A 72,089-nucleotide genomic window follows, 5' to 3' on the forward strand; every position below is an offset into this window, starting at 1 on the left:
CTGTTTGCTCTTATATATATATATATATATATATATATATATATATATATATATATATATATATATATATATGTTCTTATTTCTTATACCAATTTTATTTAATGCATTTTTCCTATCTACAATCATGAAATTGCTGGAGAAGATGGGTCAAAGGTCATAAGTATTAACATTGTCAATGGAAGTTAAAAAAAATGAATCTTGGTGAAGAAAAATACTGGAAAATCTATTAAGAAAAAAAAAATGATATACAAATTTTAAGGACAGGAGTTTGAATTATTTGAATATACATATATACGGTTGAGAAGAAAGTTCTGGAAGAATTTTTAAATTTGATTTCAAATGATGTATATATATATATATATAGTAAGTTCTAAAATATATATGGCAATTAAGCTACACAGAATATTCCATGTTTCATCCATGCTAGAATTCATCAGGCTTATGCGAGGATTTTGTGGTTGTCTCGCGTTTTTATGTATGCACCTTCTATTGAGTTTTTTGTTAGCCAATCAGCTTTCTAGTTTCCACCGCATCCTTCCTAATCAGCCAATGAGCAGGCACTTACAGGACAAAGGACCATTGCCTTCTCATTGGCTGATTAGGAAGGATGCGGTGGAAACTAGAAAGCTGCAAATTTTAAGGACAGGAGTTTGAATTATTTGAATATACATATATACGGTTGAGAAGAAAGTTCTGGAAAAATTTTTAATTTTGATTTCAAATGATATATATGTATAGTAAGTTCTAAAATATATATGGCAATTAAGCTACACAGCAGGCACTTACAGGACAAAGGACAATTGCCTGCTCATTGGCTGATTAGAATTTAAAAAAAAAAAGACTGAACAGCCAAGAGGAGATAAGCAACACGATACACGAGTGGAGAGCAGTTATCTCCCTTTTTGATAATATTTCTTAGTACTTTGGCCTTTTGGCCAAGATCAAAGTGTAGTATCTGTTCTTCAGACGCTGCACTTCCATTTCTTGTTCTCTTTCGGTGGAGGAGCAGTCCATCACGACTGAGACAATTTCTTATTTTTGTACCTTTTCTTCACATTAAAAAACGACCCTGGTGTCTAACTGTCTCGTGAGGAGGCATTATAAGTAGGTATAATTTATAATTAAGTCTTTGGGGCATATAATAAAGGAGTTGCTCCCAGGCATCACCAGTCCTTTGTACACCAATGATGGTACATTGAACTCATTCACGAGGAAATGTCAATGGCATTGTGCACTAAATATTCTTCACATTAAAACGAATGTCACTTTTTTTTTAAATGTATTTATTTAAAAATTGTTTTATTTTTTTAGTCAACAGGGACAATATAATTTGACTTGGGAACAATTCATTTTAAAATGAGTAAACTCAGACTTGTTTGCCCCAATAATATCAGATTAACTAACATCTTTTTAGATTGATCTAATTTTTTAAAAAAATGTGTGTGAAAGGTGATAACGGACGTGCAAACATGAAATGCCTTTGCGTCGTATTATTATTATTATTATTATTATTATGTAGATTTTTTATTTCTGTTTATTTGCAGCGTTGCATGACAGCGAAGAGGAAGGGTTTGTGGTCTGTTTCTTCTGCATACTCATTTTTAGGGCTTTGCCTTTGTTGAGGTTTCGCCATTTTTTTTTTTTTTTTTCTCGATCCTCAGCATTTTAGACATGCTCATCAGACTAGCTGCAAGGTTTCTTTATTTTAAGAGTGAGAGAGGGGGGATATGTTTGGTGTTACATTGGAGTTTTCCTTCTACATTTGTTGTATCCTGTGATTTCAACCCTGGCTAATAAGGAAATAAAGATGGGTTCATGCCTTTCAAAAGGCTATAATTAGTGCAAGAGAACTCAGCAGGATGAACAGAATTTGAACTCGTCTTGCAGATTTCACATTCAGCACCAGTAACCACCTCTTTTTATTCTTCTAAATCTAAGATAGAAACTAAAATGAAATCTATTTGACAAAGAAAGTGTCTAAACTATTATAATAATAAAAAATAATATAATAATAATATAAAATAATAATATAATGAAATAATAATATAATGTAATAAAAATATATAATAATAAGTAAATAATAATATAATAATAATTATATATATATATATCATCCTAATAAAATAATGTAATAATAATAAATATATTTATTGAGTTGGTTTATAAGATTATATTTTAGGTAGAACACCTGGCAATATTCACATCTCACTATTTTATATTTTATCAATTAAAAAATGCCTTCTGCTTCCATATTGGTTTTTATTTTCTGAACAGGTCACAGCACTTAACATGAACTCAATTCATCTCCTACAACTAATGTGATTTTCTTGTTGTATTTTTTTTCAATTAAATAAAAACATAAACAAATGAAAAATTAAAAAAAAAAAAGAAGACAAGTACAATGTATATTAATTTGTTTGTTTTTGTTTTTTTTTGCAAATAATACAAAATGACTTCAACACCAAATTGTAATTTAAAAAAAAATGTTCCCTTTCTTGTAAAATAAACCTGTTTTTTCTTTTAAACTCTTATTTTCTCAATTCACAATTTGTATATGCATAAATAAAAATACCACAAACATATTTATATAGTAGTATAAGAATGTATATACTTATGGCAAGTTATACAGAAACTTGTATGATTCATTCCTGAAGGAAATCAGCAGGCATTTAGGCTAATGATTTCCCTCTGGATTGAAACTCAAACATTTTCTGTGTAGCCTGCTTGCCATAAGTATATATTCATACTTCTATTAAGCTCTACTCATGTATTAAACCCTGTTGAGACACTGAATCAAAAAATGTTATATATTTTATAATATAAGAGCATATATGAGATAGTAAGAGGATTATGTGTTTGTGATCTTTTTTTGATATTATCTACAGGGCTAGCCATAAAGCTTATCAAAGATAATTACTTAAGAGCATATGAAAATATGAAAATAAATCAATAAACAAGTACTATTACGTCGACCCGTTAACGTAGCTCGGGAAAAATCAAAGAAACCAAGAAACTTATACTGCCACCTCTAAACACCATATAAATATCTTTACTCAATTGCTTACATAGTTCTAAGTATTAAATATTATTTTTTGCAAATGTTCAATTAAAAAATGAAATTTTCTGTTGATTCTGATAAGTTTAAAACACAATTTCATTGCATATCGTTCTTCTAAAGTGTCCCACCGTCCAGACTGCATTTTTGAAATTCACAAACTGTGACAAACAGGCTTTAGTAGGGTGTATTCCAATTCCTGCTATAGCTGTTCATTTGAATCTGAATCCCTAAAAATTGGTCAATCATCTCATAAGATATATAACAACAACATAGCGATTTTTCAAGAGTTTATGACAATTTTAAATGCCTGTACAAAAAAAGTCTAGAAATTTATTGAAGACATCTCGTACAGGTTTTATATCGGAGTTTTTTTTCTCTACGATGCATGTCTTACGAAAACTGAGGATGCATCTCTCCCAGCAATTTTAACACGCCACCAGATACTAACTTGGAAATTTCTACATCCTGATTATTCCGTATATTATATTCATAAATAATATCTCTTAGTATTGTTTCAGAACTACAAAATGCAAAAATTGTTTACTTGCTGGGAGGGAGCTTAAGTTAATGACTATATACACAAACACGAGAAGGAAGGTAATATTTGACATAAAAAAAAATCATATCCTACAGTAACCCTATCACTACTTCTAAATCGATGAAGCAATAAAAAATTTTAAAAGATTGGAAACTGTATGCATTATAAAACCATTAAAAGTCTATTTATAGTTTAAGGGACCATTAAAAGTAAGTTTTACCGAAAATATCCTGATCAGTCCTGTAGACATGAATGTTGCAGGTGAAAAGCAAGAAACCCAACTCACTCTGAAGGTAGGTAATAATGATTGTAAGGATGACTTCGGTGAACGTTGCGGTGAATTCAAAATGAATCAAACATATTTTTTTTGTATCCTAATGGCAACCCCAAAAACCGAAAATGTCTTTATAAATAAATTTCTAAAGAGTTATTCCATAAAAGTAATTTTACACACATTTACAGTAGCGATCCCTAGATTCCAAAACACTTTTTGCTTGATTTTGGAATTCCCTCTCTGTTCTTCGTTTCTTTCCGATTGTACCAACACTCAGAAATTTAAATGCTGCACAACTCCCTACTTAGGATGCCCCTATAAATATGGCCCCTAATCACAGTAGCCCCTTCTCTCTCTGTGACAATATACTTTGTTTGGAGTGAACAAAAGTTATATATGTGGTGCAATAGTAGGTATACATTAATGTCACATCATGCAATATTCATCTGTTTGTATAATAAATATAAATGTGTAATGGACTTGTTTTCTCTTTTTTTATCACTGCATACCTACTTTTGCAACCCCCCCCCAACCGCCCCCATATATATATATTAATGTTGGGATGATTAGTCAGAATTGGGGTATCAAAAACAAGCAGTACTTTTAGGGAATCGGAAGGATTTAAACCTAATTTCTGATTCCAAAAACGATTCTTTCAATTTTTATTTTGTTTAAAACTTAATTTTTTTATTGTTGGTAGTAATGATAAATCGAAACAAAAAAATATCACAATAATGAATTTTGGTTAAAAATGGCACAAGTGAAGAATGGCACAGATGAAAATCTCGCGATGGATTTGTCAAATTTTTTAATACAATACTTAAATCAAAAGCATTAAGAATTTTTATCAAATTAAAACGAAAATTATAAAAGCACATTTAAAAGTAGATGAGGACAATTCATTAAATCCCCTCATCCTCATCCTCCGAGAAATGAAATTCTACCCTTTTAATTTTTTTTTTTTTTTAAGCGATTCTAGAATCAGAAATTGAATCGGAATCAGGAAAGATATTGATAGTCTCTAATATATATATAAATCAATAAAAATTTGCTTTTTTTTCACATGTAGTTAAGTAATTATCTATTGCCAGCTCTGTAGTTATATGCATGCTTCATTGAACAGCAGGAATAATTTCTTTTTGTTTCTCTTGCGATCCGGTTTTTCCATTTGGCGGACCAATGTTGACGTTTTCAGGCGAGTGATGAATTAAAAAAATTGCATTTAATGAATTTATTAAAATCGTTTAAAAAAATAATGTTTTAATTCATCACTTACCTGAAGACGACTCATGGAAGTCGAAAATGTTCGACACTATGGAAAATTTCTTCTTACACTCAAACAGAATGTTTGAACATTGACCCGTCAAATGGAAAAGACGGTTCGCAAGAGAAACAAACAGGAATTATCACCGCTGTTCAACGAAACATGTATAAGAGAAAAAATGCTACCCAAATATATATATATATATATATATATATATATATATACATATATATATATACATGCATTAAAAAAAAAAAATTATTGCATTTTTGCTGATTTTTTTTAACCTTTTGATTTAATGCAAATCTTTTTTCCCCTTGTTGCACTTTTTTTCCTTGTGTGCATGGAAGCAACCAACCTTTTGTGATGTGAAGTCCCTGCGTTTTACCCGCCTCTGTAAGTGACCAGATCCTTTTTTGTGTGTTTTGTTTTTGTTGTTGTTTTCTTTTTTAAATTATTTTTATTTGGAGCTGTTCATTGTTTTTGTTACCACAGACATTTCACTAATTACTTGATTTGCGTTCAATAGCAAATACATTTGCATTATGGGTGATACCACTGAAATGAATGTTACTAGCAACGTGATCATCTCACACATCATAGTCCCAACCAAATTGGTTAACACTTTTATCATGACTAGCAGACCTGTGGAAATTCCACAGCGGACTCTTTCATATGTAATGTTGGCATTCTGTGGATGTTCAGCATAAATGGAGATGCCCTGATATTATTGTAGCTATACCCTTCATACGCTTCATACCCTTCATACGAAAACACAGGGTTCGTGAAGACTTGAAAAGTCCTTGAATTTTTACTGAAAAGACCTCATTTCTATTATTAATCTTGAAAAGACCTCGTTTCTATTATTAACCTTGAAAAGGCCCCATTTCCATTATTAACCTTGAAAAGACCTCATTTCTATTATTAACCTTGAAAAGACCTCATTTCTATTATTAACCTTGAAAAGACCTTGTTTCCATTATTAACCTGGAAAAGATCTCGTTTCTATTATTAACCTTGAAAAGACCTCATTTCTATTATTAACCTTGAAAAGACCTCATTTCCATTATTAACCTTGAAAAGACCTCGTTTCCATTATTAACCTTGAAAAGACCTCATTTCCATTATTAACCTTGAAAAGACCTCGTTTCTATTACTAACCTTGAAAAGACCTCGTTTCTATTACTAACCTTGAAAAGACCTCATTTCCATTATTAACCTTGAAAAGACCTCCTTTCTATTATTAACCTTGAAAAGACCTCATTTCCATTATTAACCTTGAAAAGACCTCGTTTCTATTACTAACCTTGAAAAGACCTCATTTCTATTATTAACCTTGAAAAGACCTCGTTTCCATTATTAACCTTGAAAAGACCTCGTTTCTATTATTGACCTTGAAAAGACCTCGTTTCTATTACTAACCTTGAAAAGACCTCATTTCCATTATTAACCTTGAAAAGACCTCATTTCCATTATTAACCTTGAAAAGACCTCATTTCCATTATTAACCTTGAAAAGACCTCATTTCCATTATTAATCTTGAAAAGACCTCATTTCCATTATTAACCTTGAAAAGACCTCATTTCCATTATTAACCTGGAAAAGATCTCGTTTCTATTATTAACCTTGAAAAGACCTCATTTCTATTATTAACCTTGAAAAGACCTCGTTTCCATTATTAACCTTGAAAAGACCTCGTTTCCATTATTAACCTTGAAAAGACCTCATTTCCATTATTAACCTTGAAAAGACCTCGTTTCCATTATTAACCTTGAAAAGACCTCATTTCCATCATTAATCTTGAAAAGACCTCATTTCTATTATTAACCTTGAAAAGACCTCGTTTCTATTATTAACCTTGAAAAGACCTCGTGTCCATCATTAATCTTGAAAAGACCTCATTTCTATTATTAACCTTGAAAAGACCTCATTTCCATCATTAATCTTGAAAAGACCTCGTTTCCATTATTAACCTTGAAAAGACCTCATTTCCATTATTAATCTTGAAAAGACCTCATTTCTATTATTAACCTTGAAAAGACCTCGTTTCCATTATTAACCTTGAAAAGACCTCGTTTCCATTATTAACCTTGAAAAGACCTCATTTCCATTATTAACCTTGAAAAGACCTCATTTCTATTATTAACCTTGAAAAGACCTTGTTTCCATTATTAACCTGGAAAAGATCTCGTTTCTATTATTAACCTTGAAAAGACCTCATTTCTATTATTAACCTTGAAAAGACCTTGTTTCCATTATTAACCTGGAAAAGATCTCGTTTTTATTATTAACCTTGAAAAGACCTCATTTCTATTATTAACCTTGAAAAGACCTCGTTTCTATTATTAACCTTGAAAAGACCTCGTTTCCATCATTAATCTTGAAAAGACCTCATTTCTATTATTAACCTTGAAAAGACCTCATTTCCATCATTAATCTTGAAAAGACCTCATTTCCATCATTAATCTTGAAAAGACCTCGTTTCTATTATTAACCTTGAAAAGACCTCATTTCCATTATTAATCTTGAAAAGACCTCGTTTCTATTATTAACCTTGAAAAGACCTCGTTTCCATCATTAATCTTGAAAAGACCTCATTTCCATTATTAACCTTGAAAAGACCTCATTTCCATTATTAACCTTGAAAAGACCTCATTTCCATTATTAATCTTGAAAAGACCTCGTTTCTATTATTAACCTTGAAAAGACCTCGTTTCTATCATTAATCTTGAAAAGACCTCATTTCCATTATTAATCTTGAAAAGACCTCATTTCTATTATTAATCTTGAAAAGACCTCATTTCTATTATTAATCTTGAAAAGACCTCATTTCCATTATTAATCTTGAAAAGACCTCATTTCCATTATTAATCTTGAAAAGACCTCGTTTCCATTATTAATCTTGAAAAGACCTCATTTCCATTATTAACCTTGAAAAGACCTCATTTCCATTATTAATCTTGAAAAGACCTCGTTTCTATTATTAACCTTGAAAAGACCTCGTTTCTATTATTAACCTTGAAAAGACCTCGTTTCCATCATTAATCTTGAAAAGACCTCATTTCCATCATTAATCTTGAAAAGACCTCATTTCCATCATTAATCTTGAAAAGACCTCATTTCCATCATTAATCTTGAAAAGACCTCATTTCTATTATTAACCTTGAAAAGACCTCATTTCTATTATTAAACTTGAAAAGACCTCATTTCTATTATTAACCTTGAAAAGACCTCATTTCCATTATTAATCTTGAAAAGACCTCATTTCCATCATTAATCTTGAAAAGACCTCATTTCTATTATTAACCTTGAAAAGACCTCATTTCCATTATTAACCTTGAAAAGACCTCATTTCCATTATTAATCTTGAAAAGACCTCGTTTCTATTATTAACCTTGAAAAGACCTCGTTTCCATCATTAATCTTGAAAAGACCTCGTTTCTATTATTAACCTTGAAAAGACCTCGTTTCTATTATTAACCTTGAAAAGACCTCGTTTCCATCATTAATCTTGAAAAGACCTCGTTTCTATTATTAACCTTGAAAAGACCTCATTTCCATCATTAATCTTGAAAAGACCTCATTTCTATTATTAACCTTGAAAAGACCTCGTTTCTATTATTAACCTTGAAAAGACCTCATTTCCATTATTAACCTTGAAAAGACCTCATTTCTATTATTAACCTTGAAAAGACCTCATTTCTATTATTAACCTTGAAAAGACCTCATTTCTATCATTAATCTTGAAAAGACCTCGTTTCTATTATTAACCTTGAAAAGACCTCATTTCCATTATTAACCTTGAAAAGACCTCGTTTCCATCATTAATCTTGAAAAGACCTCATTTCTATCATTAATCTTGAAAAGACCTCGTTTCTATTATTAACCTTGAAAAGACCTCGTTTCTATTATTAACCTTGAAAAGACCTCGTTTCCATTATTAACCTTGAAAAGACCTCATTTCTATTATTAACCTTGAAAAGACCTCATTTCCATTATTAACCTTGAAAAGACCTCGTTTCCATCATTAATCTTGAAAAGACCTCGTTTCTATTATTAACCTTGAAAAGACCTCGTTTCTATTATTAACCTTGAAAAGACCTCGTTTCTATTATTAACCTTGAAAAGACCTCGTTTCTATTATTAACCTTGAAAAGACCTCGTTTCCATTATTAACCTTGAAAAGACCTCATTTCTATTATTAACCTTGAAAAGACCTCATTTCTATTATTAACCTTGAAAAGACCTCATTTCCATTATTAACCTTGAAAAGACCTCGTTTCTATTATTAACCTTGAAAAGACCTCATTTCTATTATTAACCTTGAAAAGACCTCATTTCTATTATTAACCTTGAAAAGACCTCATTTCCATTATTAACCTTGAAAAGACCTTGTTTCCATCATTAATCTTGAAAAGACCTCGTTTCTATTATTAACCTTGAAAAGACCTCGTTTCTATTATTAACCTTGAAAAGACCTCGTTTCTATTATTAACCTTGAAAAGACCTCGTTTCTATTATTAACCTTGAAAAGACCTCATTTCCATTATTAACCTTGAAAAGACCTCGTTTCCATTATTAACCTTGAAAAGACCTCGTTTCTATTATTAACCTTGAAAAGACCTCGTTTCTATTATTAACCTTGAAAAGACCTCATTTCCATTATTAACCTTGAAAAGACCTCATTTCCATCATTAATCTTGAAAAGACCTCGTTTCTATTATTAACCTTGAAAAGACCTCGTTTCTATTATTAACCTTGAAAAGACCTCGTTTCTATTATTAACCTTGAAAAGACCTCGTTTCCATTATTAACCTTGAAAAGACCTCATTTCTATTATTAACCTTGAAAAGACCTCATTTCCATTATTAACCTTGAAAAGACCTCGTTTCTATTATTAACCTTGAAAAGACCTCATTTCTATTATTAATCTTGAAAAGACCTCATTTCTATTATTAATCTTGAAAAGACCTCATTTCTATTATTAATCTTTAAAAGACCTCATTTCTATTATTAACCTTGAAAAGACCTCGTTTCCATTATTAACCTTGAAAAGACCTCGTTTCTATTATTAACCTTGAAAAGACCTTGTTTCCATCATTAATCTTGAAAAGACCTCATTTCTATTATTAATCTTGAAAAGACCTCGTTTCCATTATTAACCTTGAAAAGACCTCGTTTCTATTATTAACCTTGAAAAGACCTCGTTTCCATTATTAACCTTGAAAAGACCTCATTTCCATCATTAACCTTGAAAAGACCCCATTTCTATTATTAACCTTGAAAAGACCTCATTTCTATTATTAACCTTGAAAAGACCTCGTTTCTATTATTAACCTTGAAAAGACCCCATTTCCATTATTAACCTTGAAAAGACCTCGTTTCCATTATTAACCTTGAAAAGACCTCATTTCTATTATTAACCTTGAAAAGACCTCATTTCTATTATTAACCTTGAAAAGACCTCATTTCTATTATTAACCTGGAAAAGACCTTGTTTCCATTATTAACCTTGAAAAGACCTCATTTCTATTATTAACCTTGAAAAGACCTTGTTTCCATTATTAACCTTGAAAAGACCTCATTTCTATTATTAACCTTGAAAAGACCTCGTTTCCATTATTAACCTTGAAAAGACCTCATTTCCATTATTAATCTTGAAAAGACCTCATTTCTATTATTAACCTTGAAAAGACCTCGTTTCTATTATTAACCTTGAAAAGACCTCATTTCTATTATTAACCTTGAAAAGACCTCATTTCTATTATTAACCTTGAAAAGACCTCGTTTCTATTACTAACCTTTCAAAGACCTCATTTCTATTATTAACCTTGAAAAGATCTTGAAAATATGAAAAATGTCTTGAAAGGCCTTAAAAATTGTATTCTTTATGTCCAGTAAAAATTTGTCGAAATAAAATCGAAAAAAATACTGTTATATTATTTGTTTAAGTATTAATAAAAATATCATTAAAAATATTTTATAAATATTGAAAATAAAATTGAAATACATTATTAAATTGAATTGTAGTAATGTGGATACAAGAGTTATGTCCCTTTATCACAAAACTACCTCTGGAAGTTTTGTGATAAAGGGATGTAATTCCATTTTTTTCGACCTAGTTGGCCTAGCTTTCAATTATCACAAATTTGTTTTTCTCACGTTTGTTTTGGAGGGAGGAGGGTTCAAATCTCCCTTTACTTTTGTTTTCTTTTATAATTTAATTTTTGTGGGAAACGAGTAGTGGCGGTCGCCATAAATAAAAATGACTAGGGGGGGGGGGTCATTTAAGAAAAAAAAAAATGAAAAATCTGTATGGTGTGAGTACTTGTGACAGAAAGAAAATAAGATTTTATGAGTAAGAGGAACGATTATTTCACTTGAAAATAATTCCAAGAAACAAAGGAGATAATTCAACAATAATTCAAATTTGCAAGATTTTTGTTGTAATGTCTTCAAATTCCCATTAATCGTTAAATGATTATTTTCTTTATAAAAATAAAACTACTTGATCAATTTATGTGATTTTTAGAAAATGATATTTTTGTTCTGTACGTACATCATACAGATATTTTTTATTTATTTTTGTTTTGTAATATAGTGGGAATTTAAGACGAGCACCAAAAGATCTTCCTTGAATAAAATTCGATTGTATATAAATTTTTAATCATTTTGTGGAGATTTCTCAGATGACCAAATCACAATATCTCGACTTCGACCTGCTATGGTCACCCTGTAAACAAGCCCTTGTTTTATTTCCTTCCCCACAGTAGCAGAGTTAGACATAAGGTCGGGTTTTAATGCGAAAAAAATAAAAAGATTCCAACAAAAAGGGGCATTCTGGATTGAGACAAAAAATTAAAATGGCGTCAGTCTTGAAGGATTTCTTATTCACTGATCAAGATGAAATGTAGTACAGATACTACACTGCACTCCTAGCAATCCTGTAAACAAGAGCGAAATAATAAAAGTGATTTAATCGTATTATTTCGATTTTTTTGGACTACTGTTCTCATCTTGAGAATTGTTTTCACAACATTTCGGTTGATGTAATCTTCAACCTTCTTCAGTTGTATTTTGTCGAACTCGGGAATCTTTCTGTCGAATTCAAAAATTCAGAAACATAAAAGCATTTAACTAATGATGCTGCAACTTTTTTTGCTGTTTACATCTTTTAGATACACCTGAAGAATGTCAGCGGTTATATTGACTGAAACGTGCAAATAACACTCAAGAGGAGAACAGTGGTCCAAAGAATAATCGATCGTCATCTCAAAAATTCAGAAACGCATTTTGTTTTATTGTTAGCATTGTATTTGTAAATAAGTTATACATTTTTATATGTCGTTACAATTAAGGTTGGTATGAGCAAATGTGATTGTGTGACTCCATCATCTTCAGGATCAAAACAACACAAGTAGTTTCAAGATGCCTCAGTTTTTCTTGCCAAAAATCTGTTATCTGACCCTTCAGTCTTCAAATATGTAAAAAAAAATAAAAAAAATTGCATTTCGTGTGGTTAAAAAAAAGGCAACTTCCAAATCAATAGTTTTTCTTCCTTTTAGATGTAGGAACACAATCTATTTATTTGAAGAAAGAATAATGGCCATTTTATTTTTTATGATGAAGCTTTGGATGAAGGAAATAACCACCAGTATATGAAACTGATAATCAATCTCAACAACTATCAATGTCACGAGGTCAATCAGTGCAAATAAAGTATATAGAGGCACACTTAATTTTATCCAATTTTGACATTATTGGTACATTTGTTATGTTGAATGGGACTTTAAATTAATGAAGGGATGAAAATCGGTTAAGCTTTGGGGGTGTGTTGTGGGAAAATACCATTATGGTGTGGAAAGAGCAACCCCTAATGTTAACTGTAGCTGACCGTCTGGGCGCCTCAGTCTCCAGCCATTTTATTTCTTGGTTCTATCTACTCTTGCCCAGCTTCAACACTAATCTCTCCAATCTCTTTCTCAAGCAATTTCTAAGCCGCAAACTGCCCCAAACTTGACCCTATCCTCAACACTCGCAAACCCATGACCGCAAACTGTCCCCAACTCATTTCCACTCCTAAAGCTGTCTGTAAATTAACTCTAAGCATCCTTGATGTCCAGTTTTTTGTCTGCCATACCTCGATTAACAATCCTATTTTAGCTTTCTTTTGTGCACCTTGGTGAACAACATCTTATACCGTTTGTTCTGCTGATAAACTTATTTCCTCAAGTTTTAAAATATTTTCTCTCTCTTTCTTTTACTTCCTAACACTTGGGGGTGGGGATGGGGAGCAACGTCGATGGTATCACAATTGAAGCACAAGTAATTATTGAAATGTCTGTCGATGAGAATGTTCGTGAGTTTCATTGAAATCAAACTTGAACAAAATTTCTAACATTCAATTATTCTTGTTTTAAAACTGTTTTACTCTTTGAAAAATGCAACATTAACAAATGACATGTTTGAAGGCAATGATAATAATGGCAAATGGCACTTAATAAAATTAGGACATCATAAAACATCATTCCTGCGGAAAAAAATGTTTCTCTGAAAGACCAGTCAGTCAAATTGAAAATAAAATAAATTTACATATGAATTAAATTTTTTGGTACTTCTCCAAATTTCAACCGAATTAAAAAAAAAAAAAGAAAAAATACAAAAAATCTTTTTGTTGTCATATTCCCAAAATCATGTAAATTGATTAAGTAGTTATTTTTAAACAAAGTTAGAAATTAAAGTAAATCGTAGTCTATGCTGATTTTGATCTCTATTTTTGGAGAGATTGTTAAAGGGGAGGTAATCAGTGACTAACTTAACCAATGGTTGATCGTTTGGTGGTCACATGATCTGAGACTCCATGTATTATGAAAAAGAGATCCGACTAGTTTTCTAAATCTCTTCAACTTTGAGATATGAAAAAAAAAATGTAAAACAAACGCATTTAATAACTGGATTTATTTGCGCTTATAAGTAATACGCTGAACGATTTAACATATGTCACAAATTCTTAATGCATGGAGATAAAAAGATGTGTAAGGGCATGTCAAACATAACTGACATGAACTTGTGATTACAACTGACCATGTGGTCAAAAACATCTGTACAGAACCAGTCTGGTGGTGGGGAGACGACTGCATCACCAAGAACTTGTCTGGGATAAACAGGAGCAGTGGACAAAAGAATGTTGCTGATTCAAGGAGAAAATGAGGGAGCGATTTTAGAAAACATCTTGGCCCATCAGCATCTAAGCTGAAAATGGAGAAAAGAGGCAATGAATTTTTGAGTCGTTTTTTTTTTATATTGATGAACATAAATCAACCAAATGTTGAATACGCAGTCTCGTTAGAGAAATGATGATCCCAACATTTTTAATCGTAATAAATTAACAAATGTGATTATAAAATCCAATTCTTATGTAAAAATCTGAATTTGGCTGGTTATTTTTTTCATTGAAACAAGTTTTTTTTGTCATAATTATTTTCCAGCAAGTTACATTCCCGATTCGGAACAAAACACATTTGAACAAAAAATAAATTGAAATTAGCAATTATTTTGCATTCAGTAATTTAAAACAAACAAAAAAACAAGAAAGTAAACATGTTACCAAGGTTGGTTTAAATTGTTTTTTATTATTTATCAAATTCTGCAACAGAATCTGACAAGTTAAAATAAATTCCAAATGTTATAATTTTAGTTTTATGATTGTAAAAGTTTACAAGTAAACATTTTTTATAGTTTTTTTTGTTTTGCTTTTTGTATTCACACGATAAACATTTTTAGCCTTTTCAGTTACGTAGATAACAATATGTGTGTGTAGATTTTTATGCATATTAATTTTGTAACTGCTTTTAATACATGGAACAAAAATTCATTATGTTCATCAAAAAATTATTTTATTGTTCATTGGAGCAAACAGTTGTTTCGGCCTATTATTTAACTATATATGTGTTTTAATTTTTCTTTCATTGGGTCATCAGTATTTAGATATTCACCAAAAAATAAAAGCAATAACTAAAAAAAAAAAAATGAAAATACATACAAAGTAAATATATAAATATATAATCTAAGTTCCAAATCTCAAGTTTTCTCAGTTGGTCATTTATTGTTTTTCAAAAGGTATCCATTACAATATTGTTTTTTATTGCGACTAAAAAGTCTACAAAATTATGTTATTGTTGCATATTTAGTCACATACTTATCAGATGTAAACCTTAATTTACAAAATTTATATAAAAACATTATAAAAACTTTGAGAAAGTTTTTTTTTTTTTAATCCATTAAGATTGGTATATACAAACCGAGTACGTTTCAAGTAAATAAATAACACACACACACACACACACATATATATGGAAATTCAGAATTAAATCATAGACTTACAATAAAATTAATTGTTTGATAAAGGAGTACAAATCATTTTTAAAGTTTTTTCCTTAATCTATTGATTTTCAATAAATATCTGATCTCATCGGAGGAAATGTCATTAGCAAAATAGATAGGGGTAATTATAAATTTTGCTGATGAGCAGGTAAATTGAAAATTAAATTTGAAATAATGGTGTAAAAAAAAAATTACTTTGTGATTGAAAGAATAAGGATACAAGAACAGTTGTAAAATCCAAAGCAATGAATATAAGTATATCCAAGAATGAATTGCGTTTTTTTTTGTTTTGTTTTGTTAATAGACATCTATATATGAATATATGGAAAAGCAAAGAATAAGATCGATTCTTTAAGAGGAAACTTATTGGGATAATGCAAAGCTCAACAAATTGATTTGGAGCTTATATAGAAATCAATAAAGAAAGAAAATGACAATATAAAACTATATATATATATATATATATATATATATATATATATATATATATATATATTCATTTATTCAATAAAGGTGATATATCAATTAGGGGTGGAGGGTAAGTTACAACTCTTTATACCATGATATTTCGAAGCCTAATGCTTCTCATCAGAAGAGGAGAAAAGATGCTAGGTTACATAATAGGAATGCAACGTCTAGCGATATTTACATTAGGAGTGAAATAAAATATTGAGTGTTTGGAGGAGCTAAATTGATCTCTGTGATATAGGAGTTAGCTCCCCCAAGCAGCCTAGTATATGTATCGCATATTTTGACATCTTAACGACGCTTTAATTTAAAAAATCATGTTCAAGAACCAATATTTCATAAGATACCGGGTGTTGCAATCTCTAGTCTACGCTAAACAAACATTGTTTCATGATTTAGCAGTCGTCTTATTCAACCGATATATGATAAATTTATTAAAATTTGCTCCAATTTTGTACCTTGTCTTATCTAACGGTCGCCTTATACATCGAACTATATTGTATATATTAGCATGGTCAGGACAATAAAATAATTATTGTATATATTAGCATGGTCAGGACAATAAAATAATTTTTCAATGAGCATAATGAATTTCTGGTCAGTTTATTAAAAAAAAAGTGAAAAGTATTTATAGCTCAAGTTCTGCACTATTGAAAACTTTGTGTTTTCAAAAAAAGTATATTTGTAATATAAAATTTCTATTTGAAATATATGTATATATATATGTGTGTGTGTGTGTGTGTAAATACAGTTAAAATTGATTCTATGATAATACATACGCAATCTGCATAAATTAAAATATAATGTTTAAGCTTATTGTATGATCAGCAACGCTGGGTAGCCAGCTAGTATATGTATACATTAGCATGGTCAGGAGATAAGATAATTTTTCGATGAACATAATGAATTTTTGTTCAGTATATAAAAAAATCTGCATTATTGAAAATTTTGTGTTGTCAAAAAAGTATATTTGTAATATAAACTTTGTATTTGAAACACACACACATAGTTATAATTGTAGTGTGAGAATCTATGCAAATTATATAGGTCATTAATTTTCTATGCAAATTATATAGGTCATTAATTTTCTTTTATTTAGTACAAAGGTAAGTAAAATTAGTATTTTGTAATAAGCAAAGATCAATTCTTTGCATCAAATATGACGCAGTGTTACATTGTTCGAACAAAAAATATTGAAAAAACTTTCTCATCAAAATAAAACGTTTTTTCTTTTCATGTTATAAACTATTTGTATTAGAATGAGCGAACATAGCTTCAGTTTAAGTAAAGTTACAACGCGCAAAAACAATTCTCATTTTTATCTGACATTTATAATGTTACAGACTGAATTAATTCCTGTGGTGTTACACACTTTACATTTTAGGCTGGAAAAAGTTATAACCTGTTGACTTAGAATGTTTTATGCCAATTGATGTTTGAATATATTTATGTACATGTTTGCATTAAACATTAATCCCTAACTGTGCATCGAATGGATGCCATAATACTTAGTTAGATTCATCTTATCATAACTAAGATCCATACAAAATTTTAGCCAGATCGACTCAGTAGTTAGAATTTTTTATGCATTGACTCATTAGAAAAATTGAAATTAAAAAAAAAAAAAGAATTGGACACACAAAACCAAAACAATTTTGAATTGTAATTGCAACGTGTGGTATTGATTATTGAAACCATATTTGATTTAATAGAAGAATTATTCAAGCCTTATTTTACGTATTGATATAACGTTTCTATATTGTCTTAATCAACATTAAAAATTTATTTTATAATTATTTATTGCTAGCGGAGGTGGGAGCTGCCCGGCTTTGCCCAGGCGTAAAATATGCTTAAATATGATATTTTAATTTGTCGAAATTTTGTATATATTATTTTAGTTATTTTAGTATATATTATTTTAGTATATATTATTTTAGTTATTTTAGTATATATTATTTTAGTATATATTATTTTAGTTATTTTAGTATATATTATTTTAGTATATATTATTTTAGTATATATTATTTTAGTATATATTATTTTAGTTATTTTAGTATATATTATTTTAGTATATATTATTTTAGTATATATTATTTTAGTATATATTATTTTAGTATATATTATTTTAGTTATTTTAGTATATATTATTTTAGTATATATTATTTTAGTATATATTATTTTAGTTATTTTAGTATATATTATTTTAGTATATATTATTTTAGTATATATTATTTTAGTTATTTTAGTATATATTATTTTAGTATATATTATTTTAGTTATTTTAGTTATTTTAGTATATATTATTTTAGTATATATTTTTTAGTATATATTATTTTAGAGTTTTTTGAGTTATAATTTCTAAAGTATTTAGGTGCCATCAGCTATATTTTTATTTTATTTTATTTTTTTATTCAATCTTCACCCCAAACAAGACAAGTGCCACTTTGAAGTAGGGGCTACTATCGGGGACAATTTGCGGGGCATTATGAAGGGAGATGAGTAGAAAGATGTTTGTTCACATTACACTTGAACTTCTGCATATCAGTACAGTTGTGAAAACAGAATCCCGGAAGGGAGTTCCAAAGACTTGCAGTTCTGGGGAAGAAACTATTGGAGTAAAAGGATTTCTTACACCTAGGGATCTCTACTGTAAAGGGGTGGAACTGAGTTGCTTGTCGGGTGTGTTGGGGGTAGTCACGTCGAGGAGGTACAAGTGCTTGCAGTTCGTACAAGCAGCAGATGCACCAGCCCAAATGTGGCAGCAATACTCCATACATGGGCGAATGGTGGCCTTATAGAGGTACAGAATACTTTCAGGCGTAAGTAATTTTCTGGCACGGTAGAGAGAGCCCACCTTCTTTGCAGCAGCCTTGGCAATGCTCTCAATGTATATATTCCAGTTCATGCTTCTTGTAAACGTTAGGTCAAGGAGTTTAAAGGCAGTACTTTCAGGCAGTGTATTCTTAGCCATTGCTATTGGTGGTAGAAAAGGTTTCTTGTAGTTATTGAAGGAAACAAGCTTAGTGATTCTGCTATTTCCTTTTTGTTTTCCCCTCATGCCTGTTATAGAGAGTGGTGTCATCGGCAAATATACCCATCTCCGAAACAATTTTATCAGGGAGGTCATTTATGAATATCAGGAACAATAAAGGTCCAAGGATAGACCCCTGGGGTACTCCCGCATTTATATCATATTGTTTAGATGTACGACCGTCGAGGACAACTTGGATTTTTCTCTTACTTAAGAAGGATTTAATTACATTGTGTATTCTTCCAGTGATACCATATGATCTAATTTTCCTTAGAAGACCATCGTGCCATACCCTGTCAAAAGCCTTAGATATATCCAGGGCTACCGCTCTACCCTCCCCTGTTTTGTCCAGTGAATGGTATATGTGTTCAGAGACTACAGTTAAGATATCTGCTGTTGAACGGGCTTGCCTGAATCCATATTGTTTGTTGGCCAGGAGTTTAGCAGCTGTTAGGTGTTGAACTAGGGCTTGATTAACTAAGGACTCAAATATTTTGGCGAAAAGTGGGAGGAGGCTAATGGGCGATAATTTAGTGGGTCAGTTCTTTCACCAGAGTTCTTGAAGACTGGTACCACAGAAGCGGTTTTCCAGCAGTCGGGAAAGCAAGATCCGCTAAGGCATTTATTGTAAAGTTTGCAGAGAACTGGAGCAATCTCAGCAGAGCATTTTTTTATTAGCACAGCCGGGATGAGATCTGGTCCACATGCTTTTGAGGTGTCTAGGTTTTTTATGATACCATACACCTAAGAAGGGGTGATTTTCAAATCGTCTAGTGTGGCGTCTGTCCGCAAAGGAAAGTCGGGGAGGGAGTGGTGTGCCGAGTTCAGTGTGGAGTTTGAGACAAACCGACTGGTAAACAGATTTGCCTTGTTGGTTGCCGTGCAAGCAACTTCATGATTGATTGATAGTGGGAGAATCGTTGACTGCCCATTATTTACTACACTGTTGTAGATTTTCCAAAAATCACGGGTTCCTAATTTCTGTGCGTCAATACATTTCCTGGTGATTTCAGTGTAATCTGTCTTAGCTGTCGCTATTACTCTCTTACAATTATTTCTTCTAGAATCAAAACCGAAACTGTAGCATTCAAAACTGGCGCCTTTGGCAACCACTACGCCTATAAACTGATTAAAGATTAAAAATAAACTAAGATGAATGTATAAAAATGTGTAATAATTTTTTTTTCAATTTTGACCCGTTTTTGACCAATTAAAAGCAATTTTAGCCATAAAAGAATGGAGCATAAAAATTCCAATCATTTGAAATCCATAGCGCCACTCTGTGACTTTTAGTTTGGGAGGAGATAGATTTTGAAATATGGAGACAGACAGACAGACATATAGCCGTTTATGTATTAGATTCATTACAAAACAATATTGTCTAAATTATGTTAACTATGATTAAATTTATAATGGGTACATTTTGTTGTTTCTAACTCCTTATTCTTAACTCATATTTACGTTTTTCTTAGTTAATTTTTTTTTTTTTTTTTTACAAAGGAATCACCACTTATAAAGACCCAGAGCCCACTCGAGGATAAAGGTTAATAAATGTACAGTGGTCAAAGGGACAATATCATATTAATTGTTAGAAGTGTAAATTTGGTAAATTGGATTACTTAAGGGGAAGAGCTCATCAAGAACTTCTTTACATTGGACTTGAAGACGACCATATTGTAGTCAGCTGGAAAGCAGGCAAATGGAAGAGAGTTCCACAGGCATGCAGTTCTAAGAAAGAAGTTTTGTTCATGGAATCTACGTTTAGGTTCAAGCACATAAAGAGTGGGAGAAATTATTGATAACTTTTTCAGTTAGATTAGTGTTTCTCGTGAATGTTTGGCGAGGGGGGGACCATAAATTGGAGCTCAGACGAGAACTTGCCATGAAAATAACGATAAAGCAGAGGCAGGCTCGCAACGTCTCTTCTGTGAGAAAGAGGTTGCGGGGAAAAGAAAAGGGCATCCCCTACTAGGCTACAAATTTTATTTTGAACTCTGTCAAGGCAGGATAAGGCCTTATAGCAGCTCCTGCCCAGATATGGCAGCAATACTCTCTCCTTGTACGTACCTGGCTCTTATCTAGGTAGAGAATTGCATCAGCAGGTAGATATCTACTGGATCGATAAAAGGATTTCACCATTTTCATATAAGTTTAAGATATGCTAGATTTTAACCTAATTATTACAATGAGTGAATATTTATGTTAGAAATATAACCAAGTCCAAACAAACATCCATTGTTTGATATTCAATTAGATTTAATTAACCTTTTTTCTTTGCATGAAATACCGACGTCTTATGCGTAATATGAAAAAAAATTAAAATTTTAAGAAAATCTCCATCGTTCCAATAATTATATGAGCAACCAAACTCATAAAAAAGTTTTCAAAAACTACCTGGCGAATATACCTGATGAACCAAGTGCTAAAGAAATATAAACAATTGCACTCAAAGGAACAATTAAAAAAAGATCTCTCGGTTGGAGTGACTGAAATAGTGGATAAATGTCTGGCATCTGGTAGAATACCCCATCCCCAGCAAAAACAAAATAATAAGAAAATTGAAGCTTAAATATATTTCAAAACTACTTGGTAAATATACTCGGTAAACTAAGTGCAAGATAAATTCAAACAATTGCACTTAAAGGAGCAGTTACAATTTTAAAACGATCTCTCAGTTGGAATATGAAATAGTGGGTTATCTGGTCACATTCCCAACTTGAACAAAATGATACGAAAATTGAAAAAAAAAAAAAAAAAATTAAAACCTTCTTCTTGTTTAACTACAAATAATACATCTCTTTACTTTCACTTTATCCTTGTTGTTATTATTATTTTTGGCTCACAAGGAACTTTCACACAGGTCATCAAAAATCTCTTTAGTAAAAGTTGTAACTAATTGATTTCTATATAATTTTGTTTGTCTATACTTCGCAATAACTCTTGGGTGTGCCCGAGGGGCTCTTTTAGGGCTAATAAAAACACTCCATTTTTGGGACTATTTTACCATATTTGTCCAAAATTTTCTGTGTATGTCTACTTAGCAGGTTTGCATGGTGCTGAACTCAAATTTAAATATATTAAGGCCTTGGGGACTTTGGGGGCTAAATAAGGGCGGGGGGCAAATGATGGACTTAGTCATTTCATTTTTTGCATAGTGCAGAACTCAAATTTACATATGTTAAGGCCTAAAACTGCACTATTTGTTCATTTTCACCAAGATTTGACGTCTACTGGGGACTTTTGGGGCTAAATAGGGGGGGGGGCAATGCTGAACTTAGTCATTTTTTATGCCTTGTTCACTGTGCACTTTTATTAGTTTTCTTATTAATGAGTTCAATTCACGATAAAAGAAGAGGTACCATTTAAAATCGCTTCAAATCATTTTTTTGTTTGCATATTTTCAAACTAGACATTAATCAGAAGTGACTTCTCCAGGGCATTCATAGTCAAGCCCATCAATATCAACTGACATGGTATTGTAAACAAACACAGACGAAATCTGATGAACGGCATTATCATTATTTTTTAATTTTTTTTTTTTTTTTTTTTTTTTTTTTGCGAATTAGTCCACCGGGAAAATTATTCCTCATAATATATAATAATTAATTGTGGATTGATTCTATAATAATACATATGCAATCTGCATGAATTAAGATATATTTAAGCATATTGTACGATTGGGAAAAGTCAGATTGCCTACTATATATACATGTATATGTATATGTATGTATGTATGTATGTATATATATATATATATATATATATATATATATATATATATATATATGTATTATATGTGTGTGCATTAAATAAATGGTGGAAGCATTAACTCAGAGCCAACTTAATTATCTTCTTACCAATATCAGCTCCACTGACATTTCCTTCATAAAAAGACTTCTCCAATTTTTAATGGATCATATTTATTTTGGATCACTGGATTTACGTATGTCGTCACGGGGCAAAATTGAGTTTTGATGGAGTATCGATTTATGTGTCTCCCCTGAAATTTCCAGGTTATAACAGCAGTAAATGTAATAGGAGTAGCAGTCAGAGTAGAAACAACACAACTCAACTGCAAACATGAGTAGCAGGAATAACGGTAGGAGTAGTTGCCATTGTGATGGTAATGATAGCATTGCTAGGACAAATGTCTGACTATCGTAGCAATAAGAGTATTAACAGTGATATTAGGAGTAATGATGAAAGAAGTAGAAGCTGAAAAAGATGGGAGTATCTGTAATATTAAATAATAATACGATAAGTAATAATAAGAGTATACTGGGAGTGGCAAGGTTAATTGGAGTAACACTTGTTTTAATAGTAATAATCTATAATATAAATCTCACCTGTCTGTTTAAATGTATGTATGTATGTCTAAAACTTTCGAGAGAGGCGACGGATTTTTATGAGACTGATATCGTTTTGAAGCTCGACCCTTCGGACAATAAATACCAAAAAATTGGCTAAAAACATTAATTCCTTCATCTGCCACTGGGCACTTTTCTACAGGGAGGGGGTTGCTTTTTTCGCTGATATTTTCGAAAGTCATCCCCTCTTTTCGATTGACTAACCTTAATTTAAACATTCGTCACTTCCTGTTTGGAGATGGGCGCAACAGCAAAGACGTCACAATTTTTTTTCATGTTCTTCTCTTCCTTCGTGGTACGGGTTCGAACCTGCCTGCCTACTACCACTTATTTTTATTTTTTTTTATTTTTATTTTTTTTTAATTTTTTTTTTTTTTCCTCATGACACACCTCCAAACACTCGGGCAATGCCAGGCACATAGGTTAGTCTATTATATAAAGGAAAGTTGTTTGTCTAGCTAAAACTCAAAAACTACGCAAGACACATTGACAAAGCTGATCTATTTCTTTCATCATTGTCTTGGGCAATTTATAGGTATATTCATTCTTTTGGGTGTTAACTGCAGCAAAATTCGTCTTGAGCGATTTTTTATTGTTTATGTAGTATTTCGTTAATGATGTCCCTGTTACAATTTTCTATTTTGACCCTTCAATTGCGATATTTCAATGCTATAACCCCTTTCTCGCTCTCTCTGCTTTTGGCGAAATGGAAAACATACTATTTACTTATATAAAGTAAAATAATGCTAATTTTATTTTATTCAAATTAAATCAACGTTTCCATATGGAATTCACACCGTTGACGTTATACTATTTGTTTACTTATCAGAGTAAAGTATGATCGTGCCAATTTTAATGCGGCTGGAGGGAGCAGGGAGTGACATATAGCTCCCATACAAAGGACGTTTTGTACCAGTCACATTCTCACACAAATGAAAGAGCATAGGATGACATGCAATAAATCCATCTCTGTTAGTTTCAGGCAAGATAATGCCTGGGATAAAATAGATAATACATTTTTAATTCAGTAAAAAAAAAGGGCTAGAAGAGGCAAGGATAAGAGGTAAGGGTACGAGAGACCTATGTCGTAGATCACATTTTAAAAAAAAATGGTAAAAATAATAGTTATAGTTTAAATAGGTTTGGTTTGTCTGTTTTACAGTATATCAACCCTTTGGAGTGGTGGTAGGTATCTAATAGTGAAACATAATATTTATGCAAAACAATTTATGTATGGCACAATTAACTAACCATCAAAGCAGTACCATCGTCGACCAAGGAAAAAGTCTATCGTGCATATGTATACAGTGTGATGATGTATAGAAGTGAAATCTGGTCAGTAATGGTTGAGAACATGCATTTCAGGAGACTCTTATGGTATGACCACATTGAAAGAATGGATGAGAGTTTTGGGGGTTAGAAAATGTAGAACAGCTAACGTATCAAGGTTTGTTGGCAGATGAAAACTAAGGAAAACATGGAAAGAAGTGATAAGGATTGACTTGAGATAAAGAGGGATAAATAAAGACCTGGCCAGATATAGGTTAGTTTTGAAGTCAATTCCTAAAAACCATCGACAGATTCAAGCATATAAAATGGACATTAAACTGATGATGATGGTGGTGGTGGAAACTTTGCATTAACTGTTGAATCTGTTGATAAAAAATATCTGTTAGGTTTCATAGACAATCTCTTAATATAATTCTTGTTGATAATAATTAACATGCAAACATTTCTACCCAAAACATATGCTGTTTATTTATATTTTAATAATCAGGGCAGAGACAGAGAGTGAGACTTTTGCTCCTAGATGAATTCTCTTAACCAAGGGAAGAGTCTATCAGTCATGTTTCTGCAGTATGCTGATGTATTGAAGTGAAATCTGGCCAGTAATGGGCGAGGACATGCGTTGCATGAAAAGAAATGATATGAGAATGATACAATGGATGTGCAATATTTTAAAGACAGGTTTAGATCTGATGACCTCAGAGGAAAATTAAATTAGTGGAATTGCTGAGAGAGGATAACCAGTTTGTGTACAAGAAGTTTAAAACAATAAAGATTTATGAGAAATATCGAAAAAGTAGATTTGGATGGCAATTGAGATTGACTAGAAATTTTATAACTTAGTCATACCATTGGACAGGGTTTCCCAAAGACAGCTCCACAGAGCCCTGGAGCTCTGTAAGAGATGTTGAGGGGCTCCGGAAGCCGTTTTTAAAGAAGACCAAATGCTTTGTATAGAAAAATGAAATTGCTACAGACATTTAATTATTCATCTTTTTTTATTGGAAAGAGATATGATACATAACTACAGGTGTGAGGTGTTTCAAGATGGTTCATGGAAAAGTAAATAAAAAAATAAACAAAAAATGCAACAATTTTTGATTAATCAAAAATAAAAAAAATTAGTAAAATCATGAACAGGAACAATTAATGAACAAGTATAAATAAAAATTTGAAATTAATGTTTTTCATACTTATTTTAAAAATTATCTTATCTGTGAAAAAATCTTTGCCCTACTCAGGGGCTCCATGGTGTCCTGAATTTTGAGAAACCCTGTCATTGGAGCATATAGAAGAGTTAGTGCCAGTTTGATTGCAACAGAGTTTTGAAAAATCAAAGTCTTGGGTTACAACAGAAGATGCATGAATGTATGATGTGATAGCAAAAGTGAGGAGTAAGTTCAAGGAGTTTCTGTCATTACCAACCAGCAGAGCGTTATCACTATTGACCAAGGTAAGAGTCTATCAGTCGCATGTATGCAGCAGGACAATTGAGGTTGATTAGAAATTCAAGTGATTGGGGAGTGTTTATCAGGCATGTGTATGCTGTATACTGATGTAGAGAAGTGAAATATGACCAGTGAGGGTTGAGGACATACGATGCATGGATAGAAATGATAGGAGAATGATACGACTGATGTGTAATGCGAGTATTAAAGACGGGCTAAAATCTGATGACCTTGGAGGAAGATAAAATCTGGAGAGTATAGGGAGATGTATGCAGAGCAGGAGACTTTGTTGGTTTAGTCACATTAAAAAAATTGGATAATAATTTTTGAGTTAGTAGATGTAGAAGAATTGAGGTCAGGTCACTTCTGGATGGTGAGAAAGAGAGAGTCTAGTTTTGCCCTTTCAATTCTTCACAATTGAAACTAGTAATAAAAAAAGTTGTATCCTCTAATGCTCACGTGATATCACAGTCACATGTATTTGCTAACATGTTTTTACATGTAAAACCTTCCTCTTCGCAGCTTTGCAAGGAGCCGTGGTACAGCGGATAGAGTGCTTGGTAAAATTCAGTTGTAAAAGTTACCTTCTTATGAAGGTTTAAAGTTTCATTCTCAGTGCAGTTGACACTCAAAATACAATTGCAAATTACGTAGGACTTCTACTCAGTCATGGCTGACGGAATGAGAGCATCCCCCGCTATCCATGAATTAAATAAAGGGCTCCGGATTAGGGTTCTCGAATTCGACAGAAATATTCCCGAGTGCGACAAGATACACCTTAAGAAAGTCAGAGGATACATCGACCAAGACATTGTGAAAATAACATTAGTGCTTCAAAAATAGTTTAATTCATCTTTATGCAAAGAAGTTCAAGAGGTTATTGAAGTCTTTTATAAAACCTGAAAATACCTCCGATTTTTGTGAAATTTTAACAATACATAGTAGACATCACTTGATGAATATTTTATTAGACATCAATTAATGACTCTTCATCAAACTTCGGTTTCTTTGGAGCATTTTAAAAAGTTTTTAGGGAGCATAGTATGGACACAACGTCTCAATCTAAAATTGCAATATTTCAGAATTGCATTAAATTCAAACGATAGTCATTAGACATATATTCAGCAAAACTCCATGATTTTCAATTTCTTTTTAAAACTCATGTTTTTAACCTTGAATTTCAGACGTTTTCTAAAATCAAAATCATGTTATAGATTTTGATCAAAATTAGAATAAGGATTCTAGAAATATGGTTTAGTAGCATTATATCTTGATTTTAATCTTTTTAAGACTATTAAAAAAATGTTGCAAAACTGTTCTGCTTTAGTAATTAATTTTACCTATCCTTAGACAAATATTCCTGTAATATCTATATCATATTTCTCTTAGTTTGTCTGTCTGTCTGCCTGTTCCACTTTTTCTCACAAACTACTGAGTGGATATGGCTGAAATTGTGTATGGAGCTTTGTTATAATAAGGTGCAGCAAACTAAGTATTGTACTATCCATTTAATGCATAATTAGGGATTAGTATTTAATGCAAAAATGAACACCAATTTAACCATGTTCAACCATTAATTTGGCATAAAGCACTCATTCTAAGTCAACAGGCCATAACTTTTGCTCATTTTAACAGGCAAAAACTCTATCTTATAATTTATTTCTATGTTCATGTGTCTCATATGCAAATATTACTTTATATTTATTTGATGCAGTTAATTTAGTTTTAGTTGGAAACTTAATATTTCAGGGAGTTAGTATTTATGTTTTCAAATTGTCTTTTGCAATAGTTATACTACAGCATAAAATACGTTTATACCTAAGAAATATTTTCAATACAAATGAGAAATTGCTTATGGCAGTAAAAAAATTAAATTAATGATAAACAAAAAAGATGAAGCAAATAAGTTTGTGTAGAGTATCTAGGTCCAAGCTAGTTATTTTATTATTTGTATTCTCAAACAGATGATCATCAGAGATTACTCGCAACAACCAAAAGAAAGCATGCTGAAATAACCAAGGAACGCATAGAATCGCAAAAGATAGGAACTCATGATTTCAGGAAAATCTATAATAGTGTAGTGAATTAAGGGAACTCAGTAATTCCTCCACTATCCAAAAACGGAACTGCTTGCCTGGCGATTCGCCTCCAACTCCACCTTAGAGTCAACAATTTGAAGACTGAAGCCACACGAGATAATGTAAAAACCACCCCTACTCATGTCCTCGCCATAAAAAACTTAGACCCCCTCCAAGGCATGCGGGCCTGATCTCATCCCTGCTATACTCTCCCTCGATAATAGCGCCGAAGTACATGTATTTGGTGACTTCAATGTCCACCACAGTAACTGGCTTGTATTCTCGAATTACACAGACGTAGCTGGTAGCACAACACATAATCCATTCCCTATCTAAGACGGTTACATTCCTGACACGTTTCCCAGACCAGCAAGATCAACATGCCTCACTTCTAGATCTATTTTTGACAACAGTTCCTCATGATTGTACAACAAATGCCCACAGCCCACTCGAAAATGCTGATCAGGCTCACCCTAAATTCTCGCCCTAAAACTGACCCACTACTCAAAACAACAAGGTATTACAAAAAGGCCGACTGGGAAGCCATAAGGGAACTCATCAGAGATGCTCCATGGCAAAATATCTTTTCTCTCCCAGCTGAACAGTGTGCAAATGAGATCACTGAATGGGTAAAAACTGCAATTAAGGCACATGTTCCCACACGGAAATTCTATAGCAAACCCCACTCTCCTTAATGGTTTACCTCAGCTTGTGCAGCTGCTATTGCTCAAAGGCAGCATGCGTTCCACAGATTCAACTGACATAAGTCCAGTTCAAACAGCCAGAAGTATATAGAAGCCAGAAATAATTGTTAGGGAGTAATAGAGACAGCTAAGACCGATTACACTGAAACCACCAGAAAACGCATTGAAGCACAGAAATTAGGAACCCGTGATTTTTGGAAAATCTACAAGAGTGTAGTAAATAATGGGCAGTCAACGATTCCCCCACTATCAATCAATCATGAAGTTCCTTGCACAGCAACCAATAAGGCAAATCTGCTTGCCAGTCGGTTTGCCTCAAACTCCAGCACACCACTCCCTCCCCGACTTTCCTTTGTGGACAGACGCCATACAAGACGATTTGAAAATCACCCCTTCTCAGGTACATGGTATCATAAAAAACCTAGACACCTCAAAAGCGTGTGGACCAGATCTCATCCCGGCTGTGCTAATAAAAAATGCTCTGCTGAGATTGCTCCAGTTCTCTCCAAACTTTACAATAAATGCCTTAACGAATCTTGCTTTCCCGACTGCTGGAAAACCGCTTCTGTGGTACCAGTCTTCAAGAATTCTGGTGAAAGAACTGACCCACTAAATTATCGCCCCATTAGCCTCCTCCCACTTTTTGCCAAAATATTTGAGTCCTTAGTTAATCAAGCCTAGTCCAACACCTAACAGCTGCTAAACTCCTGACCGACAAACAATATGGATTCAGGCAAGCCGTTCAACAGCAGACATCTTAACTGTAGTCTCTGAAGGTATATACCGTTCAATGGACAAAACAGGGGAGGGTAGAGTGGTAGCCCTTGATATATCTAAGGCTTTTGACAGGGTATGGCACGATGGTCTTCTAAGGAAAATTAGATCATATGGTATCACTGGAAGAATACACAATGTAATTAAATCCTTCTTAAGTAAGAGAAAAATCCAAGTTGTCCTCGACTGTTGTACATCTAAACAATATGATATAAATGCGAGAGTACACCAGGGGTCTATCCTTGGACCTTTATTGTTCCTGATATTCATAAATAACCCCCCTGATAAAATTGTTTCGGAGATGGGTATATTTGCCGATGATACAACCCTCTATAACAGGCATGAGGGAAAAACAAATGAACACATGTCTAAAGAAACGGCAGAATCACTAGAGGATGACCTCCAATCTGTAGTGGAATGAGAACAAAAATGGATGGTCACATTCAATGCTGCCAAGACTAAGCTTGTTTCCTTCAATAACTACAAGAAACCTTTTCTACCACCAATAGCAATGGCTAAGAATACACTACCTGAAAGTACTTCCTTTAAACTCCTCGCTCTAATGTTTACAGGGAACATGAACTGGGATATATACTTTGAGAGCATTGCCAAGGCTGCTACAAAGAAGGTGGGCTCTCTCTACCGTGCCAGAAAATTACTTACGCCTAAAAGTATCCTGTACCTCTATAAGGCCACCATTCGCCCATGTATGGAGTATTGTTGTCATATTTGGGCTGGTGCATCTGTTGCTTGTCTCTCACTCCTGGACATGGTTCAAAAGAGAGTCGCCAACCTGATAGGTCCTTAACTGTCATCTAAGCTTCAGCCTCTGTCCCATCGACGAAATGTTGCATCCCTCTGCCTGTTCTACAAATACTTTACTGGTGGCTGCTCTGACGAACTGCAAGCACTTGTACCTCCTCGACGTACCTACCCCTGACAAACCCGACAAGCAACTAAGTCCCACCCCTTTTACAGTAGAGATCCCTAGGTGTAAGAAAGCCTTTTACTCCAATAGTTTCTTCCCCAGAACTGCAAGTCTTTGGAACTCCCTTCTGGGATACTGCTTTCCCAAAAGTACTGATATACAGAAGTTCAAGTGTAATGTGAACAAACATCTTTCTACTCATCTCCCTTCATAACGCCCCCGCTAATTGTCCCCGATAGTAGCCCCCTGCTTCAAAGTGGCACTTGCCTTGTTTGAGGTGAAGATTGAATAAAAAAAAAATAAAATAAATAAATAAATACTAATTAAGAAATGCTCAGCTGAGCTAGCCCTATTCTTTTTAAGCTCTACAATAAATGGTTTACTGAATCTTGCTTCCCTAATAGCTGGAAAATGGCCTCTGTAGTACCACTGTACAAGAATTCTGGTGAAAGAACTGACCTTCTCAATTATCACCCTATCAGTCTCCTCCCCCTCTTTGCTAAAATCTTTGAGACCTTAATTATTCAAGTACTAGGCCACCATCTCACAAAAGCAAATCTTATCTCTGACAAACAGTATGAATTTAGGCAATGTTGTTCTACTGCAAATATTTTAAATCATCTCTGAACCATGCACTGGATAAGATGGGCAAAGCCAGGACTGTAGCTCTTCATATATCCAAGGCCTTTGACAAAGTCTGGTAGGAAGGGCTGCTAATGAAAATTAAATCTTACAATATAATTAGACAGTAGAACCATCCAGGTTGTCATTGATGGACATACATCCAAGCAGCATAACATTAATGAGAAAGTGCCTCAGGGGTCGGCCCTTGAACCACTATTATTCCTGATATTCATAAACGACTTCCCTGATAATATTGTGTCCGAGATTTATATATTTGCTGATGAAACAATGCTCTATAACATGCATAAGGGAAAAACAGATGTACATAAATCTCAAACAATGATAGAATTCGTTCGAAAATGACCCCCAGATCATAGTTGAATGAGACTGTAAATGGATGGTAACATTTAATGCTAGTAAGACTAAGCTGCTTTCCTTTATCAATTACAAGATGCCTCTCCAAACACGGATATCCATGACAAATAACACCCTACCTGAAAATTGTTCCTTCAAACTCCTCAACTAACATTCGTGAGCAATATGAACTGGAACAAAATTATTGATTACCATTGCAAAGGCTGCTGCAAAGAAGGTGGGTTCTCTCTATCGTGCTAGAAAACTACTCACACCTGAGAGTATCCTGTACTTCTACAAGGCCACCATTCACCCGTGCATGGAATATTTTTTAAAATCTTTTTTTTTACATGGTAGTCACCACTTATCAAGGCCCGGACGCCACTCGGGGATAAGGGTTATTGTGTGTATAGTAATCAATGGGATAGTATCGTAGTAATAGTTAGTATTGGAGATTTGAGAAAGTGTCTTACTTAAGAGGGCGGTTCATTAGGAATTTGTTTATGTTCGACTTGAAGACATCCAAGTCAGGTGGGAAACAGGCAAACGGAAGAGTTCCACAGGCGTGCACTTCTAAGAAAGAAGCTTTGTTCATGGAATCTACGTTTTGGTTTTGGAACACAGAAAGAGTGGGGAAAATTTTTGACAGTTGTTTTAGCTAGATGTGTGTTTCTTGTGAAAGATTGGCGAGGGGGTGTGGCAGAGATTGGAGCTCAGACGAGCACTTGCCATAGAAGTAACGATAAAACAAAGACAGGCTTGCAACATCTCTCCTGTGGGAGAGAGGTTGCAGGGAAAAGAAAAGGGCATCCTCCACTAAGCCACAAAGTCTATTTTATACTCTGTCAAGGCAGGATAGGCTGTTTTTAGCAGCTCCTGCCCAGATGTGGCAGCAGTAGTACTCCATCCTTAGACGTACTTAGTTTTTATACAGATAGAGAATTGCATCAGCAGTGAGATATCTTCTAGAACGGTAGAAGGATCCTACCATTTTTCCAGCGATCTTGGCAACTGACTTGATGTACGTGTAAAGGTCAATCCCAGAAGCTTATCAAAACATGGAGCCTCCCCTAGACTAGAGCCATCCATTTCAATTGATGCCAGTGGGGATCAGTGTTGATGATGTAAAGATAGGAGCTTGGTTTTAGATGCATTAAAAGTAACCAGCCACCTCTTCCCCCACTGTACCATGCGCTCAAGATCAGAGAACTTTGTCATTTACGGCCTTAGATGTGTTGCCATAAATGGTCGTGTCATCAGCATAGATGTCAACGAATGATTTAAATATGTGTTTTGCAAGATCATTAATGTAGATCAGGAAGAGAGTTGGGCCCAGGATGGACTCCTGAGGGACTTCAGCATTAATACTGTGGGCCTCCAATTTCTGCCAATCAACCACTACTCTTATGAGCCTATCGGAGAGAAATGATTTAATAATTGAGAAAACATTTCCAGTTATACTGTAGCTGGAAATCTTGTGAAGTAGGCCCTTATGCCATACCTTATCAAAGGCCTTTGCCACATCTGGGCTGGTGCATCTACCACTAGCCTCTCCCTCTTGGATAGGGTCCAAAAAAGGGTTTTCACTCTAATAGGTACCAATTTGTCAACTAAACTCCAACCCCTGTCCCATCCCTGCAATGTTGCATCTCTGTGCCTGTTTTATAAGTATTTTAATGGAATGTGCTCTGATGAACTCATCACACTTGTGCCCCCTCGACGTACATAACCCTTATAAACCTGTTTAGCAACAAAATCTCACCCCTTCACTTTTGAGGTCCCTAAATACTATAAAGCTTTCTATTCTAATAGTTTCTTTCCTTGAACAGCTAGACTTCGGAATTCCCTATCTGCTTCCCTGGCTGTACTGATGGCCCCAAATAGTAGCCCCTTACGTCCAAGTGGTGATATGCCTTGTTAGGGATGAATGTGAGTAAAAAAAAAAAAAAAAAAAAAAGAAAAGGAAAAAAAAACCCCAAGATTTCTAGTACTCTTCATCTCTTTCAATAACCTTTGCAAATGAATTTGTGTTATCACAACAGCCCCTTACCATTGACTTCTTTCTTACAATGGCCATTATGCTTCATTGGAACTTGGGTGCCAACAAACCTCTTCAAGCTCCCAGTCTTCTTTGCACACATCCAGTGGAGGTTTGGTTAGTGCTTTCTCTCATCAGTCTTTCCATTCTCCTTGATCCTTCATGTCTTTGGTATGATGCCTGTCTATGTTGACGCTACCATATTTTGAGGGGAGGGGGGTAACTTACACTTTTGCAGCTTCAGTTTTCTTGGTTCCATATGGTGCTTTTCTTTTGCTTCGCTTTTGTTGCAGATTTAATTATTTTCCGTATTCAAGGGTTTTTCGAATTATTTCAGCTGTTCTCTTTTTTTTTTTTTTTTTTTTTTTACAAGGTGGTCATCACTTTCTCAGGATTACTGTCTGTTGTATCGTTTCAATCTTCCCCTTAATTCTGATTTCTCCTAGTCATTTTTCCAAGTTCTTTGGGATTGTTCCTAATACATGTACATCAAGTCTGTTGCCAAAGTAGCTGGAAAAATGGTAGGATTCTTCTACCGCTCCAGAAGATATCTCACTAATGATGCAATTCTCTATCTATATAAAAGCCAAGTACATCCAAGGATGGAATACTGTTGCCATATCTGGGCAGGAGCTGCTAAAAACAGCCTATCCTGCCTTGACAGAGTACAAAATAGACTTCGTGGCTTAGTGGGGGATGCTCTTTTCTCTTCTCTGCAACCTCTCTCCCACAGAAGAGATGTTCCGAGCCTGTCTTTGTTTTATCATTACTTCCATGACAAGTGTTCGTCTGAACTCCAATCTCTGGTCCCCCCTCGCCAATCTTTCACAAAAAACACCCGTCTAGCTGAAACCACTGTCAATAATTTTCCCCACTCTTTATCTGTGCCTAAATCAAAACGTAGATTCCATGAGCAAAGCTTCTTTCTTAGAAGTGCATGACTGTAGAACTCTCTTCCGTTCGCCTGTTTCCCACCTGACTACAACTTAGATGTCTTCAAGTCCAACATAAACAAATTTCTGATGAACCGCTCCCGTAAGTAAGACACTTTATCAAATCTCCTTTACTAACGATTACTACGATTCTATCTCATTGATTATTGTACACGCAATAACCCTTATCCCTGAGTGGTTTCCGGGCCTTGATAAGTGGTGACCTCCATGTGAAAAAAAAAAAATTATTATTATTATTATTGTCATTTACTACTCGAGAGAGTACCACTTATCAAGTCCAAAGGCCACTCGAGGACAAGGGTTAATGAATGTCGAGTAGAAAGTGAGACAATGCGTAATGGTGGAACTTGTGGAGTTTTTGTTGAAGACGACAACAAGAACTTATTTACATTAGACTTGTAAACGATCATGTTATAGTCAGCTGGGAAGCAGCACCACAGTATTGTGTTCCACAGATGGACAATTTTAAGAAAGAAACTCCGCTCATGGAATTTTCTTTAGTTTTAGGCACAAATTAAAAAAAAATTTTTTTATATTGCATTTTCACCCCAAACAAGGCACATTACCACTTTGATGTAGGGGGCTACTATCAGGGACATAAGCATCAGGGGTACTGTGTAGGAAGTTGGATAGCAAGATGTCGGTTCACATTGCACTTGAACTTCTGCTTGTCGGTACAGTCGGGGAAGCAGGGACCCGGAAGGGAATTCCAAAGTCTAGCTGTTCTGGAGAAGAAACTACTAGAGTAGAAGGCTCTCTTACATCTAGGGATCTCCACTGTGAAGGGGTGGGATTTAGCTGCTTGTGAGGGGTATTTACGTCTAGGGGGCACAAGTGCTTGCAGTTCGTCAGAGCATTCACCGTTAAAGTACTTGTAGAACAGGCAGAGGGATGCAACATTTCGTCGATGTGACAGAGGCTAAAATTTAGCTGACAGTTCAAGACCTATCAGATTGGCGACTCTCTTTTGAACCCTGTCAAGGAGTGAGAGACTAGTGGCAGATGCACCAGCCCAAATATGACAACAATACTCCATACACGGGCGAATGGTGGCCTTATAGAGGTATAGGATACTTTCAGCACGGTAGAGAGAACCCACCTTTCTCGCAGCGGTCCTGGCAATGTTCTCAATGTAATTGTTCCAACTCATATTTCCTGTGAACGTTAGGCCAAGGAGTTTAAAAGATGTACTATCAGATAAAGAGTCATTGGCCATTGCTATTAACGGTAGGGAAGGTTGCTTGTAATTATTGAAGGAAAGAAGTTTAGTCTTGGCAGCATTGAAGGTGACCATCCATTTTTGTCCCCATTCCACTACAGATCGGAGGTCATCCTCTAGTGTTTCTGTCATTTCTTTAGATATGTGTTCATTTGTTTTCCTGTAGTGTCTGTTATAGAGCGTGATGTCGTCAGCATACATACCCATCTTACAGACAATTTTGTCAGGGAGGTCATTTATGAATATTAGGAATAACAGAGGTCCAAGGATAGATCCCTGAGGCAGTCTTGCATTTATATCATATTGTTTAGATGTACGACCGTCAAGGACAACCTGGATTTTTCTCTTATCTAGAAGGATCTAATTATGTTATGTATTCTTCCAGCGATTCCGTATGATCTGATTTTTTTTTTTATATCTAGAGCTACCTGTCTACCCTCCCCACTTTGCCAGTGACTGGTATATACGTTCTGAGATTACAGTTAGGATGTCTGCTGTGGAACGGGCTTGCCTAAATGCATATTGCTTGTCAGTCAGAAGTTTAGCATCTGTAAGGTGATGGACTAGAGCTTGATTAATTATGGTCTCAAATATTTTGACGAAAAGTGAGAGGAGGCTAATGGGGCGATAATTTAGTGGGTCAGTTCTTTCGCCAGAATTCTTGAAAACTGGCACTACAGAAGCAATTTTCTAGCAGGCAGGAAAGCAAGATTCATTAAGGCATTTGTTGTAAAGTTTGGAGAAAACTGGAGCTACTTCGGTGGCACACTTTTTTAATAGCACAGCCAGGATGAGATCAGGTCAACATGCTTTTGCAGTGTCAAGTTTTCTTATGATGGCATGCACCTGAGCAGGGGTGATTTTCAGATCGTCTAGTGTGGTGTCTGTCCACAAAGGAAAGTCAGGGAGGGGGTGGTTATCAGACTCCAGTGTGGAGTTTGAAGCAAACCGTCTGGCAAGCATGTTAGCCTTCTCAGTTGCAGAGCAAACAACCTCATGATTGTTTGATAGTGGGGAAATTGTTGAATGCCCATTATTTACTACACTGTTGTAGATTTTCTAGAAGTCTCCGGTTCCTAATTTCTGTGCTTCGATGCGTTTTTGGGTGGTTTCAGTAAATTCTCTCTTAGCTGTCGCTATTTCTTTCTTACAGTTATTTCTGGCTTCTATGTACTTCTGTCTATTTGAACTGGACTAATGTCGGTTAAATTTGCGGTATGCATGCTGCCTTTGCGCTATGGCAGCTGCACAAGTTGAAGTGAACCATGGGGGAGTGGGGTTTGCTATAAAATTTGTGTGTGGGAACATGTGCTTCAATTGCCACTTTGAACCATTCAGTGGTCTCATTTGCACACTGTTCAGCAGGAAGTGAAAAGATATTTTGCCATGGAGCGTCCCTGATGGGGTCCCTGATGGCTTCCCAGTCAGTCTTTTTATAATATCTCGTTTTGAGCAGTGGCTTTTCAGTTTTAGCTCTAGAGTTTAGGGCGATTTCAACCATTACCACAGCATGATCGGCATTCCCAAGAAAGCTGTGGGCATTCGTTACACAGTCATCAGGAACTGTGGTCAGAAACAGATCTAGAAGTGATGCGTGTTGTTCTTGCTGGTCTGGGAAACGGGTTGGAAACGTAACCATCTGTGATAGGGAATGAGATATAGAGAAGTTATGTGTTGTGGTACCAGCTGCATCTGTGTAAGTAGAAAATCGAAGCCTGTTTTTGTGGTGGACATTAAAGTCACCAAATACATGCACTTGTGCGCTAGTCTCGAGGGAAAGTGCTTTATCCATGCTGTAAGAGACTTTGTCTATTAGGGTACAGTCCTGGGTCGAGGGAGAGTGATAGAGAAAATAAAAGTAGCTAATGTTATGTTGTATGTTTAGTCTAAAGCACATAAAGGCTTGATCGTCCGATTCTAGTTTAGTTTCTCTTGTCAAGGAGAGAGTGTTTCGATTGTAGACTCCAAGTCTATGCATATGTCTGTCCGAGTCCTTAAGGCAGAGTGGGAGGTAACCAGGCATGTTAAAGTAGTTAGAGGGGATGGAGGAGTGTAGGTTAGTATCACTTAGTGCTAAGATATCCGGGGTGCTTGATAAAGAGTAACGGAAATTATTAGTTGTTATAGCTAGACGAGTATTTGTTGTGAATGTTTTGTAGGGGGGGACCATAGATTGGAGCTCAGTCGAGCACCTGCTGTGCAAATATCTGTTATTATTCTTTTTATCTTACTAGCAAGCCTTCCCAACGTTCCTCAGAGGCGTAGATAACAAAATAAGTGCATAACATCTTTCTTTTACATCTACCCCTTTTTCCTTCTCTAGCAACTGGTTCAATATAACAGAAAAAAGACTATCTGACCTTGTTTCAGTGTTGTTTTTGAAAAAATAAAAAACTACCAGTAAAAATTAAGAAAAGTGTCCTCCCCTCCCCATAGGAATAAATATTGCAGTATTTTATTTTATCATAACTAAGTCAGCGGTCACACTGAATTTGATGAAGTAAGGTTTATAAATGAATTTTGTGTAGTTTATGACTTTTAAAACAGAAACACACATGCACACACACTCAAACATACACACTCACACAAACGCACACAGGCACAAACACACACACACATAGAGGTACAAACACAAACACACATACAAACAAACGCACACAGGTACACACACACACACACACACACACATACAAACAAACGCACACAGGCGCACAGACACACAGACACACACAAACAAATGCACGCAGGCACAAACACACACACACAAACAAACGCACACAGGCACAAACAAACACACACACAAACACAAACAAATACACACAGGTACACACACAGAGACACAAACACACACACACACACACAAACAAACAAATGCACACAGGCACAAACACACACACACACACAAACGCACAGGCACAAACAAACACACACACAAACACAAACAAATACACACAGGTACACACACAGAGACACAAACACACACACACACACACACATACAAACAAACGTACACAGGCTCAAACACACACAAACACAAACAAACATACAGATACACACACACAAACAAATGCACACAGACACGAACACACGCGCATAAAAACAAACGCGCACACACACACAAACAAACGCACACAGGCACAAACACACATACACATGCTCACTACTTTCCTTTATATGTTAGCTTGTATATTTCTCATATTTTTATATACTGTCGTTATATTCGCGGATGATCCGTACTGATGACTTAAAATGATAATATCTCATTTTTGTTTTTCAGCTGTGGTCCCTCAGCAGCAGGAGCTGCTCGCATGAGTTTGCCCCCAGTGTTGACCCAGAGCTGTTCTCAACGGAAATGTCTTGACGTGCCAAGACCTTCCTTCAGTGGCCTCAGTGGTGGTGGAGATGGCAGCGATGAGGATATGGCAAATTGTCTCGTTCTCAGCGTCCCTTCAAAACTCAACATAGTCGCACCCTGGGAGGACCCGGACTAAGACAGAACCTCATTCACTCTCACTCTTACACACACACACACACACACACACACACACCTCATTGATGGATTCTCATGATGGTGGCACCAAACTTCAAACAAATGAGACACATTTGAATTATTTTATTTTTTTAATTTTTTTTCATTATCATGTTTTTGTTTTCTTTAGAAATAATGAAAAATATAAAACAGCAGATTTTGTGAAATCATTTGATTAGACAAGTTATTCAAATTGATTCTAGAATTTTACACGTGATTGAAAGGGTATGATGTAGTAACAGCTTCCATCATAATATATATACTAGCAGGCTGCCCAGCATTGCTCGGGCACAAGATACACTTAAATATGATACTTTAATTCATGTATTTATTAGTAGAGCGACAATTCTCTATTGATTATTATATAGTACCTAATATGTAGTAGTGAGATCAAAACTAAAAATATATTTATCGAAATTAAAATCAGAATTGAGATCAAAACATACAACTCTCTACCCTCATTCCTTAGTCTTAGCTTTTGAGCCATGCCCATATATCTATCTATATATATATATATATATATATATATATATATATATATATATATATATAGTCATCCACATACAGTACTGTTTCGCAGCTCATCAGTGCAGCTAGACAGGCAACTGCCTCAAGCTAGGATTGAAACCTGACCACCCAAATGACAGTCAAGATTTCTCACCATTGCGCTATACAGCTGCTGCTGTGTGGGTAATATATACATACTAGCAAAAATACCCATCGTTGACTGGGTTCAAAAACAGCCTACAGAAAATGGACTCTGATTTATGAAAGTATGATAGCTTATGAAAAGGAAGGGTTGTAAAGAGATAGCTTCGAATTTGGGGGTATCAAAACCAAAGCAAAATATGATGAAAGTAAAAATAAAATAGATAAACCCCATAATTTATTATACCATACCTGTTCACACTGAAACACTTATCACAATATTCTGTGGATCTATATTAAAAAACCTTGTTAAACTTTGTGACATATTTCCATTCTATGGAGGTCAGGTGCGAACGAACACCCTATAATTTTATTATACCATATTTCTTGAAACTGAAACAATTATCAAAGTATACTTATGCAGATAGATATGAAAAGTCTTTATTAAAGTTTGTGCCTATTTCCATTCTATGGAGGCCAGGCGCGAACGCAGACCCCACAATTTTATTATACCATTCCTATTTAAGTTAAAATATACTTATCAAAGTATTATTATGTACATCTATATCAAAAACACTTGTAAGCATTTTTAAAAAATTTTTTATTTCCATACTTTGTGGACCAGGCGCGAACGCAGATTCCACAATTTTAATGAATCACCGTTCTGCCAGATCAAACATACCCATTCCTGTGTCTCGATACATCTTCTATCATTATATGTAATCAGTTTTTTAAAATAGTCAACCATATAGGAGCCTATTCGTGACTAGACACACACACACACACACACACAGATATTCAGCTTTATATTATATATATATATATATATATATATATATATATATATATATATATATATATATAAAAATTAATCTCTCATCCCTTTTTTAAAAGATGGAATCGCCTGATCATGGAAGACAACATTTAAGCAAAGGTGAAAGGTCTATATATATATATATATCTATATATATATCTATATATATATATATATATATATATATATCTATATATATATATATATATATATATATATATATATATATATATATATCTATATATATATATATATATATATATATATATCTATATATATATATATATACTCGGGGTTTTTTTTTTTATATTCAAAAGTAATGGACTAATGAATTCAACGAGGTTGTTAGATAGTGCTCAATAAAAAGAGCTGATAATACTTGTTTATTGTTATATAAACATGCTCACATCCCGCTGCTACAAATAGCCACTTGTTTCAATCAAACAACAGATATCATCAGGCAGCGACTTGACTATTCAAAAGTTCAATGAATAATGGATTTTTATTTTAGGTAGGAACTCTTTAGAAGTTGGAGTTAAAAAACTTAAAACACAGGACTTTAATTAAATAAAAAAGTAAAAAGGGAGAGGCAATTTAAATAAAGTTAAAAAATTACAATGGGGAGAGAGTGATTGAGAAGAGAAAAAAAGGAATAGAGACAGAAATAGAGAAAGAAAATATAGAGAAAACAAAATAGAGAGAAAAAGAAGAGAGAAAATATATATATATATATATATACATATACATATATATATATATATATATATATATATATATATATATATATACACATACATACATATACACATATATACATGATATGGAGAAGAAAAAAAGGAGAGAAAAAAGAAATAAATGGTTATAATAAAGAGAATAAGAACTAGAAGGAAAAGGAAAGAATAATGAGATCTAGTTAAATAGGGAAAGAGAGAAAGTAAGAATTTGACAGTGTATAGAAAAAGAAAAAGAAAAAGAAAAAACCTGCGTGTCAACCAATTTATGAACAATTATACAATTCAGTAATGAAACATATTATTACAAATACAAACAGAAGATACAATCCAAGCGTCAGAAATGAACGTGTCAAAAAAGGCAGTGAATGTATTCGGCTAGCATATTTATCCTCTTACATACGTCCACGAGTAAAATCAACGCAATTCAAACATACGTCTACCATTAATTAGGCCCTTTATGCTAAATAATATAAGTTTAAAGTTTTCGCGTTTTTATTAGATAAATATATGAATAAAAGAAGAAAATAATGATAAAACAATATTAAAATTATTATTAATAACAATAAACATAATAGTGATAATAATAATAATAATAATAATTATAATAATAAAAACAGAATAAAATTAATATTTATTATCTTTTTAATATAACATATTTAGCCATAAGAGGGGATTAAATAAATTAAATAGGTCCAATAATTATAAATAAAAAAACTACTAATATTTATGTATATAAAAAAAGAATACAATACAAATATATATATATACACACACACACATATATATACCCAAATATACATACACACACATATATATATATACATATATATATATATATACATATACATGCACATAAGTAAAGGTGTAACTATACTATTAAGTTGGAAGTTTAAGCTATTTAAGTATAGATATAAAGTCATATTAAATCACAAAATAATACATTCAATACCAGATTACTAATAACACAGATACAAGTACACTTACCTATAAATATATTCAGGCAAAAGAAGTAATTAAATCAACGAAATACTCAAAAATAGCGACGCACAGGTAGATAGTACCCAAATTAAAAATAAGATACATATGTATATACTCACAGAGAACCAACCGACATACTAATAAGCACATATATACATATATATATATATATATATACATATATATATATATATACATATATATATATATACATATATATATATAATCTTATGTATACACATACATACAAAAAATACACAAATATATGCACACAATCATATACTAATAAACAACAACGCACACACACATATATACACACACATAAATATGTATAATTTACATAAATTATATATATAGAAATACATAAGAATACAAATAATTTGGCAAGGGTACAGATAGATGCATACACACATAGAAACATACAAATGGATTGAATAAACATGGGAGGGTATACCAAATAATATAGAAATATATAGATCTAAGTACACACGGTCATAAAATAAATACATAGACACATACATATACACATAGACACACAGGTATATAAGATAGGAGAAGTAAAGAATGAAATCAGGAGAGGAGAAAGTATATTAATAGAATATTAATAAATTATAGAAATCAGTGACAACTTTTAATTTATTTAAATTTTATATCTAAACTAAATTACTTAAAAGATGGGTTTTATAATGTTTGCAATTAATTGAATTTTCGTGCTTCTTATTTAATAATTTATCTCTTTCTCTAAAAGTAAGTATAAATAATTTCTCATAAAGACATAGGTAGCAAGGCGAGTTTAAAGATGAACAGGTTTTCGCTTTCTTTAAAATTTTCCAATTTACTATTGGGGAGTAACCTTGCTCTATTAGTTCATTGTAATATTTAGACAAGGAAGTTCTATTTTTGTACTCATTATTTTCAAAAGAGCACTTGTGACCGGTAAATCTTTCTTTAAAATTGTTATTTGTCATTCCTATGTAATATTTTTTTTCATTCGGATTTTCCTTAGTAGAAATAGTTGCTTGGTACACTACAGAAGTAATTTGACAATTTCCTTTAAGAGGGCATTTTGATTTAATTCTACAGTTACAACTTTCGGTAGCAATGGGTGTGCTATTTTTGTTTAATATTTTGTTATTATGTTTTTTAATTATTTTTTCAAGGTTTTCATTACAGCTATAACTAAGTTTTATTGTATTTTTATTGAAAATTTTATGTAGTATATTATTTAATAGGGAAGATTAATAGGGAGATTTAAGCCCAGTCAACAAAACCACTCTTGGCTTAGCAGGCTAGCATCTTTCCTCCAGCTCACCAGCAATTAACATGTAAATGGAAAGAAATTAAGTACCCATGAATGCCATTTTCAACAGGCTTTCACAGTTGACTGTCAGACAAAGTATTCAAGAATACAAAGATGGAATATATATACAGATGATATTTCAGTACCATCGGTTTCAAATCCAAACAGATGTTGCCTCGATTCTTTTCAGCCTCTGTTTATCTCTTCCTCCTAGGAAAATAGCAGCTCACACGTTGTGTGAGTTTTTGACAATATTTTTTGTTTTATTTTCATTTTTATTTTATTTTTTACTAGTTTTCTATGTCTATCCACAAATTTGCGTCGTGGGCAAGTAAAAAAGTTTTCTTTTCTTTGATTTGTGAATTTAAATCAAACTCACACTGAAGATAATCCAGTAAAAGAGATCAATTGTAAGTCCCCCTTGTTTAGATTTGAAACCGACAGTACCAATGTTGTTCTGATTTTCTATACTACATATATAAATACATATTCTGTACTTAATTTTTAATTTTCTTAACAATCAAGCACTCTGCTCGGATTAAGTGATGGTAAATTGTTGATGGCTACAATCTTTTAAATATATATATATATATATATATACACACACACAACTTTTAAATATATATATATATATATATATATATATATATATATATATATATATATATATATATACACAACTTTTTAACAGTACAAGACTATACAGCGCTTTGAAAATAATATATGAGCAAACCCTAGGGGCTCCTTTCACCAACAAACTCATCAGGAGTAAATCGTTGCATCAAAAGATGCAAAAAGACAAATTAAATAATTATACAAGAGCAAATACTCGGAGGTATACAAAAAAAGGGAAGAATAATGATTTAATGAATTCTTTCTGTCAGCAAAACAACGGCTTGCATGAGACTGACTCCTTTAAATGATTTTGAGAGTTAGCCTGGTGTAATATTCTGAAACAGTCCATTTTACAGGCATTGGCACAAGCTGGATTTTCAATTAGATGTTGGCTATTGGCAGATTCTAAAGCTGAAGAAGGACAAAAACAATGTGGCTTGCCTAGTTTAATTTTTGCTGGTATGTGTTGGTTGATGTGTGTCTGCAAGTTTAAGGAGGTTTGACCCGCATAGCCAGCAGCGCACTTGCAATTAAATTCATAAATAACATTATTTTGTGTAATGTGGGGCAAACTGTCCATCGTGACCAGTGAGAATACAGATCTTACACCGAAAACCAACCCTAATACGACAAACAGGAAACAATTTGTTTCAGACACCTTTTCTTCCCTTTTTTTTATTTTTTGTATAAATAATTGCTCTTGCGTGACAATTTAATTCCTTTTTGTTGCATCTTTTGATATCCAATGATTAACTCCTGATGAGTTTGTAGGCTTTATTTGCATATTATTTTCAAAGTGTTATGTATATATATATATATATATATATATATATATATAAAAGTGAAAGTGTGTGTTTACATTTCCCTACGTAATAACTCTGTCAATTTTAAGTCTACAGACTCGAAATTTGATATACAGGGTACTGAGATTTGGGAAAATCGATGTGATCTGTTTTCGGCCAGAAATTTGTCTGTTAAGGGGTCAAAGTTCAACTATTTGACCTTTGAGAACTCTACCAAACTCCTCCAACAATTTTGGGTCTAATCACTTGAAATTTTAGATAAAGGTGGTTCCTTGGACATGTATCTAACTTAATAATTTGATTTGAGCCCAAAACAATAAATTTTAAGGGGTCATAATAGGGGTCAAAGTTAAAAAATTGACCGCTTTTTTTTTTTTTTGTTCAACATACACCTCCATATACCCAGGCAACGCCGGGCACCCATGCTAGTATATCTATAAAAGTGAAAGCGTCTGTCTGTCTGTGGGTGTACATTTCCCTACATAATAACTCTGTCAATTTTAAGTCTACAGACTCGAAATTTAATATACAGGGTACTGAGATTTTGGAAAATCGATGTGATCTGTTTTTGGCCAGAAATTTGGTGATTAAAGGGTCAAATTCAACGATTTGACGTTTGCGAACTCTACCAAACTCCTCCGACAATTTTGGGTCTACACACTTGAAATTTTAGATACGGGTTCCTTGGATATGGATCTTAATAACTCGATTTGAGCCCAAAACAATAAATTTTAAGGGATCATAATAGGGGTCAAATTTTTTTAAAAAATTGACCGCTTTTTTTTTTTTTTAGCTCAGCATACACCTCCAAATGACCGGGCAACGCCGGGCACCCATGCAAGTATATATATATATATATATATATATATATATAATCATTGGCAACTCTAGCTCAAAGTAACATTCTGAACGGTGATTCACCTCTTTGATCTTCCAATCCTCTTATTGTTTATCATCCAACCAACAATCTCAATCCTATTAACCTTTATCCTCGAGTGGCATTTGGATTTGGTAAATAGTGACTTATTAGTATAAAAAGAAAATATTAGACAGCGATAATACTTAGGAGAGATGGATAAGAATTAAATGCCATTTGATCCAGTGATCAGGAGAAAAGCTTTGCTGATTCTGCCCACCTTACTATTATTTTTAATCCTCTCATAATATTGTTCATCATGCAACTGACAATTTCATTAACCGTTTCCATCGAATAACATTTCGCATTGGTAAATGCCGATTCATTAGTATAGAAGATGAAAACCTTAGACATGAATAATATTGCAATATTTTTTTTTGTTTTTATAATCACAAAAAATTGGAAGGTTCTATTTATAAACTGGGGTGAGAAGCATTGACCAATCACATGCAGCTGTGCTCCGCTCCTAGCCAATCAGAAACTGGTATCACTCCATAAAATATACTGAACCTCTTTGAATTCTTGCACATAACTTTTCGTCTTCATATGAGAAGGAACTCTTTGTTTTTGTCTGCAAGCTTTTACAATTCAAAACTTCTCTGGATTAATACTGCCATTTTGTTTGGAACAAGATTTCTTTTCTCTTCTGAAACTAAACTGGCTTAATATTCAGGAGAGATGGATAAAAATTAAATGCCATTTAATCCAATGGTCAGGAGAATAGTTTTGTTATACCGTTCTCTTAAATAATAAGACTCTACCCATCTCATTATCGTTTTCAATCCTCTCATAATATTGTTCATCACACAACTGGCAATTTCAATAATCCTTAGTAAGTGATAACTCATTATAATAATAATAAAAAATAAATATTAGGCATGTTCAAATGTGTGTAAAATAATGGATGGAAAAGACTGGTTTAACATATAAAATTATCCGTAATTTTTTAATGATTTCGTTGCAAATTTCCAGTCATGTTATTAAAACGATTATATGTTTTGATTAAAGTCAGTTCACATGGGACATAAGTTTTGATTCATGTTGTTTAACTTTGTTTTGTATCCTTTAAATAAATATCCACATAAATCAACAACTTATGATTTTTTGGACTTGGTTATCACTAATACCGATTTTATTTGATATGTTTGAAGTTACTAACATGTAGAGCGACACCAGTGTCAACCAAGAATCTATCAGGCATGTGTACACAGTCTGATAATAGATGGAAGTGAAACATGGTTGAAGACATGCGTTGCATGATGTGATACGATTGACATGTAATGTAAGTGATAAAGACAGACTTAGATCTGGACAGGGAGGTATTTGTAGAGCAAGGCACTTTGATGGTGCAGCCATGTTGAAAGAATGGATAAGAGTTCTTGAGCTAGTAGATGTAGAACAGTTAAGGTAGCAAGGTCAGTTCACATGGGAGCGAATAATGAGAATGGACTTGAGAAAAAGAGATAGAAATAAAAACCATTGATGGGTTAGTTTGAAATTTTGCATGAACATTAGTCATGGTGAAAGTATATTTTTCACTTGTGGGGTGGGGGTGGGGGCTCACATGCTTGGTTTGTTTCATGTGTGGGCCGTGACTCCTTGTGGTTGTTGATCTTCTATTTAACTCAAACTCAATGGAGTCTTGTTGGCGTTCAAAAAGTTTTATTCCAGGAATTTTCATAAATTACTTCTTACTTAATTTTATTACTTCGTCTTAAAAATGATCGATGAAGAAACAGTCTCAAAGAAATGTTCATTTAGATTTCTATATTGTCGAGTACGTCTTGTTTGCCCACCTCCTGACTTGAACTGCTTTGTCCCCTGAACACGTGACATCATCTCTATGTTTAATATCATTCAACCCCTGCATTTCTAGCCTGTTTTGTCTAGGGAGTTTTCTTTGAATACATGCCTAAATCATACTAGCTGCACTCGGTCTATTTCTGTTTGCCATCCGGTTATCCTAGTATGTACTAAGGTGACCCTTGCCAAAATTCATACTAGTTAACATAACATCTACTTATTGGCATAGGGTCCCAATATAGAACATTATTGCAACTATCACTGCCCATTCTTTTGTCAGCATTTTATCTGCCTGCTCATCTCTTCACACACATCTTAATGCCATCATCCTCATCTTTTCATCTTCTCTCGGTGCCATCAGATCTTTTACATGTACTCAACTAAAATGTGGCTCGTCTTAAATTTTCTTGTAAAGTAAAAATTGCCAATTTCTGGAGAAATTCTTCCAAGCCTTCGGACTGAGATTAAAGTGTAGTATTTGCAATTATAAGAATCTTTTGTAAATAAATATGTGGCGTTAATTTATGTCGGCTAATGCATAGAGTAAATGTGGTATTATGGCTGGTGCATCTACCGTTAGTCTCTCACTCTTATACGGGGTCCCAAATCTAGTAGGTCTCACACTATTGGCCAAGCTCCAACCTCTGTCCCATCAACACAATGTTTGCATCCATGTGCCTGTTTTACAAATACTTTAATGGAATGTGCTCTCATGAACTCATAGCACTTATGACCCCCTAGATATATGTACTCCCAGAAGAGCTAATAAGCAGCAAAATCTGCCCCCTTCACAGTTGAGATCTCTAGATGCTAAAAAGCCTTTTACCCTAATAGTTTCTTCCCTGCTAGATTTTGGAATCACCTTCCTGTTTCCTGCTTTTCTGGCTGTACTAACATGCAGAAGTTGAAACGTAATATGAACAGATATTTCGCTACTTAACTCCCCACATAGTCACCTGTAGATACAATCCTAAATAGTAGCCCCTTATGTCCAAATGGTAATATGCTTTGTTTTGGGTGGGAAAAAAACAATTGTGGCAGCTGCTAAAATAAAAGTGATGAACAAACGTTGAAAAATGGAAGGGGAATTATTTAGATGAATCGTAAGCGTAGTTAAGAGTAGGATAAACACAAGATGACCAATCACACGCAACATACACACTTTGGATGACCTTGTGTCTAATTTGTAAAAAATTGTATACATTTTTATGCAAATATTTTTTTTAATGTGTAGTATCTGTTCTATCCTCAGTCGGAGCATTCCCCATCCAGAGTGCCCATATCAAAAAATATGACTTTATTATATCAAACTTTCAAACTGAAACTTATCCATCCAGCAACTTTATTATTACTAAATGACTTTATTATTACTAAATGACTTTATTATTACTAAATGACTTTATTATTACTAAATAACTTTATTATTATTAAATAACTTTATTATTACTAAATGACTTTATTATTACTAAATGACTTTATTATTACTAAATGACTTTATTATTACTAAATAACTTTATTATTACTAAATGACTTTATTATTACTAAATAACTTTATTATTACTAAATAACTTTATTATTACTAAATGACTTTATTATTACTAAATGACTTTATTATTACTAAATGACTTTATTATTACTAAATAACTTTATTATTACTAAATAACTTTATTATTACTAAATGACTTTATTATTACTAAATGACTTTATTATTACTAAATAACTTTATTATTACTAAATGACTTTATTATTACTAAATGACTTTATTATTACTAAATGACTTTATTATTACTAAATAACTTTATTATTACTAAATGACTTTATTATTACTAAATAACTTTATTATTACTAAATGACTTTATTATTACTAAATGACTTTATTATTACTAAATAACTTTATTATTACTAAATAACTTTATTATTACTAAATGACTTTATTATTACTAAATAACTTTATTATTACTAAATGACTTTATTATTACTAAATGACTTTATTATTACTAAATGACTTTATTATTACTAAATAACTTTATTATTACTAAATGACTTTATTATTACTAAATGACTTTATTATTACTAAATGACTTTATTATTACTAAATGACTTTATTATTACTAAATGACTTTATTATTACTAAATGACTTTATTATTACTAAATGACTTTATTATTACTAAATGACTTTATTATTACTAAATGACTTTATTATTACTAAATGACTTTATTATTACTAAATGACTTTATTATTACTAAATGACTTTATTATTACTAAATAACTTTATTATTACTAAATGACTTTATTATTACTAAATGACTTTATTATTACTAAATGACTTTATTATTACTAAATGACTTTATTATTACTAAATGACTTTATTATTACTAAATGACTTTATTATTACTAAATGACTTTATTATTACTAAATGACTTTATTATTACTAAATAACTTTATTATTACTAAATGACTTTATTATTACTAAATAACTTTATTATTACTAAATAACTTTATTATTACTAAATGACTTTATTATTACTAAATGACTTTATTATTACTAAATGACTTTATTATTACTAAATGACTTTATTATTACTAAATAACTTTATTATTACTAAATGACTTTATTATTACTAAATAACTTTATTATTACTAAATAACTTTATTATTACTAAATAACTTTATTATTACTAAATGACTTTATTATTACTAAATGACTTTATTATTACTAAATGACTTTATTATTACTAAATGACTTTATTATTACTAAATAACTTTATTATTACTAAATGACTTTATTATTACTAAATAACTTTATTATTACTAAATAACTTTATTATTACTAAATGACTTTATTATTACTAAATAACTTTATTATTACTAAATGACTTTATTATTACTAAATGACTTTATTATTACTAAATGACTTTATTATTACTAAATAACTTTATTATTACTAAATGACTTTATTATTACTAAATGACTTTATTATTACTAAATGACTTTATTATTACTAAATAACTTTATTATTACTAAATGACTTTATTATTACTAAATGACTTTATTATTACTAAATGACTTTATTATTACTAAATGACTTTATTATTACTAAATGACTTTATTATTACTAAATGACTTTATTATTACTAAATGACTTTATTATTACTAAATGACTTTATTATTACTAAATGACTTTATTATTACTAAATGACTTTATTATTACTAAATGACTTTATTATTACTAAATGACTTTATTATTACTAAATAACTTTATTATTACTAAATGACTTTATTATTACTAAATGACTTTATTATTACTAAATGACTTTATTATTACTAAATGACTTTATTATTACTAAATGACTTTATTATTACTAAATGACTTTATTATTACTAAATGACTTTATTATTACTAAATGACTTTATTATTACTAAATGACTTTATTATTACTAAATGACTTTATTATTACTAAATGACTTTATTATTACTAAATAACTTTATTATTACTAAATGACTTTATTATTACTAAATAACTTTATTATTACTAAATAACTTTATTATTACTAAATGACTTTATTATTACTAAATGACTTTATTATTACTAAATGACTTTATTATTACTAAATGACTTTATTATTACTAAATGACTTTATTATTACTAAATAACTTTATTATTACTAAATGACTTTATTATTACTAAATGACTTTATTATTACTAAATGACTTTATTATTACTAAATGACTTTATTATTACTAAATGACTTTATTATTACTAAATGACTTTATTATTACTAAATGACTTTATTATTACTAAATGACTTTATTATTACTAAATAACTTTATTATTACTAAATGACTTTATTATTACTAAATGACTTTATTATTACTAAATAACTTTATTATTACTAAATGACTTTATTATTACTAAATGACTTTATTATTACTAAATGACTTTATTATTACTAAATGACTTTATTATTACTAAATGACTTTATTATTACTAAATGACTTTATTATTACTAAATGACTTTATTATTACTAAATAACTTTATTATTACTAAATGACTTTATTATTACTAAATAACTTTATTATTACTAAATAACTTTATTATTACTAAATGACTTTATTATTACTAAATGACTTTATTATTACTAAATGACTTTATTATTACTAAATGACTTTATTATTACTAAATAACTTTATTATTACTAAATGACTTTATTATTACTAAATAACTTTATTATTACTAAATAACTTTATTATTACTAAATAACTTTATTATTACTAAATGACTTTATTATTACTAAATGACTTTATTATTACTAAATGACTTTATTATTACTAAATGACTTTATTATTACTAAATGACTTTATTATTACTAAATAACTTTATTATTACTAAATGACTTTATTATTACTAAATAACTTTATTATTACTAAATAACTTTATTATTACTAAATGACTTTATTATTACTAAATAACTTTATTATTACTAAATGACCTTATTATTACTAAATGACTTTATTATTACTAAATGACTTTATTATTACTAAATAACTTTATTATTACTAAATGACTTTATTATTACTAAATGACTTTATTATTACTAAATGACTTTATTATTACTAAATGACTTTATTATTACTAAATGACCTTATTATTACTAAATGACTTTATTATTACTAAATGACCTTATTATTACTAAATAACTTTATTATTACTAAATAACTTTATTATTACTAAATGACTTTATTATTACTAAATGACTTTATTATTACTAAATAACTTTATTATTACTAAATAACTTTATTATTACTAAATGACTTTATTATTACTAAATAACTTTATTATTACTAAATAACTTTATTATTACTAAATGACTTTATTATTACTAAATAACTTTATTATTACTAAATGACTTTATTATTACTAAATGACTTTATTATTACTAAATGACTTTATTATTACTAAATAACTTTATTATTACTAAATGACTTTATTATTACTAAATGACTTTATTATTACTAAATGACTTTATTATTACTAAATGACTTTATTATTACTAAATGACTTTATTATTACTAAATAACTTTATTATTACTAAATGACTTTATTATTACTAAATAACTTTATTATTACTAAATGACTTTATTATTACTAAATGACTTTATTATTACTAAATAACTTTATTATTACTAAATGACTTTATTATTACTAAATAACTTTATTATTACTAAATAACTTTATTATTACTAAATAACTTTATTATTACTAAATGACTTTATTATTACTAAATGACTTTATTATTACTAAATGACTTTATTATTACTAAATAACTTTATTATTACTAAATAACTTTATTATTACTAAATGACTTTATTATTACTAAATGACTTTATTATTACTAAATAACTTTATTATTACTAAATGACTTTATTATTACTAAATGACTTTATTATTACTAAATGACTTTATTATTACTAAATAACTTTATTATTACTAAATGACTTTATTATTACTAAATCACTTTATTATTACTAAATGACTTTATTATTACTAAATGACTTTATTATTACTAAATAACTTTATTATTACTAAATAACTTTATTATTACTAAATGACTTTATTATTACTAAATGACTTTATTATTACTAAATGACTTTATTATTACTAAATGACTTTATTATTACTAAATAACTTTATTATTACTAAATGACTTTATTATTACTAAATGACTTTATTATTACTAAATGACTTTATTATTACTAAATGACTTTATTATTACTAAATGACTTTATTATTACTAAATGACTTTATTATTACTAAATGACTTTATTATTACTAAATGACTTTATTATTACTAAATGACTTTATTATTACTAAATGACTTTATTATTACTAAATGACTTTATTATTACTAAATAACTTTATTATTACTAAATGACTTTATTATTACTAAATGACTTTATTATTACTAAATGACTTTATTATTACTAAATGACTTTATTATTACTAAATGACTTTATTATTACTAAATGACTTTATTATTACTAAATGACTTTATTATTACTAAATGACTTTATTATTACTAAATGACTTTATTATTACTAAATGACTTTATTATTACTAAATGACTTTATTATTACTAAATAACTTTATTATTACTAAATGACTTTATTATTACTAAATAACTTTATTATTACTAAATAACTTTATTATTACTAAATGACTTTATTATTACTAAATGACTTTATTATTACTAAATGACTTTATTATTACTAAATGACTTTATTATTACTAAATGACTTTATTATTACTAAATAACTTTATTATTACTAAATGACTTTATTATTACTAAATGACTTTATTATTACTAAATGACTTTATTATTACTAAATGACTTTATTATTACTAAATGACTTTATTATTACTAAATGACTTTATTATTACTAAATGACTTTATTATTACTAAATGACTTTATTATTACTAAATAACTTTATTATTACTAAATGACTTTATTATTACTAAATGACTTTATTATTACTAAATGACTTTATTATTACTAAATGACTTTATTATTACTAAATAACTTTATTATTACTAAATGACTTTATTATTACTAAATGACTTTATTATTACTAAATGACTTTATTATTACTAAATGACTTTATTATTACTAAATGACTTTATTATTACTAAATGACTTTATTATTACTAAATGACTTTATTATTACTAAATAACTTTATTATTACTAAATGACTTTATTATTACTAAATAACTTTATTATTACTAAATAACTTTATTATTACTAAATGACTTTATTATTACTAAATGACTTTATTATTACTAAATGACTTTATTATTACTAAATGACTTTATTATTACTAAATAACTTTATTATTACTAAATGACTTTATTATTACTAAATAACTTTATTATTACTAAATAACTTTATTATTACTAAATAACTTTATTATTACTAAATGACTTTATTATTACTAAATGACTTTATTATTACTAAATGACTTTATTATTACTAAATGACTTTATTATTACTAAATGACTTTATTATTACTAAATAACTTTATTATTACTAAATGACTTTATTATTACTAAATAACTTTATTATTACTAAATAACTTTATTATTACTAAATGACTTTATTATTACTAAATAACTTTATTATTACTAAATGACCTTATTATTACTAAATGACTTTATTATTACTAAATGACTTTATTATTACTAAATAACTTTATTATTACTAAATGACTTTATTATTACTAAATGACTTTATTATTACTAAATGACTTTATTATTACTAAATGACTTTATTATTACTAAATGACTTTATTATTACTAAATAACTTTATTATTACTAAATGACCTTATTATTACTAAATGACTTTATTATTACTAAATGACCTTATTATTACTAAATAACTTTATTATTACTAAATAACTTTATTATTACTAAATGACTTTATTATTACTAAATGACTTTATTATTACTAAATAACTTTATTATTACTAAATAACTTTATTATTACTAAATGACTTTATTATTACTAAATAACTTTATTATTACTAAATAACTTTATTATTACTAAATGACTTTATTATTACTAAATAACTTTATTATTACTAAATGACTTTATTATTACTAAATGACTTTATTATTACTAAATGACTTTATTATTACTAAATAACTTTATTATTACTAAATGACTTTATTATTACTAAATAACTTTATTATTACTAAATAACTTTATTATTACTAAATAACTTTATTATTACTAAATGACTTTATTATTACTAAATGACTTTATTATTACTAAATGACTTTATTATTACTAAATGACTTTATTATTACTAAATGACTTTATTATTACTAAATGACTTTATTATTACTAAATAACTTTATTATTACTAAATGACTTTATTATTACTAAATAACTTTATTATTACTAAATAACTTTATTATTACTAAATGACTTTATTATTACTAAATGACTTTATTATTACTAAATGACTTTATTATTACTAAATAACTTTATTATTACTAAATAACTTTATTATTACTAAATGACTTTATTATTACTAAATGACTTTATTATTACTAAATAACTTTATTATTACTAAATGACTTTATTATTACTAAATGACTTTATTATTACTAAATGACTTTATTATTACTAAATGACTTTATTATTACTAAATGACTTTATTATTACTAAATGACTTTATTATTACTAAATGACTTTATTATTACTAAATGACTTTATTATTACTAAATGACTTTATTATTACTAAATGACTTTATTATTACTAAATAACTTTATTATTACTAAATAACTTTATTATTACTAAATGACTTTATTATTACTAAATGACTTTATTATTACTAAATAACTTTATTATTACTAAATGACTTTATTATTACTAAATAACTTTATTATTACTAGATGACTTTATTATTACTAAATGACTTTATTATTACTAAATGACTTTATTATTACTAAATGACTTTATTATTACTAAATAACTTTATTATTACTAAATAACTTTATTATTACTAAATAACTTTATTATTACTAAATAACTTTATTATTACTAAATGACTTTATTATTACTAAATGACTTTATTATTACTAAATGACTTTATTATTACTAAATGACTTTATTATTACTAAATAACTTTATTATTACTAAATGACTTTATTATTACTAAATAACTTTATTATTACTAAATGACTTTATTATTACTAAATGACTTTATTATTACTAAATGACTTTATTATTACTAAATAACTTTATTATTACTAAATAACTTTATTATTACTAAATAACTTTATTATTACTAAATGACTTTATTATTACTAAATGACTTTATTATTACTAAATGACTTTATTATTACTAAATGACTTTATTATTACTAAATGACTTTATTATTACTAAATGACTTTATTATTACTAAATGACTTTATTATTACTAAATAACTTTATTATTACTAAATAACTTTATTATTACTAAATAACTTTATTATTACTAAATGACTTTATTATTACTAAATGACTTTATTATTACTAAATAACTTTATTATTACTAAATGACTTTATTATTACTAAATAACTTTATTATTACTAAATGACTTTATTATTACTAAATAACTTTATTATTACTAAATAACTTTATTATTACTAAATGACTTTATTATTACTAAATGACTTTATTATTACTAAATGACTTTATTATTACTAAATAACTTTATTATTACTAAATCTTTATTATTACTAAATAACTTTATTATTACTAAATGACTTTATTATTACTAAATGACTTTATTATTACTAAATGACTTTATTATTACTAAATGACTTTATTATTACTAAATAACTTTATTATTACTAAATGACTTTATTATTACTAAATGACTTTATTATTACTAAATGACTTTATTATTACTAAATGACTTTATTATTACTAAATAACTTTATTATTACTAAATGACTTTATTATTACTAAATGACTTTATTATTACTAAATGACTTTATTATTACTAAATGACTTTATTATTACTAAATAACTTTATTATTACTAAATGACTTTATTATTACTAAATAACTTTATTATTACTAAATAACTTTATTATTACTAAATAACTTTATTATTACTAAATAACTTTATTATTACTAAATAACTTTATTATTACTAAATGACTTTATTATTACTAAATGACTTTATTATTACTAAATAACTTTATTATTACTAAATGACTTTATTATTACTAAATGACTTTATTATTACTAAATAACTGTATTATTACTAAATGACTTTATTATTACTAAATGACTTTATTATTACTAAATGACTTTCAGAATGGTCAACAACCATCCACATCCAGCCCAATTTTTTTTAATTTGGGATGGCGGGAGGTCACTTATGAAAGCCACTCGAGGATAACGGGTAATCAATGTCAGGTGGTTGGTGAGGCAACACCTTGATGATCAGTAATTGCGGAACATAATGTTTGTTTATTGAAGAGGACAGCTCAACTGGAACTTTTAGACATTAAAAGAGCCACGTTATAGTCAATGCTGGAATGTATGTTCAGTTTTATCTCATTTTAGCAACTCAGTAAATTTGAATGGATGGTGTTTTGCTCATCTAGGACAATAAATATCGGACAAAATAAATATAAAATAAAGAAATATATTGAACTTGAATCATGGAAAAATACTAATGTTTAACAATATTAATAACAAAAGATTGCACATTCACATGGTTCGATATAAAAGAATTTTAGCCTTCCATATAAATATGTACACTAGATAACACATTGAAACTTGCTAGGAAATATGTATATATTTTTGTCAATGACATAAGATTAATAAACACTGGGAAAATCCATGCTGTTCCATATCAATAACATATGAATAACCCCCCCCCCAATTTTGATATCTTGATGAGATATCAAGACGGCATGTGCAAGTTAACAGAACTATTATTACTGTTTTACCAATGAAAATGTTGATATTTACAGAGATAATATTCAACGGAAGTTTAGATAAAAAAAGAAAAGAAATCAATTAATTTTTTTGCAACTTAGATTTTGGCATAAAAATAAAGATAAAACAAAGGAATTTTTTTAGATATAATCTTCAATTTAAAGAATGAAACATAATCAATTGATTTGGAGTTAAATATTTTATCATTTTTATTAATGAAATTCATTTTCTCAATCAAGATAAATACTGCTGCTGCTACTACTACTACTAAGTATCATGTTTAAGATTTTCATTATATATTTTTGCGTGTAATCAGATTTTTCATTCAATTTTCTGAATGGAAATTTATTAATATTATTGTGTTTATGTTATACTGATGACGGCCTTCTTGACAGAAAAATCTATAAAATATTATGAACGCTTTTTTTCTGAAATATACAGAAAATATATTTTTTAAGTTATTGATCACATAACGAATAATCTGTTTTATTTTTTATTTTAACCATAATTTGGTTATAATAAAGTTAACGATTTTGTCCTTTATTTCATTTGATCTTATTTTATAAAATAATTTATAACTTAGTTAAACTTAAAATAGAAAAACACCAATTTTTTATTAAATTAATTTCTGTAATATTTAAACCAATTCACTTGTTTTAACGACTTTATTTCTTTTGTTTTTTCTTTTGTTTTTGTTTGTTTTTCTTTTTTGTGTGTTTCTTTTTGTTACATTTAAAACATTTCTTTAAAAAAACAAAAGACAACAACAACAAAGAATACGAAATATGAAAATAGAAGGTCGATTTAATAGAAACATTCATGAGTGTTTTTTTTTGTTTTTTTTAATATGGCTCATTTAAATCAATGTAAAGAAATGCAAATTGTTTGTTTAAAATGATTTCAGATCTGGAGAAGGATTTCCTGAATTTAATCAACTCTTTTTGCAAACTAAAATTCAACAAAAGCTTTTGCAATTGTCATGTGATTTGCATATACGTAGAAAGAGTTTAAATTCAAAATGAAATAATATTTAAAATTGGGATTTGACTTCAAATTCTACAAAAATAAGATTGATGATGAAAATTTTGTATTAATTAAAATCAAAATTACAATATTTATTAATCCGTCAAAAACCCAGACAAAAAATTATAATAAAGAAAAATCCTAAATCCAAGGATTTTCAAAGATATGCTCTTTTCGTCAAATGATGAACATTAGTAAAAAAAAAAATATATCATCGATTAGCATAAATTTAAAAATATCAACGTATAAAAAAAAAGAAAAAATATATAAACATAATATTTACGCACACAAAATCTAAATTACAAAACCATTACATATATATATCTTGATCAATCTGTTTATTTTTTTCATCTAACTAACCCAAATCTTAAAAAGAGAGTTGATTAGTCCAACAAGAAAATCTGGAAAGATTTTCTTGTTCCAGATCTTCAAATTTTACTGCTGCTGCTGCTGTTTTATAAGTTTCATTTTTTTGTTTCTCTTTCCTTCGATTATAAATATACTTATAAATAAACTTATGAAAATGCTTATAACGACAAACCAGTAATACTAATGTTGTAAATACCAAAAGACAAAACAAAAAGTATATTCTCATCCTACTGCCCACAAAATAAAAGAAAAATAAAGAAATGGAGTATAACAAACTGAATTCTTTTTCTATGACCAACTTATTTATTCACCCCCCCCCCTTCACATGCCTCAATCAGCAATCAATTTTCGTGATGAAAATGAAAGTCAAAAGCAAAAACCAAAAGATGGAAATGTCTTTTATTGCGGATGATAACATAAGTTTTTTCTCAGATTGAAGAAATACATTCAATAAAATAAGTCGCTTTGTTTAGCCATAAAATTGAAGATCTCATTAAGGATATTTTTTCTCAACAGGTCTTTTTATACAGCTAAGTGGTCCATTTTTATACAGTTATCAATTGTATATAGCTAAGTAGTCCAGATTTATGCATTTGTCAATTGTATCCATCAAAGTGGTCCATTTTTATACACTTGTAAATTATAGCTATCTACATTGATATAGTTGTTAATTATATGCAGCTAAGTGGTCTATTTCCATACAGTTGCCAATTCTATCAAGTTAAGTAGTCCACTTTTATACAGTTGTTGATAGTATTTGGTTGAGTGGTCCATTTGTATACAGTTATCAATTGCATTCAGTTGAGTGGTCCACTTTTATACATTTGTCAATTCTATTCAGCTAAGTGGTCCATTTTTATGCAGCTAAGTGGTTCGCTTTTATACAGTTGTCAATTGTTTCCAGTTAAGTGGTCCATTTTTATACATCTGTCAATTGTATGCAACTAAATGGTCTATTTTAAAATATCATCTCAGTTCACTATCTGTCTTTCATATTTCGTACTGACAGTTTTACCAAAATATTAACCATGACTGCATTAACATTAGCTTGAGAAATTTCAAAAACATTAAATAAGCATGAATACTTTGTAAAATCCTTAAAATAAATGTTGGTCTTTTTTTTTTTTTTTTTTAATAATTGTAGCTGACATTTGAACTAATAATAACTTGTACAAATAATATCCAGTAAAGTGATTTTTGTTTTTCAAAGATGTTTCCATGTATTGGTATAATTCAGTTCTTGACTCGTTCCTTAATTGCAATTTTATGTACGGCATCATATCTAACGCATTGATCCTATTTTTGATCCCTTGTAACCGTGGTGTTTGGGGTTGTTTTCTTAATTTACTTCTAATCTTGTTTTCAAAGGATGCAGCATTTTTTTTTCTATTTTTAGTTGTGTGCCATGAGGAAAGAAATTGGCCAACTGCACTTAATTCAGCAAACTATTTTGTTTCTGTATTTAATATCGATAAAACAATTAAAAAAAAAATTTTGACTTCTAAAATGGAAGCTTCTACCTTGAATTCTATGTTGCTTTGCAACAAAACGTTTGATCATGTTGCAAACAATCAGTTCATTTCATAGACTCCATTGCCGAATCAACTGATGCTAGTGTTCTCTTGGTTGCTATGATACAAGAGATATTTTGGTGCTTATTTAAAATTACACTTGATTAAAACAACAAAAATACAGAAAAATCTTTGTAATGTATGTACTCGTCACGAAATGAAGATGTCATATTCTAAAAATCACATAAATTGATCAAACACTTTTTTAACTAAAAAATCAAATTTAATAACAAAGTGAGATTTAGGATTTTAGTTGGCCATGAATAAATGAGAGGGAGACAACTTAATTTGAACTATCGAGATCAAAATAAGCTGTTTCATTTCTAAAATTTACCAGCAAATTTGTTTTGGTTTTCATTTTTTGATTTGGTTTCATTTTGTGAGTTGCTGATGATTTGATCTGATTTTTAATGGCTTTTAAAAAGTCAATCCGCTTCAATGAAATCATGGTATGCCTAAAAAATATGTAACATAGTTTACAAATAAATAATTTGTATTTTAGTTCTCACATTTGCGATCAAGCACTTTATTGACTTCTTTTCAACTCATCCCAACACCCTACATATATATATATATATATATATATATATATATATATATATATATATATATATATAGGACCTAACACTTGAGACATGAAAACCATCCTGTTTATGTGATGACTTTCATAATTAATTAAATTTAGGCAAATAAAAATACTTTTCAGTCTTTCTACAAATTACACATTTTATAGGATGAAAGAGGTTTGTCTTATTTTCATTATGATTTATTATTCCACTTGTTACTCATGATCCGATTGTGTCAAATTCTTCAGACATTCCTCATGGAAACACAGAAACAATTATTTTTGCTTTTACCGAAAAAAAAAAAAAAAAGGAATAACGTAAAAATGTGTCTGCTGCATCCTTAATTTTTAATTTTTTTCTGCATGAAAAATGAAGACATTTATTTTTGCAATGTACGAAAAGCAAAGAAAAGATTTTTTTTTATCATTTAAAACTGATTTTCTTTTTATATCATTTCATTATTTATTTTTTTTTAAGGGATGAAGATCCAAGAGTTTCCAGATCTACACATATATATTTTTTAATCTGACTATAATACAACTCATGAGTAAAAGACACAGAAAAAAGATGTGGAAAAAAAAAACGCACACACATATATACATATATATATACATATATATATATATATATATATATATATATATATATATATATATATATATTTACAAAAGAAACAAAGAAATATATATTCGATATTGGTAGTGTGTTAGAAAAAAGTTTGAAATTGATTTAAACTGTTGCCTGAAAGAGAAAGAGTGAGTGAGAGAGAAAGAGAGACAAAAATAAAGGAAAAAGAAAGAGAGGAGGTACAAAGATGAAAAACTTTAGAGATGAAGAGGAGGGAAAGGCTAAAAAAATTTTCTTTTAAATGATACAAATAAAAAGATATGATGCACAAATCTATACAGAGCATATATTTTAATGTGAAGATCAAATGCTGAATAGTTTGATATTAGAGTTACATTTTAAATAGCTTCATGTGAAAGTCACATTTTGATGTCAAGGTCACATTTGAAATAGCTTCATGTGAAGGTCACATTTGAAATAGCTTCATGTGAAGGTCACATTTGAAATAGCTTCATGTGAAGGTCACGTTTGAAATAGCTTCATGTGAAGGTCACATTTGAAATAGCTTCATGTGAAGGTCACATTTGAAATAGCTTCATGTGAAGGTCACATTTGAAATAGCTTCATGTGAAGGTCACGTTTGAAATAGCTTGATGTGGCAGTCACATTTGAAATAGCTTGATATTAGTCACATTTTAAAAAGCTTGATGCAAAGATCACATTTTGCTGTAAAAGTCACATTTTGACGTGAAAGTTGATGTGAAGGTCATATTTTAATTAGTTTAATGTGAAGGTCACATTTGAAATTATTTGATGTAAAGGTCACATTTTTAAATAACTTGATGTGATGGTCACATTTGAAATATTTTGATGTGAAGGTCATATTTTGAAAAACTGACGAAAAGATAATGGTCGTTACTTTTGGTTTTCTAATGAATAATTGATTTAAGGACGACTCATGTTAAAAATCAAGATGGCGACTTCATGTAAATAAATATTTTAAGAATTCATTTTTCCTTTTGATTGAAAAATTTCAAAATTATTATACAAAAAACAAAATCAATAAAAAAAAACAATTAAAATTGTTGAATTTAAATTTATCAGCTTATTAATGAAAAACAATTAAAATTGTTAAATTTAAATTTATCAGCTTATTAATGAAAAACAATTAAAATTGTTAAATTTAAATTTATCAGCTTATTAATGAAAAACAATTAAAATTGTTGAATTTAAATTTATCAGCTTATTAATGAAAAACAATTAAAATTGTTAAATTTAAATTTATCAGCTTATTAATGAAAAACAATTAAAATTGTTGAATTTAAATTTATCAGCTTATTAATGAAAAGCAAAACCAATCATTACACATTGGAAAATATTTTAAGAGAATTTCATCTTCTTTTAAAATATTTCAAAATATAAGCCTCAAAATAATCAATCCATCGAGAAACATCAAATTCGAAAATAATTTGATTTTAAATAAAGGGCAAATTATCAGCGCACATAAATTCTTCAATTTCTTTGTAAAGAGACAACACGCAACCAACCGAAAGGATTTCATATTGTTGGGTTTTTCTCTTGAAACTTTATTTCCTTTGCCGATTGCAATCAAACGAATATTCTTAACACATGCGCACATAGAAAAGAGAAAACAAATTCACATTCTGTATTAACATTTCGATATGCATGTCTGCACACACACACACACACACACACACACGTTGGTATACATACATATACCTGTCGACACATACACACATACATATCGGCACATACACATTTGAGGATAAACCAACATATCAACACATACATGTGCACATGTCGAAATATACGCACATGTTTACATATACACATGTCGACACATACATACACACATGACTACACATGCATATGTCGACACATTTGTGGATACACCAACATATCAACACATACATGCGCATATATGTCAAAATACACACACTCACGTTTACACATACACATGTCGAGACATTCACATACATACACGCACACACATATCGATACATACACATACATGACTATACATGCATATGTTGACACATTTATGGATACACCAATATAGCAACACACACACTTTGGCAAATGTCACTTGTTTAACGGGTGCAGAACATTATACAGCAAATTACCAAATGTGTGTGTGTCTATATATATATATATATATATATATATATATATATATATATATATTTAGACTTCATATGAATTATGACCTCTTCGGTAATTTCACATTTGGATTGTGAATCGTCCAACTCGGTGGCAATGCTGACTAACTCATATTGAGACTGACCAAGTGCTGGCCAGTTGACCAATCATGAACAGCCGATAGTCAAGAGGAGTGAAATCTCTAACATAGAACCTCCATCGTCTATCTGCATCCCAATAAAATAAAAACTAATAATGTGTCTCTTCTTATCACAGCGTTGTAGTAAAACAAAAAAAAATTATTTTTAAAATGGGATAAACTGCATAACTTATACGTTCACATAAAAAAATCTGCAAATTTTGGGTATGTACATTTCAGAACTAATTGTTCTTCCTCCTTTTCTGCTGTAGTTTTGCACTGCCACTAGTTAAGAGTGTCGATAACCTTCACAATTCGCATGATTTCGTCAGTTATTGAAGCTATTATTTTGACAAAGTTGAGTATGCAAAACTCTACATTTCTAATGTGAATATGTTAATATGTGCATATGTGTTCAGATGCAAGAACATATGTGATTCAAAAAAACTTTTTTTTATTCGGACAGAAAGTTTTTTATCGTAACTTCAATCTATCACTAACATTTTAAAGTTTGAATACATTTTTGGAATTTTAGACTTTATTTTTGTTGATTTTTCTTTTTCTTTTTTTGCCTGTTAAATTCTTATCAACCAAATTAATATTGTTTTTAAAAAAATAAAAAAAAAGACAAAAAAAAAAAATTGTGATCAAATCTGAAAAAATGATACCAGAAAACTTCTTGCACACCTTTAAAGCATTTGATACAAAATTCCTTGAATGTTTTATTCTGACCCCCCCCCACTACTTCTGGAAGTGGAGAAAAAAGTAACCAAATAACCCCTCCCCCATTAAAACCAATATTGAATCTAGTTGACCATTTTCCAAATCTTCACATCCTCAAAATACAAAAGATCTCAATTGCACAATATATTTTATTATTAATTCAACACGAAATAAACGAATGTCGAAATAGCATTAATGTTGAATAAAATTTAAGCAAATTTTTCATAAATTTGAAAATCCACAATTTCTTTTGCTGTGAAATGTTAAACTCCCTTTTTTTCTTTGATTGTTTTTTCAATAACCTGAATAAAATTGTTTAAATTAATAATATAGTTAAAAAAAAAAAATCTTTTTAATCAATACAAAAAAAAAAAAAAAATGCAACCTGAATATAATTGTTTAAATTAAAAACATTTGTTGGTGAGTTCATGCTGTCGTAGCCATCCATTGCTGTTATGGATGGCCACATGTTGAAGGTAAGTTGACCGCCTTATGTGCAATGAAGGACTTTCCAAAAACAATTGTTTACTTTAAAAAGCAAAGGGGAATTCATTAGTTGAGATATCGTTTTAAAACACAAAATTAATTTTAAATAGTAAATATATAGTAGATCAGAAAATGCTTTTTTTTCATTTAAAAACATTAATGTATTTGTATTTGCAATGTCAATATATGTTTTATTATATTATTTTATTTTATTTGTGTTTATTATAAGTCATCGACTCTCGATTGTTTTATATGATGTACATTTTTTCTCCCGCACACGTCCTTTTCAATGTATACGTGATACGTATGCTTAGAAAAAGCAATTTTGGAAAATCAAAATGTTTTTTTACTTGTTTTATTGATATTATTATGCAAAATTAAATTGATTTTTTTTTAATTGTCTTTTTAACTCATACTGTCAGACTGTATCCCAAAATTGTCTTACTAATGTCACTTTATATATATATATAATATTACAAAAATGAAAATTGAATGACTACATAACTGTAATCATATTTCGATCTCAGATCTCACCAAATCATCAATTTGATCAATTTTACGATTGAGATTTTTATATCCCGCGAACCAATTCCGTTTCTTTATTCTTTATTTATTCTATCATTTAATTGTCGAAAACTTTATTTCATTATATTAATTCATGCATATATATTTATATATACATAAACACGTGTGTACAAACTGTGTTTTTTAAGAATGTATATATAAATTAATTTTGTGTGTGTGTCCCGCAAAAAGGATATTTCTCTCCAGCTGCACATTTACAATCCATAAAAATTATAACGTGTTTACTTAATCTGCAAATATATTCAGGTGCATGCGAGCATATCAGCACACAAGTCAAAACTCATGATACCACGTGTTTCAAACTTTCCGCTTAATCTCCGAGTGTATCGTTAAAGCTTGTCTCTTGGCCACACCGGCGGATTTACTACCTGAAGATGCCCCAAAACAAAACGGAGAAGAATTATATGCCCTCTCCATCCTCCTCCACCAGGTAATCATTATGGAAACAAACATGTTTCGAACTCTTGTATCAGATGTGCACCATCTCTTGATCGAATAAAACTATCAGACGTAATCATATGTGCTACGAAAAGTACCACATACTCACATTATATATATATACACACACACACACACACACATATACTTCTATATATATATATATACACACATATAAGTATATATACTTATATGTATATATACTTATGAATATATATATATATATTCATATACTTATATATATATATATATGTATATATATATATTTATATACTTTTATACATATACTTATATATATATATATATATGTATATATATATATTTATATACTTTTATACATATACTTATATATATATATATATATGTATATATATATATTTATATACTTTTATACATATACTTATATATATATATATATATATGTATATATATATATTTATATACTTTTATACATATACTTATATATATATATATATATATATATATATATATATATATATATATATATATATATAACTGTACAGAAGGTCAGAAAAACATTGATACCGTCGGTTTCAAGCCTAACATAAGGGGGACCAGTTAATGGTAAATAATGTTTGGCTCTCGTCAGCCATATTGTTTTCTGTTTGAGGAAAAACCAGGACCACACACATAATCTATAATGATGTTCATTTTTTATTTAAGTATAGCTTGTCTGCCCCTATTTCTAAATATTTATTTAGGCCTTGTGTTAGGTTTGAAACCGACGGTATCAATGTTTTTCTGACCTTCTGTACAGTTTTAAATAAAAAAATATTAAGCTCTTATATTGAAAATTTTTTCTTTGTAATTGAGCACTTTGTTGGAATTCTTTCCCATAACACAGTAAACACACACACATATATATATATATATATATATATATTTACTGTTTATTTACTTATGTATATATTTACTATTTATTTACTTATGTATATATTTACTATTTATTTACTTATATATATATATACTTATATATACACACATCTATATATATATATATATATGTGTGTGTGTGTATAAACCATCAGAACCAACCAATTGTACAAACTTGCAAATGTATCAGTATTATAAAACTCTAAATATTGTTCATACATATCAAGAATGTATGCGATATATATATATATATATATATATATATATATATATATAACCATGTACCTATATTGTATGTATAATATATCAAAAATCAAATTCAAAAAAGAATTAATTGATGAATGAGAAAAACACAAAAAGCTGATTCGATATTTAATATTGCTTAACTCGAAATAGATTTCTAGATATTTCTGACAATTATAATTGATTAACTTTACTTACTTTACCTATTTGAAAATAAAGATATTTGTGTTGTATATAGAATTATATTCATCTTATAAAATGATTGCGTGTCACTTTTAGAATGATACTTTATGTATCTGATAGCATATTAGTTGTATGTGTTAGTCTGTCTAGATTTTATATATTTTTCTGTCTGTGATGTAGTATATACTTGTGTACACACACACACACACACACACACACACACACATAGATGTAATGTGTGTTCAACAAACATCTGTAAAAATGATAACTATAAGAGAAATAGAAGATTTAGGCATTTTTTCATTCAAACAAATTTTGTTAAATATAAAGAATTCTTATGTTTTTTTTTTTACATACAAGAGATCCTTTATTAGTGTATAATAAAAATATTGACATCTTTGTTATGTTTGGCTTCTTTTTAGTTATGCAATTTCAAAATAATTCTTTGTCGAATGGATATAACCAAACTATATATATATATATATATATATATATATATATATATATATATATAGCACGATCATGTTAACACACTGGTTCTCAGCAGATCACTGAAGCCAAGAAACGTTGAGTCTGGCCAGTACCAGATTGGTGACTATTTGGGTAGGTTAGGCGCTGTATGTACTGCGCCAAGTTGTAGAAATTTTCAGGTTTGCATCTGAGGGCGCATTAATTCACTGAGAGAAATGCACCCCCACTCTTCGTTAAGACATGCATCTAGGAGAAGGTAACTCTGATGTAAAAACCTGCAGTCTACTCAGTTATACTCTGTCGTGTGGCAGTCATCTGCACCGACAAAGGTTAGCAGTAATACCAAAAAGTGTGGTTGGTTCTACACAAAGCCTTCGCCACTATAAACAAATCATCTGTGTGGACTTCCAAGCAACTTGGTTGTTTTGGCGGAAGCTCATATGTCAAAATCAATGGTAGAGTCCATCATATTTGTTTATGGGAAAATATGTCTATTCATTATATTTTACATTTTATTCATAATTATTATTTTAGTCCTTTAAGTTATGAAGCTCCATGTAAATACGGAGCATATACAAATAAATGATAAAAGTCTATATTCCAAATTTCAAGATGTTATCCATCTTACCATTTATTTCTTTAAGCATGTTAAAAGGTTCAATTCTTGACAACACCTGTTTATTTACAGAAATGGTTCTGCACTATTAAACAGGTGTTGTCAAGAATTGAATCTTTTAACATGCTTAAAGAAATAAATGGTAAGATGGACAACATCTTGAAATTTGGAATATAGACTTTTTGTCATTTATATATATATATATATATATATATATATATATAGAGAGAGAGAGAGAGAGAGAAATAAAAAGGAACAAACCAAGTTATGTGTTCATCAACGTTTCGTCTTTATTTCAAGACTTTCTCTGGATGAATGAAATTAAGAAATCAAAAATACCAATACAAATATTTGAACATTTTCTTGTGAAAATTGTGACACTGTTCCATTTTAGAAAAGGAAAAAGATGTTGGAAATTCAAAAAAGAGGGAGTGGAGCTGGTGTTGTTAAAGGATTTTGAATTTCCAACATCTTTTACCGTTTCTGAAATAGAACAGTATTACACTTCTCATAAGAAAATGTTCAAATATCTGTATTGGTGTTTTTGTCTTCTTATTTTTATTCATCTAGACGAAGTCTTGAAATAAAGACGAAATGTTGATGAACACATAACTTGGTTTGTTTCTTTGTATTTTTCTATTTCGTTGGAATACTATTTCCATTATTCTCATCATATATATATATATATATATATATATATATATATATATATCTAGTTGGTAAATACTGGTAGACCGAAACATGCTTATAACTGTGTAGCAACACAACAAACTACTGCTTATGTAAAGACAAATGTAACTTGCTCTACTTCTGTATTGAGCACTCTTGTATGAACCTCGTTATATTTCACTGGTTAACCTACCTTTGGCAAATAGCAACTTCAAATTATTTATATATATATATATATATAAGCACACAGAGAAAAAATAAAATTGAAGTGAACAAGCCACAAACTTTATAAGACAAAATCATATGAAAAACTTCAAATAATATTTTGCTTCTTTTATGAAGCAGAAGCTTTGTCAGAGAACGGAGTAAAGTAATGACAAATTTGATATCTTTTATGCAAAGATAAATATAAGTAGGGAATGTTTATATTTACTTTTTCTACAACTTTTTTCTTCACAAACAGCAGAAGCTCATTATGTTCATCACAATGTTCATTTATTGATTATAGGAGCAAACAATTGTTTCAACCCGTACTAATATATTTCATGTTCACTGTATATGTGTTTTGTTTTTTGTTTTTTTTAATACAAGCACTCATCAATGTTAAGATATGTATAAAATAAAGCCATCTCCACCTGGAGATAATATTCTTGCAATCCATCTATTCATTTAGTATGACTAAGGAGTAAAAATTAATGCTTCATGAATGGACAGATTGCAAGAATATTATCCCTAGTAACAGTTGACATTTTTTTGTGTGTGTAAATTTTTACACTGACAAGTACACCTACAAAATTAAAAATAAAAATACATATACAGTGAACGTATATATATATATATATATATATATATATATATATATATATATATATATATAAAATGAGTTAAGAAATTCCAATGAGAGAAAGATGTATATTTAAATGACGGTGGGGGGTCACCAACAATGTGTATTTTTTAACATTATTTTATTATTCCGTGTTTTGGTTTTTCATTGAAAATTATGCTTAGATCATTGTAATAATGTTTTTAAATCATTGAAATAGTTTTTAACGCGTTTCAGACGTTCTGTGAAGCGTTATCTTCAGAAAGTATTTAAAATGTAAAATATTTAGAATATACTTAAGATGTATTTAAAATGTAAAAGAGCATTTTCGTGCTTCATTTGAAATGTTTCCGAGCGGCGGAAACATGTGTAAATAATTCTACTCTTCATTTGTATGTTCAATTTTTATTACTGGTTTGTTGGGGTCGGACTGTGGTCACTGCTGTCTTATCTCTCTCTCTCTCTCTCTCTCTCTCTCTCTCTCTCTCTCTCTCTCTCTCTCTCTTCTTGTGTTTCTACTTATCTTTCTTTGTTTTTTCTCATTTTTATTTTTCATTTTTTTCCTTTTTTACTCTTACTTGAGTGGAGGTGAGGGCATGTTGGTACTTGGTCAACTTGGTACGTAGGGTAGGGTGTGTGTGTGTGTGTGTGTTTAATCAGTAATCAGTACAGGGCAAAACAATTTTATAGTATTAATAATCAAGAAATTTTTAATGAGTTTCTATTTCTTGTAAAGAAAATAGCTACAAAAAAAGAAAACAATAAAATTTATAGCTCTAGTCTTGCACTATTGAGCTATTTAAAGGAACTTTGTGTTGTTAAAAACATTATGTTTGAACAGAAAATTTTATTTGAAATATATATGTGTGTGTAAAAAAAAAAAGGCAAGAATCATCACATTGCAATGTTTTTAAAAAAATCCAGATTTCATTAAATTTTGAAACAATATTACATGTTGTTTAATGTTTCACACAAATTAAATTCTAAAGGTTTTTAAGGATTTTTGTACATATTGAAATTTTATGAATATTGAATTTAAGATTCAAAATTTGCAATTATTGAAAGCAAAATCAAATTGAAACAATCCATATTATATGCAAAGGTTGTTTTCATTATTTTGTCGTCTC

At 30.0% G+C, this 72,089-nt stretch overlaps 1 long non-coding RNA gene across 1 annotated transcript; it reads left to right on the forward strand.

The window, feature by feature from the left end:
* The first annotated feature begins 5,377 nt into the window (after positions 1-5,377).
* Positions 5,378-39,722, forward strand: LOC145241292 (uncharacterized). The gene is made up of 2 exons (XR_013862535.1): positions 5,378-5,530; positions 39,068-39,722. It is a non-coding gene; the product is annotated as an uncharacterized LOC145241292 (long non-coding RNA).
* Positions 39,723-72,089: the final 32,367 nt, after the last annotated feature.

This window comes from Euprymna scolopes, chromosome 20, assembly GCF_053919585.1.
Source record: "Euprymna scolopes isolate OS-2025 chromosome 20, ASM5391958v1, whole genome shotgun sequence".
NCBI lineage: Eukaryota > Metazoa > Mollusca > Cephalopoda > Sepiida > Sepiolidae > Euprymna > Euprymna scolopes.